The sequence below is a fragment of the Ostrinia nubilalis genome, chromosome 12 (assembly GCF_963855985.1).
Source record: "Ostrinia nubilalis chromosome 12, ilOstNubi1.1, whole genome shotgun sequence".
NCBI lineage: Eukaryota > Metazoa > Arthropoda > Insecta > Lepidoptera > Crambidae > Ostrinia > Ostrinia nubilalis.
This window is the reverse complement of record NC_087099.1, coordinates 14,017,858-14,089,946: the sequence shown is the minus strand read 5'-3', so window position 1 is coordinate 14,089,946 and position 72,089 is coordinate 14,017,858. Positions and strand designations below refer to the sequence as shown.

Here is a 72,089-nt window from a genome sequence, read left to right as displayed (position 1 = left end):
CGCGCCGCCGCCTTGCGCCCGCTGCTAACCCGCATTATAGAGCGGACCAAGGAGCTGCAGGCTAATGTGAGTCTTGTCGTCGTCATCGTTTCAGCCAAATGACGTCCACTGCTGGACAAAGGCCTCCCCCAAGGTTTTCCACAATGAACGGTCCTGCGCTGCCCGCATCCAGGCTCTTCCCGCGACCTTTACCAGATCGTCGGTCCACCTAGTACGAGGCCTGCCCACGCTACGTCTTCCAGCCCGTGGTCGCCACTCGAGAACTTTCCTGCCCCAACGGCCATCATCTCTACGAGCTATGTGCCCCGCCCACTGCCACTTGATTTTAGCAATTCTGCGAGCTATGTCGGTTACTTTGGTTCTCCTGCGGATCTCCTCATTTCTGAGTCTAGTGTGCTTAGTTATTGAGTAACTTTTGGCTTGCATCATCGAACTGACTGAGCGGTGAGGCGGGTGGATTATAGAGCGGACCAAGGAGCTGCAGGTCAATGTGAGTCTTATGTGCTTAGTTGTTGAGTAACTTTAGACTTGCATTAACCGCGCCGCCGCCTTGCGCCCGCTGCTAGCTCGCATTATAGAGCGGACCCAGGAGCTGCAAGCCAATATGAGTCTTATGTGCTTAGTTATTGAGTAACTTTTGGCTTGCATCTTAGAGCTGACCGAGCGGTGAGGCGAGTGGATTATCGAGCGAACTAAGGAGCTGCAGGTCAATGTGAGTCTTATGTGCTTAGTTATTGAGTGACTTTTGGCTTGCATCTTAGGTGGGTGGATTATCGAGCGGACCAAGGAGCTGCAGGCTAATGTGAGTCTTATGTGCTTAGTTATTGAGTGACTTTTGGCTTGCATCTTAGGTGGGTGGATTATCGTGCGGACCAGGGAGCTGCAGGCCAATGTGAGTCTTATGTGCTTAGTTATTGAGTAACTTTGGGCTTGCATCTTAGGTGGGTGGATTATCGTGCGGACCAAGGAGCTACAGGCTAATGTGAGTCTTATGTGCTTAGTTACTGAGTAACTTTTGGCTTGCATCATCGAGCTGACCGAGCGGTGAGGCGAGTGGATTATCGAGCGGACTAAGGAGCTGCAGGCTAATGTAAGTCTTATGGTTATAGTTATTGAGTAACTATTGGCTTGAGACAACCTGTCAGGGCGCGCGGCCCTGGGCCCGCTGCTGGCGCGCGTCATCGAGCGGACCAAGGAGCTGCAGGCTAATGTGAGTCTTATGTGCTTAGGTATTGAGTAACTTTGGGCTTGCATCTTAGGTGGGTGGATTATAGAGCGGACCAAGGAGCTGCAGGCTAATGTGAGTCTTATGTGCTTAGGTATTGAGTAACTTTGGGCTTGCATCATCGAGCTGACCGAGCGGTGAGGCGTTTGGTAATGTGAGTCCTATGCACATAGTTATTGAGTAACTTTTGGCTTGCATCATCGAGAGGACTGAGGAGTTGCAGGTTAATGTGAGTCTTATGTACATACTTAGTTTCAGCCAAATGATATCCTTTGCAGATAAAAGGATCCTCCAAGGATTTTCACAACGGCCAGTCCTGTGATGCTACTATCCAGGTCCAGGACACTCAGCACTCTTTATTCCACTGAGTGGAGGCCCGTCATCCGTGGTTGCTACTCAAGAACTATTCTGCCTCAAAAGTTTATATTTTACAGCCCGTAGTTAGTTTCGGAGGCCATCCGTAGATGTCGTGAAAGTGGTGTCGTGGTGACTAAAGGACATGAGGCCTCCCCAAAATCAGACCACTTTGACCAAATCCTCAATTTAATCAATGAGGGTTTTCGCGTGTGAAAGATCCGCTAGATGGCGGGACGTGGATGTGGGGTCTGACTGCTGCGTGATTGGTGGATTTTGACATATCTGTCAATGTCATGTCAAAAATAACCAATCATGCAGCATTTGGACCTCGCGTCAACGTATTGCCATCTGGCGGATTTTTTATACGCGAAAACCCTCATTCGTGTCGGTAGTAAAGGTTTAGGACTGTTAAATTTTATTGTGACTATTTTGTAATTTATTTCAGATCGAACGCGACATTTCGAAGAAGTACAAAGGGAGACCTGTGAACATCATTGGTGGTGTGAAGTTCTTATAAGGTGAAATGTAGGTTCACAAAGTTATATATTTTGTAATGTTATGTATATCATAATTATATTTTATGTTTTATACTTAACTGCCTTTTATTTTTGCAAAGTATTTAATACGTCTGATATTCATAATAATATTTTAACTAAGTATGTAGCTTATTTGTTTCTAAAAACAAACTATAGTTACTGGTTTACTTTAACTTTGTTCAAGACAGATGGGTTTAGCGTAATAGCTACGTACATTTTTGGACCTCATGAGCAGGGTTGCCACATCACATATTTTGTAACAGATGCACTATTGGTTCATTATTACCATCTTACTATCATGTTCTTATGTATGATTGTATGATACAACCAGTGATTAGCGTTAGTTTTATTTCAAGGTAGGTTGGTACTAGGTGCTTGGACTTAAACATTGCAAACTGCTTATTTCTATACCTACCTATCTATTTAGCAGGCTGAATTTACAGTTGTGTATGAAAAATTTATCGCCCAGAATCTTATAAGAGGGATTTGGTTTATTCAAGCTATGATGATTCATTTAAGATGTTACCTTTTATGAGGCAACCCTAGTTTATTGCTTAATAATCCCACTTAGCGTTCCATTTTAGGAGTTTACATCACCATGTATGTAATGGCTCTTAACTAGAGCAAACTGTTTTCAAAAATGTGTTTCTAATTTACTGACCGCCGAAAAACGTAATTTATATCAATTACTGAGTAAGTATGTAAGACTCATGGTCAAAGTTGGTAAAAAAATACTCTTAACATCGTATCGTGTTTTTTTTATCAATCAGACCAACAGCTGTACCTTTAGCACGACAAATCGCATCGAAAGATTTAGTATGAAAACTTAAACAGCGCCCCTGTGAACGTGACCTAAAGTGAACTCAATATGAGAAATGGAAGAACGAAACTAATTTTCCCGTACAAATTGTAATAATTGATAGGTTGTGAATTGGGTCTATTCCACTTTGATCACCTGGCTTTGATGACCCAGGTGATCAAAGTCCACTTCCAGCGACAATTTAGTGTCCTTTGATCACCCACGGATATGATGCCCTGGGTGATCAAAGTGGACTCCAGTTAAATTATTATTTTAGTGGTCTATTCCACTTTGATCACCTGGCTTTGATGACCCAGGTGATCAAAGTCCAGTTCCAGCGACAATTTAGTGTCCTTTGATCACCCACAGATATGATGCCCTGGGTGATCAAAGTGGACTCCAGTTAAATTATTATTTTAGTGTCCTTTGATCACCTACATAAAAATCACACCTCTGAATAGACACGTCATGTCCAATTGTTGTAAGTACAAACATTTTCTTAATTTAGACATTTTTTTACAGCATGAAATATTTTAAAGGGTTACTTACCTAAACAATGTTTGTCCGTACATTAAGTATAAGAGGAGGTGTGATTTGTATATAGGTGATCAAAGGACACTAAAATAATAATTTAACTGGAGTCCACTTTGATCACCCAGGGCATCATATCCGTGGGTGATCAAAGGACACTAAATTGTCGCTGGAAGTGGACTTTGATCACCTGGGTCATCAAAGCCAGGTGATCAAAGTGGAATAGACCATTTTAGTGTCCTTTGATCACCTATATACAAATCACACCTCCTCTTATACTTAATGTACGGACAAACATTGTTTAGGTAAGTAACCCTTTAAAATATTTCATGCTGTAAAAAAATGTCTAAATTAAGAAAATGTTTGTACTTACAACAATTGGACATGACGTGTCTATTCAGAGGTGTGATTTTTATGTAGGTGATCAAAGGACACTAAAATAATAATTTAACTGGAGTCCACTTTGATCACCCAGGGCATCATATCTGTGGGTGATCAAAGGACACTAAATTGTCGCTGGAACTGGACTTTGATCACCTGGGTCATCAAAGCCAGGTGATCAAAGTGGAATAGACCGTGAATTGTGATCCACTACCATTATTATTTAATGTAGCAGTCTCTTAGAACTAATCAATAAAATTACCTTGTACATTCCATCTACTCGTGTGTATTTAGCCGTAAACGTAATAAGGATAGTAGGAGTAGTAATACGGGTAGTAATAGTAAGGGTAGTAGGCGTAAGTATGTGGGTAGTAGTACGGGTAGGCGTGGGTCGTGTTGTAGTAGTAAGGCCAGGCACACCAAATGGTATCTTTCTTGTCCGATCGTCTAGAACGGCCGCATTTCACCTTGGACCTGCCATTGGTCTCGTTCACCAGGAATGCGATAAGTAGCAAGATAAACAGGTACCGGTACATCATCTGAAAGATTAAGGAATAACACTTGCTGATAAAAGTGCCTGATAGCGTTACAAGGAACTAGACAGATGACTTCAACTTTCGGTTTCACAGAAAGAAACGGATTCGCAGGAAACCAACTTTTTAGTTCGTTTGCCTTACTTTTACATGTCAGATACTAGGTAATATATTAGCCGAGCTAGGATGTGCGCCATGATAAAATGTTATCGACGATGATGACGACAAAATGTAGGGCTTATCGTGCAAAAGCGATAAATTGCCGCGGTATAGTTTATCAAGGCGCGCTTCCTAGACCTACAGAAATTGGTGAAATTGGTTTCACGGATAATTTCCCATATTATACAGGACGTTATCAGGTGGTATCAATCATAGTCATTAAATAGTACTACCCTATGATTGGACTAAAGTTGAAATTCATCAAATCAAAACCTACATTTAAAAGTTTGAGACCGATAAAATTGATTTCTAAGTCCGTTAACCGGACCTTAGTAACTGTATTAATGATAAGTATTGATTAATTATATTAATTATTGCAAAATTCTTACTCTGATGCTATGGATATTGCTTCTGGGTTGGAATTTAGAAGTGGTACTACTACCCCTTGCGACCCAAGACTGACTGAATGATACCTACATGGTTACATGAGTCTCAATCAATCGAACGAATCAATTAAAATGCGTGTAATTATAAATGATATCTAGCTGCTCGAAAACAATCTTCGATCTTCTATTGTAATAAGACTTAGAAATAAAAATAGAAATGTTTGTAATTTAAAATAATAGCGACAGAGAAAAAATCTGCTTTCAGTTTCGGACTATTTGCAGAAAAGCGCGAAATATTCCTTAGAAGAGTTTTAGTTTTACTTGTATCTCCCGTACTTACGTATGTGATTACCTAGATTAGATCACCCAGGTGATCAAAGTCGACTCCAGGCGACACTGATCACCCATGGATAAGAAGTCCACTTTGATGGTGGTGATCGTTATCCATAGGTCTCATCCTGACTTACTTGACTTGACTTATGGTCCTATGTCCCCTAGATGGGGCAGAGGGCGTCCACAACAGTCCTCCATCGCGTTCGGTCTTGAGCTAAGTGTTTGATCTCGCTCCAAGTCTTGCCGATCTTCTTCGCCTCGTCTGCCACAGTGCGCCGCCAAGTTTGCTTGGGGCGACCACGTTTGCGCTTTCCTTGGGGGTTCCAATCCAGAGCCTGCTTGGGGATGTGATCGGGATCCCTTCGGAGAGTGTGGCCAATCCAGTTCCACTTGCGGCGCTTGATCTGCTGGTCGATCGGAATTTCGTGGCAGCGTTCCAATAGCTCTCATCCAATGACACCAAAGTGTCGCCTGAAGTTCACTTTGATCACCTGGGTGATCTAATCCAGGTGATAGGCTCATAGGCCATCCACCACCCTGTAAACCTAAGTTTAACCTAGGTAGGAGTATTGTACCTACTCATACCGCGGAGGTGTGTAATTGACAAAGATGATGAATGATAATAACGCTGTTATGTTGTTTTGCACTTGTTATTCTATGTGAACTCTCTTGATGAAAGAGATTGTCTAATTGCTAGACCTAGAGGTCATATCGTGCGACAGACACAATAAGATCTAAAACGGTGTGAACAATGGTTATGAAGATTAAATGATAACTTTACCTCGTCTGCCAGTCATGCGAGCAATTATCGACCTTATGTAATGATATAAAATAAAAAAGAGACAGTAGGCATATTACGCACTCCAAAAACAGTGAGAAGGATTGAATTATTAGAAAATGTAAAGAAATATTTCATTTATTTATTAGTACTGGTACATCTGGCGAGGGTCACGGGAGGTGCCAGGATGCGAGCGGCGCAGGACCGGTCTTTGTGGAAATCCTTGGGGGAGGCCTTTGTCCAGCAGTGGACGTCTTTCGGCTGAAACGAACGAACGAATGAAATGGTACGCATCTGGTATAACAATTAAATGATACTCGTAGAGTCAGAAATGGAGAGGTAGGAACAGTGGCGGATTTACAAATTTGCCGCTAGTAGGCCATTCAATTTTTGCCGCCCCTACCTACTGACTTTTGAAATTCAATACGTTAGTTTAATCCCGTTATTACTATGATTGTGAACTTAATGATATTTCTGTCAGTTAATAGATTATTATTGCAACCCGCTATGTAGTGAAGAGTTTAATGTTGACCTAAAAACAGCATGTGCAGTATGTACTAATCCTAAGGTGGGGAAAGGCATGACTTAAAAATACCTACACTATATGAACACAGACAAAATAATGTGTGGTGTGGTCAGTAAACATTGTTTTTTGTAAATATTTTTTATTGCACTTAACAGTTTAAAAACAATACAAACAATTTCTATTAAAATATAACATGTTAACAATCCAGTTAATGGTGACAGACAATGAGATCAAATTAGTTTTACATTATATTCTTGCGCGATTTTAAATTTGCAAAATCATTTGTTATATCGTCGTATAAAATCTTTTTCATAAGTTCTGACTCTATGCACAAAAGAGATAAAGCCTCGAGCTTTTCTTGACTTAAAGTAGATCGTAGTTTTTAACCCGTTTTAAGTAAGAAAAGCTTCTCACCTGAATAATTTGTCACCGGTGTGCACAGAGCCATGCGACGTGCTATATCCAGTATATTAGCTAAGAACTACTTAAAGGTAAACAGAAAGACCAAGGCTTGGTAATACAGGGTGGCCCAGAAGAAAATTCACTTTTGAAAATTCAAGGAAACGATAACTGTACCTACATTTTTATAGAACTTTAACTATTGCAATTTAAAGAAAATTTTATGCAATTTATTTTTAAATTTACCTTTATTAAATTACATCGCCCAGGAGATTTCCTTGACGCTTACAACATTCGATCAACATACATCAAAATCTTGGAATGCGTTCGTCAGAATTACCTCGAAATCTATTTTCAATTTTTTGCCGAATGCTCAGCTTCAGTTGCTGCATGGTTGTTGGATGATAAAAGTATACTCCATTCTTAATGTAACACCACAAAAAATAGTTTTCTGGAGTGAGATCAGGGCTTCCTGGTGGCCAGGAGATGTCACCCCCGCCTGAAATTATTTTTTTGTGGGAACATGTCTCTTACCGTATAAATGCTCTCAGTTGAAGTGTGACACGTAGCCCCATCTTGATGAAACCAAGAGTGCTCCGGTCATAACCTTGCGAATCTTGCAGCTTTGAAATCAAAAAGCTTTTCAGCCTACCAGTATAGCGCTCTCAAAAATTAATCATCCTTTCAATGCAACAAACCAATTAAGCAGTGGTGAAATCTCACTGCCTGTAAGAAGCGCTAATCTCATTCCAGCAGACTTATTTTTGTGGGGTTGAATTTTCAAAAGTGAATTTTCTTCTGGGCCACCCTGTAAAACAATATACACGAAGTTGTGGAGAGATGGTGCTCATGCTAGGCTCCGAAGATCCTGTAACGTGTTACGAGTTTTTTATTTTATTTTTATTGAAACGCTATTGGAATATTTTAAAATTCATGATCACATAAATACCTAAGTATACAGTGTGAGTCACGGAAAATAGATGAAACTAGACCTATTTTTATCGACAAAAAAGAGGTCAAAACAATTTTTGAGATTTTTTTAAAAATTTTTATTGATTTTTTTTTTCTTCCAATTACTTATTGTAAAGAAAACGTAATAACTTTTAAACTAAGCGGTATATCCTGATAAAATAAAAACAGTAATAATGCTAAATAACAGGCGATACTAAAAAAATACATAAAATACACAAAAAATGCCAATAAATCATAAAAAATGATACTTTTTGAAAAAAATCTGCTTTTAAATTCGTGTTTTTTTGGTTATTTGATAAATTTCTCCAAAAAATGCCCCTATAACCGGTGGTTTTTATTACTTTGTATCATTTTCTATCGTATTACCTTCGCAAAACCAAAATTCGCATGTCTCTATCCCTATCACAACGTTTGCAATGATATACAGGGTGGAATTTTGTAATGCCACCTGGAGGGAAAGTACTGAAAATACTGTAGATAGAAAACTTTACTCAAAAGAAACATTCCTTTATTTTTGAAAAGAAAGAAAACTGCATTCAAAGATTTCTCGAAAATTTTTGAAAATTCACCACCATACCGATACCATACAATTTTCTGTAAATAATTAAAAAAATTAAGATTTTATGGTTTTCCTTTTATTTGATTTATCAAGTTTGTTAGAGAGATTTCATCCTTATACTTAACCCTAACGATCTATGCAATAAAAATACAGGATGTAATTTTTAACAGATTTTAGTTGGTTCTTTCTTTTTAAAAATAAAGGAATGTTTTCTTTGAGTAAAATGTTCTATCTACAGTATTAAGAGTAGGTACTTTCCCTCCAGGTGGCATTACAAAATTCCACCCTGTATAATATAATGTTGTGGCAGGCCTTTGTTCAAACGATCATTGCAAACGTTGTGATAGGGATAGAGACATGCGATTTTTGGTTTTACGAAGGCAATACGATAGAGAATAATACAAAGTAATAAAAATTATCGGTTATAGGGGCATTTTTTGGAGAAATTTATCAAATAACCAAAAAAACACGAATTTAAAAGCAGATTTTTCAAAAAGTATCACTTTTTATTATTTGTTGGCCTTTTTTTGTGTATTTTATGTATTTTTTAGTATCGCCTGTTATTTAGCATTATCACTGTTTTTATTTTATCATTATATACCGCTTAGTTTAAAAGTTAGTACGATTTCTTTACAATAAGTAATTGGAAGAAAAAAAATTCTATAAAAAATTTAAAAATAAATCTCAATAAAATTTTGATATCTTTTTTGTCGATAAAAATAGGTCTAGTTTCATCTATTTTCATATGTACACTTTAACGTGACTCACACTGTATATTACAGTGCGTTTATTAATCGTTTATTTATATGGGTCATTCCACAAAAATATGTCAACTCTTAGTCCGCGCCACATTTCACATGAAATATTTGTTAATATTTTATTCCAAAATTGTTAAATAACAGCTCGCAATGTGCTTTATTCATCACCCATTTATATTTTTTGAAACTATTTTTAAAACATCTTAAATTACTTTTGAACGACCCAAAACGTCATTCCCTAGGCATGTCCGTACTCCAAAAGTTTGTGTTTTGGGACCCACATTTATAAAAACATCAACTTTATCCTTTGTTTTAATTAACGAATAATGTATTTAAATGTATATTACATCAAATTCTATTAATATTTTGCGGTTTCAATAAACAATAATTTGATTTTCTTTAGTTGAAAAATGGTCTACAGCTTTTAGCGTCATTCCCTCGCCACGCACTGATTTTATAATTTTGCGCTTTAATATGTATTTAGAGTGAATGACATTTAGTTGAGTTTAAAGTACGATACGAAGTTATCCTCAGACCATACTGGCTTTGCGGTAGCCGTTTTTTGAATTAGTGCAAACGTGCCAGTTGTTGGGGAAACATGTGTTAATCCAGTCACTTCGTCAGTCCCTAGTTGAGTAGCTTTATTGATTACAATAGGAAATTGTATATAATTTAATAGTATTTACGTGTGGTTTTTTGGCTATTTTCGGCACATCGTATTAAGCATCTTATAATATAAAGTTAATCTGCATTTGTGTTAAGTTTTACTCCAAATCGTCAGTCCCTAGAGCGTCAGGCCCTAGCTTTAAACGGCACTTGGGACTAAATTACTAGTTAGGGAATGATGTTTTTTATATAGTGATAATAACAAAACAACTACATTATGTATATTAACTTATCTGTAAATGTTAAGGTTATAAGTTTTATACTTTATTAGAAGTCATATAGGAGTAATGTACTATGAAAAAATTGAAAATTATAATTTCTCCTAAAATAAAGCATAAAGTGACTGGCCCTTTTAGACATAACATAATTAATTAATAACCTATAATTTACACTAATAAAGTATTCAAAAGCATCTTAAAAAAGTCACGGACAAAATGACGTCGAAAATATACAGATTTTTATGGAATGACCCGTATATGGATTGTGTAGGTAAACGTATAATTATTATTATATATTTTTTTCCTGTAAAAAAAATTAGCTAAATTTGCCGCCCCTCTAAATCTGCCGCCCTAGGCACTGGCCTACTTGGCCTATTGGTAAATCCGCCACTGGGTAGGAAACCTACTGTTTTCAATACTAGTTATGATGGGTAGCGAGTGCCTATCTTCTTTAGAAGTTTAGAGTAAAATGATTAAAAGTAGGTAACTAAGTTTAAATTACACCGTGGTAAAGTAATTTCTAATCTTAATTTTAACACAATTAAACATGTGTAACGCGTAGGTTGCATCTCGGTTTTCCTTTTTGCAAACGTATTTTATATTTTCTTGGGCCATAAACTCTTATACCTTTCTTTCATGGTAAATTAATTCAGTGGTTTTTGCCTGAAAAGGTAACAGATAAGACAGAAAAACGGTAAACAGTCAGATGGAGTTACTTTCGAATATTTTATGATATTGCGGATGAAATAGAATAAAGATGGTATCATTATAAAACAGCTGATCTCCATGTGCGCACGCGCCGTAGCCCATAATGGCGACCCGGTCTAGTGCGTCGTTTACGTCTAAGAATGTAACTTAATAACTTACTCGTATTGTGCGTTTAAGAACAATAGGCTTAAGTTGTGTTAGGAACCTTAATCCGTCGTTTAGATAATGCCTAATAACAGATATTGCCTTTATGTAGGTTACACCTATTTCATTGTACCAGTTGATACACTTGTTTTAAAATCGTAAATAAGTTTAGTTCGACACAACTTTATGTCTATCATATTATATCTTCGGCAGCCATTCCAGTCACGTCAAAAGCTCTCTTTCCTTATTTTTAGACCAATTCATCCCTTTTTCCTTTTTTCGAAGCAGCTTTTTTCCTGGAGCAATTTTAACCCCGCGTTCTTATTGTTAGGACCATGTACCTACTGTCGGGGCCTCCATCGCCTGCTTACCTACTCTTTAGGTTCCTATTGTCTTGTACTGCCTAAGAACAAAATTTCGTCGTATTTGATGAAAATAGACGAACTCACTCTTGGTCATCATCTCAGTCGAGAAACAAAGACCTAAATGCTACGCCATAGTCATTGTTTCGAAATTTTGTATCTCTATCATCGACAAGCATCTTTCCAGTCCAACTGACTGAATGGGCGGCCCAAATCCTTACTAAACAATATACGAAGGTTTTGTAAGCTTATCGAGAAAATGAATTTTGGGATACGAAGATATTTGGCTGTTTAGTCTGATAAGTAAAGTGGTAGGCATCAGGTTTATGAAGGTAGACAGTTACAAATTTCAAAGTGTATTGATTTTCATAATCAATACTATTTGCCGGGCAGGCTCTATGGTTCTGAAGGTTGGGTGACCTGCTAGAGTACGAGTACGTTTATAAAAAAGCTTGATTCCCTTCGCATGTAGGTTCGCACACAACAAACAATAAAAATACGTAACACATAAAAGTACTTTATTTGTAACTTAAATGACTTATTTGATATTTACATTGGTTTTGGTAAAAATCTTATTGCGTGGTCACTGGTCAGTTACGTAAGACCCAAAAGTTGGAAATTCCTTTACTTTTTAAATCTTATTCAATGGGAATAGGGTCGATTTTATTTGCATACTTTGTACTAGGCCTACTTGTTCCGAGCTGATAAGTTTCTCACGAAACAATTTAAATATCACAGTTCGTCAGCGCCGGCGCAGGTAGTTAATGAGCCCTTATTTTTATACTAAACTTTCGATTGTCGTGTGGCAAATCGACAAAACAGAAAAATGACATAATCAGTGTAACGTCACGTTGGTTAAAAATAGTGGCAGTTACCTACCACTTCCACTCCATTTGAACGAATTGCTTTAAAAGTAAAGCAAAGTAAAGTAAAGACTTTACTTTACATTAAGTACCTACTTAAGTACTAAGATGGAGAGCCAAAGTCCTAGTAGATAAAATATGCTAACGCCATATTTACCAGTAGGATTTGATTTGACTCTTATTACTTTTGCCACACGGCAAATCGATAGCAAGCATCCTCATGTTCCTTTTTCGATTTTGAAAAACTGCTACTTTAAACACTGTCACCTAAACATAAGCAGGTTCTGTAGCAGCCTCAGAGGTGAGGATCTGCACAACGCCCGCTTCCTTGGACACGCGTATCTTCGCACGCACATGGCAAACTCTCTGTCGCACTCGCACAGTCGCGCTGCGCACGCGTTGATGAAGCCGTGCTGGCTCTCATAGTTCTCTAAGGCGCAGAGAGGCTCCCCGTGGTAGCACTTCCAGTAGTAAGGCTGGAAGTAGACCGAGAAGACTGGACAGAACATGTTCTCGTAGCAGCGGTCGTGCTGCTTGCAGCATCTGTTGAAGTAAAAAAGAAATCCTAATTAAGTAATGTTTCATTGAAGTCACGTTTTTTTTTCTGCATGACAAGGCATTTGACCACAATCGAACCTGGCGTTTAGTGAGATGCAGTCTAGGATGGTGCATATCTGCCCTGTAAGTGCCTATTAGTTCTCGCCTTGAAAAGGCCCGGAAGAAATTAAACCAAGTCAATGCACAAAGGCAAATAAAATATTCTAATTTAAACTTGACGCAGACCGAATTGAAAATTCTTCATTGAAGAGACCAGCGTGTGTTTCTGGCAGCTTGAAACAAACTCTATTCTTTTAACATGATTTTATACCTGCTCCAGTAACATTGACTTTTTTTTTTACTTGAAAATGTGCATTTTGAAAACCTAGTCATATGCATTAGATAAATGAGATCATTGTACAGCTCCAGGACCCCTCGCTTGCCTCTGTTCTCGGAGCCAGAGGACGAGAATATGGTCTGGGACTCTAGTATCTATGAAGGTGGACTCTAGCTACCTGTCGATCCCATCAGTGGGCCGGCCCGAGCCCAGGAAGCCGCAGTAGCAGCCGTAGCCCTTGTAGGCCAGCGGCTCGCAGCCAGTGGCGCAGTAAATCATGTTGTACAGCTCCAGCACCCCTCGCTTGCCTCTGTTCTCGGAGCCAGAGGACGAGGACAACGTATGGAGACTCATGTTTCTCAAATCATCATCATCATTTCAGCTACAGGACGTCCACTGCTGAACATAGGCCTCCCACAATGATTTCCACATTGTCCGGTTGGTAGCGGTTTGCATCCAGCGCCTTCCTGCTACCTTTATGAGCTCGTCGGTCCACCTTGTGGGTGAACGTCACACGCTGCGTTTTCCGGAAGTGGCCTCCACTCCAGAACCTTGCCCTATCGCCGACAGTTCTGCGTACTATAGGTATCGGTAGAAACAGAATCTAGCTACCTGTCGATCCCATCAGTGGGCCGGCCGGAGCCCAGGAAGCCGCAGTAGCAGCCGTAGCCCTTGTAGGCCAGCGGCTCGCAGCCGGTGGCGCAGTAGATATGTTGTACAGCTCCAGCACCCCTCGCTTGCCTCTGTTCTCGGAGCTAGAGGACGAGGACAACGTATGGAGACTCATGTTTCTCAAATCATCATTATCATTTCAGCTACAGGACGTCCACTGCTGAACATAGGCCTCCCACAATGATTTCCACATTGTCCGGTTGGTAGCGGTTTGCATCCAGCGCCTTCCTGCTACCTTTATGAGCTCGTCGGTCCACCTTGTGGGTGAACGTCACACGCTGCGTTTTCCGGACGTGGCCTCCACTCCAGAACCTTGCCCTATCGCCGATAGTTCTGCGTACTTTATGCATCGGTGGATACAGAATCTAGCTACCTGTCGATCCCATCAGTGGGCCGGCCCGAGCCCAGGAAGCCGCAGTAGCAGCCGTAGCCCTTGTAGGCCAGCGGCTCGCAGCCGGTGGCGCAGTAGATCATGTTGTACAGCTCCAGCACCCCTCGCTTGCCTCTGTTCTCGGAGCCAGAGGACGAGGATATGGTCTGGGGACTCATGTACCTGTGGAGGTACCAAGGTTATCGCGTCGGTGGTAATGATTTGTTTGCATGATAAGGTTGTAAGACTGGTATTTACGATTTATTAGCAAACAATTTGGACTTAATGCTTGAGGTCTCAGAATAAGACTTGAAATAAGAATGTAGTGTATCTAGTGTATAGATCGTTTTATCAACGAAAACGCGCCGCACCACTCTTCCGCTAATGTTGGAGTGTTATCGGTACACGCTAAATTATCCTACAATAATGACGCTCGGAAGCTCAAATTGGTGGGGCGCATCTTCGTGGATGAAACGATCTTTTGTAAGATTGTGGTATTTAAGATTTATTAGCCAAACAATTTGGACTTTAGTGCTTGAGGGAGGTCTCAGGATAAGACTTGAAATGTGAATGTAGTAGTGTAGGTACTCGTAGATGTACGATTATTTTTTTGTGGACACAGTAACATTCGTGACAATTTCAATGTCTTTCATGTGATGAAGTGATTTTGTACAAAAATAGAAGAAGCAATTTTGAAATTGAATCCGTCACGGATGTTCTTCTACCTAGAGCCTCTACCTAGAAGTCTATGTATTATTAGCAAGTCTAAAAACTTACCTAACCCCTCTCAAAAAGTCCTTCTCCGGTATCGAATATCTGAAAGGATCTCTTGCATATCCCACCAGGAGAGGTCCTCCCTCATCTTTTTCGCTAAAATCATAGTCGATCTCTAATTCGTTCCCTCTAGAGTCTTCTTCTAAGCTATACGTGTGGTTCTTACGGTCTACCTTGGTAACTGGTGGTACTGGTAAGCTATATGGCCTTGTACTATGCTGTAGTTGAGCATAGTTTGTATTGTTGAATATAGTATCATAAGATAAGGGTCTGAATCCATCTGGAACAAAAATTTACTGATGTTATTCAGAATTACAGGAGTCCTTTAAATAAGGGGCGAATAACATAGTCTATTTTATTTTGATCTTAACAAAGATTAAGCCTCAGAAACAATAGGAGCCAAATTGCAACGCTGTTGCGACGATGCGCGACAGCCCGAGATATGGGCAATGTAAGAGCATAATATTATGCGGTACCTTACATTTTTTGCCGCAGAACATTTAACTACTTAACATCCTCTCTGAAACAGCGGACATGTTGTTTCTTTAATCTGCAACATGTCGCTAGGTATATGGATGTCAGCAACAAGCCCTCTGGCATATCCGAACTAAAGGCTTGAACAATCATAAAGTTTGTTCATTAATGAATTATTTTGATACATGACAGTTGTTTTTGTTGTTATTTGTACCTATCTTTAACTAGTAACTTCCAATAACTCCTATCATAGAAGCATTCAAGTACCTAGATGTCCTAATTGATAAAACCCTTTCACGCACTACATCGTATAAAGCTAATTCAATAGACATCATTCACTTTGCTCATACACGCCCATTCAAATGATACGATATTTGCATGTCGTCGACAATGAGCTCGCCCGACCGAGAAATGTATGGGACACAATGGCTTTTATATGGTTAGCAAGTTAGCCTAGCTATTTACAGTATTCTATTAAAAACAGGATGTAACTACACTGTAAAAACAGGATGTAACTACTGTACTACACTTAGTACCTATCTATCACTATTATTATAACTATACCTAGTTATTAACCGCGTTCATTTTGCGTTTGTTCAAGCTAATAAAAAAATCCTCTCAGTAATAACACCTATAAAAGTTATTATTAAGGTTTTTATCAACAGGACGGGATTGGTAACTTAGGATGGTTCTATCACTCTACCTACAACGTCGCCAGCGGTTTATTTTATACTACATATTTATTCATCCTACTATATTGTATTTGGCGTGATTGTTAGGACAATTTATTATTATTTACCTATTAAACTTGACTGTGGACGTTGTTACATTAATATTCGCGCCATTAACAACAATAGCTCACGAGATGCGGTAACTAGGTAATGACATACTTATCACAATATCATACAATAAAAACATCATCATAGCAAATAAACGTTGCGTGTTTACGACAAACAGTACAAACTGCATCAGTCGAACTGCGTGTTGACTGCAAGGCTTTTAATGCCTCTTAATACTGATTTTGTGTTTTAATTGTGAGAAATACAGTTACGACAAAACGTGACATCACATTTGTTAGCAATCCCACCAAGGTTACTAGAGTGGAGTTTTATGTATGGGAAATGTCTTAAATCCAACAATACACACTTTAGAACTTTTTGGCAATCTTGGACAAATAAAGCTCGAGACCATTAATTTGCAAGACTGACAAGTTTATGGCGTGAACTACAAAACTTACCTACCTTTGTGGTTTATGTAAAAAGTACCCTAAATAGAATAAAGAACAATGTGTGATCTGTAACACTGTGGATTAGATAGAAGTCCACAACTAGACATATAAACGGGACTATTCACACCTCTCGTTCCCACCGCTGCAACTCCTGTGTAGCTAGGATCTACAACTTGACCGCCAATAAAAACCCAATCAGTGAAGGTCAAGTTCGTCCCGGGGGAAAGTTAACTGTCATTGGACCCGCAACGAAACTAGACTTAAGCTTTCTCCTTAAAATGTCGCAGAAACGTGGCATTTCTATAACTCTATTGCCCGCGGCTTCACCCGCGTGAAATTTAGTTTGTCACAGATTGTCATAAATTATAGCCTATATGTTAATCTGGGTTATAAACAATAATACTGTAAAGTTTCATCAAAATCCATTCAGTAGTTTTTGCGTGAAAGAGTAACAAACATCCAGACATCATGACATCCAAACTTTCGCATATACGAGTACGTATACTATTATTATTTATAGTAGGAGTAGGAAGTAGGATGTATGCTCTGACTAGGTCCTATAGAGCGTTATTCTTCCCCAACATTTGTCAGTTCTGAGAAGAATGTAGTCTGTCCATTTCCACTTCAACTTTAACATTTCGAGAAGCTAAGGCGGTGTCTACAATGATTGTTATCAGCCTAATAAACAATGTGCGGTAATATTCGTCAAGATTTACCAATTCTCTCGGCATTTGGGCTCTTATTTCATGATTGCGTCTTCCCCAAGGCTAAATAAGTGATAGTGAAATAGCCATATTAATTACTAAATTTGAGTGTGATTGAGTGATTCCTTTCAACAAGGTCGTTTTAAAACATTTAATTGTATTTCTCGTAATTGGTAGACGTCGTAAAATGTCTATTTACACATCTTTCTTTGATGGCCTATCTTTGATAAGATTGTTAAGAAATCTTTTGAGTTTTAATAACATTGGTTGTAATATAATTGTATTAATTGCATAATAGGAACTGTATTTGGTATGCAGGTGAGATATTTTAGATATCAGTATTACAAAGTTTTTTGTAACTAGGTAAGTACACAACATAATAACAAACTCTCGCATTAATGGTATTAAAATATTGTCATCGTTTGTGAATGCTCTGACTGACGCCCGAATTCACAAACGATGCTTGCTTAAGTGGAGCAGCAAATCGAACGCACAGCGTTGAATAGAGTTCTGTGATTGGTTCGTGTGTCACCCTGTGCGTTCACGCGCACTGTGAGACCTCATAGTAATGTTTGTGAATACGGGCGTGAGTTTCTTGTACTTGTTCTCAGAGTTGGTCCACTTTATTGTCCGACAAAAAATACTCTCTCACTTTGTTAAGAAGATAATGTGATTTAGTTACCTATAGATATACTTATAAGAACTCTACCATCATCAGCAGATACTTTTCTGGTAATATTGGTAGAGTTGTAAAATATTCAAAACGTGTAAAAAATCTTTAATCACTTGAGGTCATTGGCAACAGCAGATTTCATAACTATAATGCGAAATTAAAATGTTGTTTCCAAACCCGATTGCTCTTTACCTTGACATTCTGCCGGTAGCAAGTCCACCATGTTCAAGATGTTTGATGTATAGTGCTGTGTCCTCACCCGTTTAAATAGATCTAATGAGAAACTTAGGATGTGTTACAAGGTCAAGTTTGTGTTAATTAATCAAATATTTACGATATAGGTCGCAGGATGAGAATTTTGATGAGGTTTTGAAATAAAGCGCAGTCAATGAGAATTACTCAACACTCATTTTTTTTTAATTACATCTATTCTTAAAATTAGAATATTATGGACCCTGTAGGAGAGAGGAGGACCATCAGCTGAAAAATCGAACCAAAGAAATGAAAAAAATGTGGTAAGTTTCGTCTCCACGATGCTTTTTGACTCACATAACTTTAACAATTGCGTGTTGTAAAGTGATTGAGAAACCTAATGTCAGAAATACGACATATTTAAGCCATGTGGGCCGGACCACATGATCAGCAATATGATAATACCGGGCTGCGGCTGTCGCAACGAACCCATCTAAATCTATTATTGTTACCATTCGAAGCTTTGAGCAACATGTTAAGGCCAGAATTGCCGATTGTATTTCGTAACTTGTTCGCAAAGGACGTCCATGATTTACAAAAACCAGCCTAGTCTACATTCTAAACTAGTCTACTTTTTTGCCTAGAAGTTATTGAAAAATGGTATGAAAAAACCAAACCTTAGATGTACAAGTCACGAGGTTTGCATTAATTGTGTGAGTGATGATCACCAAAAGTCACACAAACATTTTCTGGCACAAATGCCAAGCTCAGTTTAGGCCTCGCGAACTGTACCTATAGCTCGTAGTCTTCAATTATTTTTGTTTTATAAATTGTTTCTGGCAATTGTTTTCGGGTTTACCATGAAGAGGTTCTTCTTACAAAAACCTTTTTGAAACCTTGTTCGCGTTGTTTGGTAAAACAAAAGAAACCATATAAAGTGCAATAAAAGGTGTTGGTACAACAAAAAAGGTGTGAATTTGTTGGGGTTGGCCAAAACTTACACAATGAATTCCAAACATAGGTAGGAAGGTACTTCTATTTCTAAGTTGAAACCCACAAAAGTTTGTTCCCGGAAAAGAACAGACTCATAACGAGGCACTGAGGAAAGGTATATATATTTTACATTCTTAGATATATTTTTCATTACTTGAAATAATTATAAGAATGTAATGTTAACATGCCTAATGGACTATTGGATTTGGATAGTCGCAAGTTCGCAATACTTCGAAATGTTGATAGCCACTTCTTAAAGGTTAAGGTCTCATTTATTTGAAATGACTAGCGAACCTAATGACTAAAATGGCAAGGTAAACTTAGTGATCCAGTGGTTAGAGAGTTATACTCTTCGATCGAAACGCCCTAGGTTCAACTCAGAGACGGGAGACTGTAAAACTTTGTGTGAATAAGTAACTTATTTGCAGTTTCATCATCATCATCTCAGCCATAGGACGTCCACTGCTGAACATAGGCCTCCCCCAATGCTTTCCGTGTTGCCCGGTTGGTAGCGGCATTTTATACTGTTTATTTATTTTATATGTATTTGCAGTTTATACTGAGCAAATAAAATGTTTTTTTTTCTTTATTTGAATTAAACCCGCATGCGGGTGTCTTACTTGCGGCCTGTGAATGAGTAAATAAAAAAAATAATTAAAAAGTAGGCACGCTTCTTATGTACTAATATCACAAGTGCCTTCAGTTTATTTTGCTACCTTGTGGCCATTGCCTGCCAAAAGGTTGCCGACCGCTATAGAGCTATGTTAGACTCCTAGGTGGTCCTTGAAGACTAACTACATAGTAACTATGAGCTCAGTTCAGGAAGATCTAGGGAACTTTGTGAATGCGAAGTAAGTTTTAAGTAAGTTCGTTATTTTGAAGCGTTTTCTGGTCAACTTGACCTCGGTTTACTCTTACCTTTCGGCTTTGGTTTCGGCTTGCGTCAGTGAAAGTATTTTGTGGGTTACGTGCTGCTGTGATAATCGTTCATTGAAGCCCTTTTCGTAATAGGAGTTATTTTTAAATCACCCTACTTTTTATTAAGATTCGTTTTTGGATCGGAGCAGCCTCTCGACAAAGCTGTGGGTTCTAGTCCTGTCTGATGCAATCAAAATGACAGAATAAACATGTTAAAATTCTCGACTTCTATAGTTAATGTTTACATTAATATGAGCCAAGACAAGCAAGCTTTACCTTCTTATAAAATCAGGTACGTAGGTACTCTTAAGTACAACCACGTTAGCTTGCGCTAGCGCATTTCAAACTCTATCGATAGAAAGTGAAGCCCAATGATTCGGCAATTTCTATCAATAACAGCGCATTAGCCCTGAATCAAACTCGATCATAATATTTGAATAGTTTGGTGTGCCCAGTGAAAGTGCCGTTGAACAAGTGAATAATGTTGATTTAATAAAAACCATGATCTGTTTACACTTTAGCCTTTTAAGAACAAAACACAATAGGGCATTTGACACCACCAATTAAATGTGATGTACTTTTTATGAGCTGTCAAAATGTGATCTATATATATAAAAGAAAGTCGTGTTAGTTACTCCACTTATAACTCAAGAACGGCTGAACCGATTTAGCTGAAAATTGTCAGGGAGGTAGTTTAGAGCCAGGAGAAGGACATAGGATACTTTTTATCCCGTTCGAAATTAAAAAAAAGTCTGCTTATTTATTGCCATTAAGGCGGAACAAAGTTCGCCGGGTCAGCTAGTTTTCTATAAAGGCGAGTAAGTAACTGTACAAACGCAATTTTGATGGACATTATTAAACTGATGACAATACTATTTTGCCAACGTACCTATTTGAAAATCTCTTGGTACGGAACCCTAAAAAAGTTTTGACCAGTGTAGTTGCGCCTTAGTTATTATTGCCTAATGAATAGGTAAACAGCTTTAAGAGAACCTGTCAAAATCTGCGTATTCCGATATTGGGGTCAAGATTAAACCCATCGGTAATGAAAGGGCAAGAAACTGGATCTGATTTAACATAAGAGGTAGAACTCTCGTGGTGATGATTCACTGTTGATGGATAGCGTGACCTTTACACCGGTAACTCGAGTTGTAGAGTCAAGAATTTTTAAAACTAGCTTTTGACCGCAGCTTTGCACAAAATTCTTTTTCAATGATTACCTGTCACGTAGTAGATAATCAACAAAAACACTTTGATTTAGTTCTATTAATTTGTTCTTGTATTATCACGAGAAATAATACTTTCATTATTTTTTTGTCTCTATCAATGTAAACTTTTCTATTTCAACTCCAATGATAAAATGGTTTTCGGAAACATGTTTGGAAATAGTTTGTCTTTATAAAACGTATCAAAATTAGTTCAGTAGTTAGAACTCAATAAACAGACAGACTGAGTTACTTTTGTTTATAGTAATATTAGCTTGGAAAACAATAACTAGGTAGACACCTGTTCGATAAGTGGGCACTGAGTATTCAGTGGATTGTTGGTAGACCTCTTATAGGTGATTATTGAAGCACAGATGACAGAAAATCAAGTTGTAGTACCTTATTTGGTTGGGATAAATGCTATTTTATAACAGAAATATATAGTTAGAGGTGCTGTACATAAATAACATCAAGGGTCAAGGTTAGTGACGTCATTAATATTGACACGTAGTGGACCACAATAGCGACCTATCTACGAGTATATTGGAATTTTGGCCACTTGTAAGCAAACAAGAATCGTTCTAGTAAACTAATATAGTTACTTAAGTTTTCCAAAAAATAAAAGACCCTTTGACCTTAGGATTGAATAGCAAAATATTATCTAGTTATGAACCTTCTAACATTTGCATAAAGTTCAAAATAAAGGGGCATGATTTATCCCAACATCAGATAAAGGGTTAAATTGAGTAGACAAAAACAGAACATCCATACATTATCATCGAGGTGGAATGATTATATGAAAAGGTGACATACGTTTTGACCATCATTACAATGTTGCTTTCATACATATTTCGTCAATGAAAAGATTTTTGGATGAATGAAGTTGACGAGTATTGTCTAAGAGGATAATTAAAATGTGACCTTTTGATAGAAACACTTAGCTTAAGCGCTTTTGGTCGGCCTGTAAATCAGTATGAACGAGTACAGGCCGTGAAAGTGCGTACATTTACACCAATTTGGTATAAGCCGATTCTTCATACAAATTAGAATCGGGCCCAAATATCGGCCAACTAAAAGTCTGTGGTCTGGGGGGCTAGGCTTAAAATGAAAGGTGTATTTTTGAGACATTTTCAGAAAATGTTAAAGTTAATGAAGTCACGGGCACAGCTAGTGTTATGGCATGTACCAGGAAGATATTGATGTCCATAAAAACTATAACTATAAAGTAGTATTTATGCTTGTTTTTAAAATGCAAACATAGGACCAGGAACCACTTACTGAGATAGAACAGGGTCAATAAGGCCGTGAATAATGTGCAGTGCATACATATAAGGGTTATTATAACACTTATGGCCATTTGCATAAAGTGATGGAAATTCTGCATTCTCTATGTTGAGAACGTGTCATTATTGATACCCATTTGTCTTGTTTTATTGATAGGAAGTTACTATTTTGTTACATTGAATACATATTGTAGAAGAAGGGAACAAATTGTGCCAACTATTATAGCTAAAGTAGAGTTTGTGTAAACGGTTCCTGTTTTGTTTCTTCGAGGATTCAAACCCACAACGGACCACTATAGTAGGCCGTCCACTATGACAAGGGCAATTATAAAGTAAACACTTTTTTAGTTTGTTAATAATATTAAGTTTCATGAATACCTATAAAAATAGATCAGAACCAGGTTTATTCTTTGTGGCTAAGTGGATAGAGCTCTCAGGCAAATGGGATGTAGTGAGTTCAACTCCTAGCTGAGATAATTGATTTTTCTAATTTACTTTACTCAAATTATAAATGGTAAAAGGAACATTATCAGAGATTACTTAATAGTTACATAGCCAACAGAAACAAAGACAATCGAATAATCGCATCGGAAATGCATTGCGCAATCGATAGTCCCATTATTGGGCCCAGCGCGGCAGCGTTCTGTTGCGGCCCAAAGCAGATTCCTTTTACATTCCGTCTCAATGATCTATTTTCCCACGCCTTACTAAAATTATAGTCATTTTGGTTTCTAGGTGTAGACTATGAAACGAGTACAATACCAATATTTTTTGTTGTGTTTAATACTGTATCTCCCAATAAATAAATAGTTAAATAAAATGTAGAGATGGCTAGGTAATATTGCACGTATGCAAAAAAACTTACTGAAAAAACGAACTTTTTATGAAGGTACGGAAGGTTGTAAACCTTTTAATGCAACTAGATAGATAATGTTACAATGGGGACTAACTATAGTTAAATGGTAAAATATTATCGTTGTTAGCAAAAAAATACACTCGAATTGAGAATCTCTTCCTTTTTTGAAGTCGGTGAAAAATTCGTCAAATTAATGTAAATCAGGGAAACTTATTTAACAAGCAGAAAAAAGATATCATATTCATTCTCCCTATACAAAAAAGTACAAAACAAAACTTATCTATTTTGTAATAAAAACGTCGTTACCTGAATTACATATAACTAATGGCACAAAACACGCAATCAGGCCCGCATACACGCCGTGAAACAGGCCCAATGTCCTGCGACTCCTGACTGCACTTACACTATCACTGTCACCCATCATTAAGCAAAACCATTTATCCACCAATTACTCAACAGTCACTTTATTTTGTCATCATTAAAATTCAGCTACGAAACTTTTTGGTGATACTTTTTAATAATTAAAAAGTTACGCAAACTTTTTTAATTTAATGGCGCCAAAAAGCGCGGGAAGACGCGCGCGGAGCATGCGCGTCGTGCCAACAATGATCGTGTTTTTTTTTTCGAAGATCGACCGCCCGTACAGCCTTACGAGAGTAATATCAATGATCGTGAGCAATTTTCTGCTCTGTATGCATTAATTTCGCGGAAATATCATGGTTTATGCATTACAAATGTGTTGTAACCTCTTTATAGGACTGCCATTATGTTTGCGTAGAATGACGATTGGTATTCTGATGATTGTTTGGGTTAATACAAAATCATATGATTCTGTATAGTTATGATGAAGCAATATGACGTGTCGTACGAGAATGTAGTGATAGCTGTTTATGAGATAGGTTGTTAGGGAAGTCTCATTTTCAAATTCAGTGGTTGCATTCGGCCACAGACCACACAACCTGTGGCATTCGGCAAAGGTTCCATTCTTTCGCAAAAAAATCAAGTGTATGCAATTATGCATCTACCTTTCATGGAATATTATTTTCCATGATAAGTAGGTACCTAGATGCCAAAAGTAAGTCGTTTATGAGTTATGATGTAAGGAGTCTATGCAAAGTTTAATGATGAAATGTGAATTTTAATTTAACATTATGCTCTATAATTTCTTAGTATGAATAAAATGTGTTTTTTTTATTGAAGTATTATGATAAATAACTATCACTCTACACACATTTACTCAATGAATTGCTAAAAAATAAAGCTAGAATTTATAATTGGATTTAGCTTTCATACATTCATCGTTCGATTCTTGGTTTTTGTTAAGAAATGGCAAGACTAGTCATACTCTACCTACGCAGCTTTTCAAATGAATAAAGGTTTATTTGATACAATACATTACAAATCGTACAAATTAATTCATTTAAAAGTTAATTTACTAAATAGTTCCACGTTCAGTACCTATATGTACACCTAGGTGCCTATTTATTTACCTAATACGAGTATACGAAGGCATATGTGCTACGAAAATGTCATTTTTATTGAACTATGATTTTTGCACTGCTATTATTTAATTTCAAATATACCATGATGCAAAATTAACTTCCAGCTCCTCCTATGTTCTTCTAATGAATTTCGTTGCAGGTTCAATGACAGCCTAACTTTCTCCCGGGACAAACTTGACCTTCACTGATTGGGTTTTTATTGGCGGTCAAACTGTAGATACTGGCAACACAGGAGTTGTAGCGGTGGGAAAGAGAGGTGGGAATAGTCCCGTACGATGATGCTAATATTTACTGACTTAATTAAAATAGGTACCTAAGTATTTTCACTCAAAGCTTGATCGGAAAATCAATTTCTTTTTCATTTAACGCTAGGAAAATAGGGGCTTAGTATTGGTAATTAATTGATGCTAAAAGCCCATTACTCAACAGGTAATTTATTGTTTAATGGACGCCCAAGAAATTTGATAAGAACGTAAAAATACAATGTTATTATTCTGTTGAACAGACGATATTTACGTGGCTATTTTATTTAAGTGTTTTATTGTAATAATGCATTGAGTCCGTTAACATTAAGTACATCAAAAATCTGGGGAAAATGGGTTTAAAAAGTAAATACCTAAATAATTTATTTATTTATAAACATTATGTTCATTGTGCAGAAAATAGCATATAACCAATCAAGCTAAATAATGTGGTATTTTACAAATTTTGTTTATACATTTTGTAATTTACAGATGTAACTCGGTGTTTACTATTGATGATATTGTGCTGGAAAGCCTTTGGTGAGTCAGATACAGATGATGACAAGACAACTAAGAAAGACAGCAGCAGTAGCGAAGAGAAAACCGAAAAACCTTGCTGTGTACCACCACCCGTGTACGCATACCCGCTCATTTATCCTTTGTACTATTATTACTATCCAGTTTATGTTTTTGGTTGACAATAAAGGACCTTTTTTAAGTTACATTGTGCATAAATTCCTCATTCCCTATCTCTACAAATGGACTCCGTGGAATATAAGTGGCCATAGCGAGCTCTACTGTGCTTTATTGAGTAGAGACCAATTCGGTGCCAACAGCTTTTATTATTAAGTTTTAGAGTTAGGTGTAAGTTATGTCTGTTGTTTTTTCAAGGAAACAAAAGCACATGTGAACTTAAAAAATAAAACAGTAATAGCCTTATCATATTCCACAGATAAATTATTGAAAGAGTTAATGAGTATCACATGATTTGGTGCCAAATAAACATTTCTTTCTTTCTAAGATCGTAGAAAAGATTTCAGTCCCTTTCATCAAAAAATAAAAATCTGTAGAGTAGGTACTTTTTCAGAGGCTAGCACGTACACTAGATCGACTTTTGGTCTTTTTTTAAATAAGATAAACTTTGTTTTCTGAAATTTTGCATATTTTTAATCCAATTTCCAACACAAAAGTCTAGATCTCGTGCAACCAGTGCTTCACGCTTTCCTAGGCTTTACAACAATGCGACTATTTATTCAGAGTGAGTCATAGAGCTGTATCAATGGTCTCTCATTATAATAATGGATGCTAATGAGAACAAAAGACATAACCCACATTGATGCGCAGTCGGGTAAAGGGGCGTCAGCGAACCGCAAGTAAGTTATTTCCTAGCCTAGATAGTAACACTTGCGAGCAAAAAAATAACCCACTACAACTACAATGCAAAAGCGTTTTCCAGTAGAGAATGAAAAAGAATTGTTTTATTGAATGAACATGGAATTTAGTGCCTGTTTATTTAGAGAAAGTTCTTTAAAATCTTATAACTTAAAATGTTTTATACTTAGGTAAAAATCGGTAAACTAATAATATTGAAATGAAATAGTTAATTACTATTCGTCGATCATGTTTTGATCATGGCGCATAATTTCAAGTTTCAATTAAAAAAAATGCATTAGAATGAGAATGCAATAACGAGGGATAAAATGTCGAAGCGAATGGTTCCTACATTTTTTTTTATTTGCTTCAAAACTGTCATTCAAAGGCGTGTCTCGTTAAGGTTAATTTAACGGAAATTACTGCTAAGTGCTTTCCTTAAGTAAAAAAATGTCTAGACATGTTTAAATAAGGGACGACACTTTTTACAAGCAAAGTGTAACGCCTGGGGCCCGGAAAGTTGACTAATTTAACTAAAGCAATTTGGTTGTAAAAAGTAAGCGATGCAGTGGCCACATTGGTAGAGCTCTCGTTGATTACATTGTTGGTAAAAGGACAGTTACATTGTCCGGCACTGTATGGGTACAATGTAGATAGCTCGATTTCGATGTCAAGCAAGATAATTTTGTAAACAAAAAAAAAGTTTGCTCAATTTCGCGTAAAAGTAGTAGAAGTAATAAAATGCCACTGTGAAAAATATAAAATAAAAATATTGCGAATGCATGATAATATGGGTGTAAGCATTTGTATTGTTTCAATTATTAGAGGCTATAAATTGTTATAACCATAAAAAATATTAATTTGCACTTTATATTTCTGGGACATTAAACATTCTTATCAATATACTAGCTATTAGTGTTACTTTGCATTCTCAGTTTTGAAGATATGAAGTTTTTGTTCGTAAGAATTATTTTTATTTGAGGAATAAATAATAATAATATATGTATATGTTTGTAATAATCTAAGCTCTATCTCATTGTCTCCTATTTGTCAGGATTCCCATTAACTCAATGTATTAATTTCAGTTTCTATCCATCGTTCTTGTGACGAGCCTACCAGCCTACGGCTCGATGAGGCGCTCCCTGACCACAGCTAGAGAAGGCCGAAACTTAGCAGATCTTCGCCTCCCCCCCAATTTGAGATCCCGAGACGTCCCCAAATTCAGGATCCCCAACAGCGAACTCTGTGCCCAACTGAACTTAGACCCAGGCCGGCTCTACTTAGTCCTACCCTGGTGGTACCAGTACTGCCAGGACCACAAGGAAAAGAAAGCCAAAAAGTACTCGGCAGTTCTACCCAATCTGGATTACTATATGGATAAGCTCAAAAGGGTGAACTACGCGAGGAAGATGGCTAAGCAACAAATGGCAAGGAAACAAATAAACAATTTGTAATAAATTGTCATTTCTAAAGATGGTTTCATTGGGTTAAAACAAAGACTTCTATGAATACTACTAGAGTGGTCTATAATAAAAATGGTGGCCTCAACATTCTTGCTTGCAGGGCGAAAGCAAGAATAGACCTAAGAAAATAGAGTAGAGACATAAGAGAGTAAGTTTGATGATGCTGTCTACTCGCTTGTATGGCCAATGAGTTGTGGTTATTTTTGTCCATAACTTGCTGAGCAAATTCTCAGTGCCGCAAAACCTGTCTAGTAGTATACATAGAGGTCTTTGGTTAAAATTATGAGCAGTATCGTTGCATTTTGTTTGACGTTTCATTTCAAAGCTTTTGTTTTAAATAAACTTTATGTTAAATAAAGGCCAGGGAATACATTTCACACTGCAACGCTTTCAGCAGTCAAATAAGAAACCTAAGTAGAGATAAAAACGCAATTTATTGCGTTATTTATAACACAATATTTAAGAGAAGTAATCACTTAAGAAACCTGGTGAGTGAGTTACAATTTAACTCTCTTATTAATAAAAAGTTACACTAGGATGAACCTTGGATTAGAATGACATTTCCATACTAAATGACAAAAAGCCAGAGTTCAACTAAGGTGCAATTTTATTAATAAGGGGGTAAAAGTTATTGTTACACATGTTTGCAGGTATTTGCAACAATAATGTTTTACCGAAAATGTATTCTCCGAACCATCAAATTACTCAGGTAAAGCACGATGTCTGATATTAGTGTTGTCGAAGGGTCGACATTTCTGTAGATATCGGAAACCCAAAATCTGCAAAGTTATTTTAAGCCTAGGTGCAAACCATCGATTTTTCGTCGGCCGATAGTTTAATTGGGTAGTTGATCAGTATGGGCAATTGGGCATGTATGGAAGTGTGCATATTACACCGATTTGATTTGGCCGATTCTTCATACAAATTAAAATCGGGCCCAACTATCGGCCAACTAAAAATCGGTGGTCTGCGCCTAGGCTTAAAGACTGGCTGAAATCAAAGTACAAGTACTCTTAGGAATGAAAATCTTAACACAAATAATGGTGCCTATTAGTTTAATTACGTTCATTGTACGCTTTTATTTACAATAAACAGATTAATTTTTTTTAAACTAAGGCAAACTTAACTCTACACAAAATAAAAATATAAACTTATTTTACTCAAAAATAAAAGTGTGTCCGTGAGGCAAAGAGGCGAGGATGCTGGCTGCATTTCCTCGCTGAATGGCAATACTAAGCCTTTGTGCAAGGAAAGAGCCAGCATTTAGATTTTCCGAAATTTTAATTAATTTAGGGGAAATGGTCCGAAACAATAATTTAGCATTCGGTCCCCAAGGTCCGTTCATTTAGGTAATTCAATAGGTGCGATTGCGGTCAAATACCTGCCTTGTCTTGCATAAAAAATAAATATCGATAAAAACGTTTTGTGCCGCACAAAGTGCGAGTGTGAAGCACCCAGCGAATGGTTTCTGAAAATGAAAAACGCGTCAAATACTGACGTGGTGATGTGCCGATGTTAATTTTATCAAATGCTTGATGTATTGCGTCTAATAATACAAATTGGAGCATGTTGTGGCAAAACGAATTCAGTAGCTACTTTAGTATACAATGTAAATTATTCGTTTAGGGTGAATTTATTTCTTTTCTTTTAACCATTTTGGATTAGTGTTACAATGATCTCGTTAATAATACCAAAAACGCAACGGTGCAATCCATTGATTATTACGTATGATCGACGAAAACAAAAGCGTAGACTCCAGATATACTCGTACATACATTTTGATCGAGTCAACTTTTTTTATAGACTTAATAGTGATTTATCATTTTACTGTATTAATGTGATGCCAGTTCTAAAGATAGGTAAATAAATTACATAGGTATAATATAACAGATAATAAGTCAGAGAGGAATTATTACTTCGTTTTATCTAAATGTAGAGTCAAACGAGTACCTAAGTCTGGATTAGCCCACTAGTTAAATTAATTATTCTACAAACAATCATTCCATAAAAAGATTCTAAATCGTTCTTTTACTAATTAATGTTAATAAATCTAAAGAAAGCCATTCAGTATTCAACAATGGCTTTAATGCTTAAATAAGCTTTTCCCGTGGGTGTAACATATTTACAATTTCTATTCCTAAGTATTAAATATGGATCGCATTTAGAATATTACTGTGTAGGCGGTTGAATTGGAAGGGTTCACTCATTCAATGCTTAGAATTAGAAACAAATTGAAATAATGCATGATTGTAACATAACAATGTTTTGGTTTCAATTGATTTCAGTCGGGCTGAAAAGAACACAAATAGGGTAATGAAAATTTTTTTATGGCTTGTACAAATTAAAACATGAATAAAACTGGAACATTTTATGTACCTACTATCATGGAAACTGTCTGGAATTAAGCAAATAAAGAAATGACATTGGGAACTTTATGCCCCACTTTTCGAAAAGTAGCGGACACAAACGAAACCTATCACAGATGATACATACTAATATCCAATGAATTTCCGTGCATTTTTTTTTCTCTCTTAAATGGGAATATTGAGAAAATGAAGTTTTAATATTTTATTTTATTTTACATTTAGGTAACATTTTTGACGACCTCCGTGGCGGAGAGGCGCACACACCGGTTTTCAAGGTGTGCCGGGCCAATCCTGAGGTCCCGGGTTCGATTCCTGGCCGGGACAATATAGAAAACGATCTTTTCACATTGTCTCTGGTTTGGGTGTGTTGTGGTTCGTCGTTCCCGATTTCCATAACACAAATGCCTTAGCTACTTATTTTGGGTTGGAGTAATATATGAGATGTTGTCTAATATTAATTTAAGTATTTATAATATTTTATTTATTTATGTTATTTTATTTATATTTTTATTTATTTTTATTATTTTATTTACTTTTATTGGTTACTCTGCAATGCCAAACAACATAACATGTAAAAATATCAAATCATTTTAGACAAATATATTTTCAACTTAGACTCGTCATATCTCAGAATTCCCATATCTCACAATATAGCGCTTTAAGTGAATATACCTACAAGTATAAAGCTTTGAAATAAAATACGTTTCATCTTTGTCCGCCGTGGGGCATTTTCTCATATTAAAGTTCCCAATGTCCTTTCGACTTGAAATTAGTTTTGAAAGTAGGCAATTATTAAAAAGTAAATGAAATTATTTTTTTACAGAGTCCTACTCTAACCGTTTGATAATGAAGATGTTCAGATTTTTACAGTGATAAAGTTAAAGTACGAGTACCTAGCTTTTATATAAAATTACAACGTATTTTTAGGCACTGGTACTAGGTCACGAGGCCTTTGTCCAGCACGACGACAACGACTAGCTCACGCACAAAGCTACGCTAGTTAGGGTTCGTCCGGTACGCTAGTTCGAATCTCACTGGGGCCAAGTGTAATAAGTACATACCCGTACAAGTAGGGGATTTTCACCCAATTTATTTACTTTCCTCTATGTATCTAGTGTATAACATGTTGTAACTAGGAATAAACAAGTGAAATGTACTTCATAGAACAGGCTAATATAGGCTTACGTTTAAATAAGCTAGTTATCAGTAAATGATTAAATCCCAAGTGTTTACACTGATACGAGCTTTATGAAGTGTTGTTACTATCTAGTTTATTACATCCACCTCTTCTATTTTGGAGCGCTGCAAAACAGTGTATTATTATTGTTTTTTATTTACTCAGGTAAATTCAGGATTTCAATTTCAAATTCATTAAGTAAGTGTTAATAAGAGTGACTCTTATTATGGGATGGACGTGAAAATCGCGGAAAATCACTTGTCTTGTGTATTTATAATGTTAAATTTTGGTTTGACGTGTGATTTCGGCAAAGTGGAATGGTCACTCCTACTGTTCACATGAATGATGATGACTAAAGGACGAATTCGCGAACAGCAGGTTTCCCAAACCCGTCTGATTATCGCCGGGACTGTAGGCCAAATCTCTCTCTTAAATTAGAGAGGGTCATGTTCTTGCAGTAAATGACCCGATGATGGAGTTTGGTTATAAAGTTTTACTTACCATTACGCTTATGGCTTGATTAAAGGAAATATGTTTATCTAAAACACAAAAGCCTTTTTTAGTTATTTTTCCAAAGTGTCATTTTTTTAACTGGTAGTGTATCAGCTGCTCGCTTCTACTATGGCCCTACCCCACACCGTGATAGGTGCTATTGTTTGGGGCCTATTTTTAAACATGTTTGGCGACTACTTCCTAGCGCGAGCGCGATAACGCACGCGTTTTTACGAGCGGCGCATGGGCCGGGAAATAATGAGACTCTTGCTCCTGGTGAGTGACATGTTCAAATGTTTGTTTTTAATATCCCGGGAGGGATCTAGACGGTAAGGTAGAGCCAGATTGGAGACAGGATTGGTAAGTATTTTGTTAGCTTGGTCCTTATATCCAAATCATAAAACTATTTTATCCACAATGAAGAAGCTCTTGGCCTGCATCTCACCTGATGGAAAGTGATGATCAGGCCGGAGGTGGAAGCGAGCTTCACCCAGAATCCTCAACCACAGAGGAACTGGCTAACTTACCTTTTATAACTACCGTAAACATTCGAGCAATATTTGAATCATTAATTTTGTTTCCAGGTAGCAGTCAACCTACATACCGTGCTAGTTTCTTCGAGAAAACACGATTCAGACTCAGATGAGAGCATCGAGAACCTTCTGTACTACAAAGACTGCAACCACAAACCAAAGGAATCCTCTCCAGTGCCAAACCTCAGATCAGAAATACAGCCGACACCAGTCAGGAAACCAGATCCATGCCCATTCCCGAAGATGTGCTGCAGCATGAGCTGTGGAGACGACTGCGGCAGCCAGCAGTCGTATCTCAGTCGCCAGATGGAGCCACTACAGCAGAATTTGCAGCCGATACAACCCATCTCCAGACAGTCCTCACTCCCAGCCCAACCACAAATAATGAGGGGTAGAAAGAAGAAGATCAAACCCACGATGGAAGAAATGGGCTTGCAACTGCCTTTCGGAGCGAGAAAGAGTCTGGGGTTCACGAAAGAGAAGATCAAAAGCCTGATATCACAGGACGCAGATATTAGGAAGATCTTGAAAGACCTGGTTAGAGTGACGATGCAGAAAGTCGATCTGTTGGAGATGGTCAAAGCCCGGAGGAGCAATGCTGGGAGGAACTCGGAGACGTCATTGAATAGTGATGATTATGACAGTTATAGACAGGTACAATAAGCGTTAACCTTTAGGATCAGACCGAGAACTTTGACCATTTTTGGCGTTAAAATATTTTGATCGGTGCTGTCCTAGATTAAGGTTATGAATAAGTCAAAAAGACCCAGTAGTTTTTATCTACCAGATATTATATTAAATCTTAAAACACGAAAAGTGTAAAGGCTTTCTTTTCTTGCTCCTTCCTTGAATTTCCATTAGTTTCTTTTTAAAGGACAAATTCCATTTCTAAAGGGTAAGTACAATGACGTAAATATTTATGCAATAATCAAGTGCGAGTAAAAGTTAATGGATTTCTGTCCCTTTCTTGATTTCCAAATGGTTATGACTTTTTTATGTAGTTCTTTTCAAATAGATAACATTGTATCTTGTATCTACCCACTTAGTCGGCAAAGAGCTAAATGATTTGTGTTACCATTGCATGTCTGCCCACATTGATAATTATAAACTTTGCTTAAGCGTAAAACTAGCGCGAAGTCACCTGGGACTGTAATGGAACAGAAAATGGAAAATGGAAATCATGTAGCGGACAAATTCAGCACAAACTTCAACATCCACAAAGCATTTGGTTTCGGTGCTAATATTTACAGGGCTCCCCCGCGTAATGCATGATAATTGTTCGACGAAAGTTCCCGAGACACTTTTAGATACAGAAATGAATTCGGAAATTCAGCCGTTAGAGTGAATGTTCAACGCAATGGCCGATTACATTTCAAATTATATCTTTAAGAGCGCTAATTCAGCAAAATGTGAAGCATTTTGTATCTTTGTATCTTATTTTGTAACATTTTAAACTGTGATTCGGCATTGCGCCAAAATACAGATGTACGAGTATGTTGTTACATATCCTAAAACTGTAAGGAAAAACTGCATTAACTTGACTAAAGTGGTAACATTTAAACATTATCAGGAAATAACCAGTATGACATAATAAGTTCTCAAATGGTTCAAAACAAAACTCTGTGATTTATTTCTAGAGTCTGATGGACGTCAAGAATATAGCAGGTAAGTAGCTGGCTGTATGAAAATAGCAGTAGAAACTGAAATCCTGAACTGAACAGCTTTTTGGGGCATCTTGGACAGGCATGTCCAGCAGTGGACTACAATTAGCCGAAATGAAGATGTCTAAAGCACGAAGGTATTAACTTAGCTTTGGCTAGCACAATATTCATTTAAAATTATCTAAACGATAATGGTAAAATAAGTTATTCCATTTCTCTAGTCTCCCAACTATGTAATTGGCGTAGTTGCCCTTTTGGGAAGACACTACTGTACAAGTCAGAGAATTGCTCCATGAAAATGAAATTATTAAGTCCATTACGATTAGTATGATACTAATTAGTTTGTAATGGACACCTAATAGAAATAGTTAATTTGGTCCAGTCCAGCCAAAATTTTCGTTTTCATTGCTTTTCTTGTAATTTATGCAAATGGTAACTAATAAAAGTTTCACAGCTGGCAAGTAACCTGTTATTGATTAACTCATAAAAGATACATACTTACACATTTTTGTACTGTGTATTGTTCATGCTGACTTATTTTAGTTTAATTGCAATGTAGGTATAATTATTCGGTTGTAATTTGATTTGAAATCAATGGTAATTTCATCGGTGGACTTAGAATAATACAACCTACAAAAGACGTCCTGTAAACTCTACAGTGCTTTGACAACTTCAAAAGTTTCTCAAGACTTGTGGTGCCACATCCCTTAGATATTGGAATGTATGTCACACTCACGTCGCGTTATAGTCACGCCAGTTCTGAGCTGGTCTTAATAAAATTACTCCTGTTTACTACGTTTCATTCATAAAACGAATTAGTTGAATTGTGTTGGAAGTGTGCGGGTGGCACTGACCGGGCTGAGATAATAATCTGGATTTAAAGAGAATGAAATTAATATACGAGGGTTATCACGAAGATTTACTAATGAATGTTGAATCTGACTACAGATTGTAGTGGTGGGGCAGGATGGGGCAGAGTGGGGCAAGCGCCCCACCCTGGCTCTGATCTTTAAGGTACCTAACCAAACCTAAAAAAATATTTTTTCTATAGGTACTTAGCTTCAATACTTACATAAATACGTAAGAAAGTTCACACTCGACAGGCGACACAAAAAAACGATCAAAACAATCGGTCATAATAGGGTGTAACCTTTTTTTATGAAAAAAATTACCGGCGTAAGACCGTGGGTATAATTTCCTAATTACACACCCCCTTACTAATAAAACTTACACACTCGTTGAACATTGTTCTCTGCGGTCCCGGATCTGAATCTGCGGTCTATGTCCTGATACGGGGGGGGGGGGGGGGGGGGTGGTACGATTGTCTTTCAATCTTCGAATCGGTAGGGGTACCAGGGGGGCCTTAGGACTTATGACGGGGGGGGTGGATCGCCCCGGGTGCCAACCCATGTTACGCCGCCACTGACGTTTAGTATGGAAATATTATTTTAAAAAGGGGTTCAACAAGTTTGTAACATTTATTAGTAAGAGGGTTATTATACCCTGAGCCCATGGCTACGTCCATACAGCTAACTCAGATTGATAAATGAGGCGTCCTCTACTCAATTTTGGAACAGTTGTTAGTTAATTTGTAAGGATAATTTGACGAAATCCTTATTTATGACCAGATGAGAATCACTTTACCTTATTGTCGAGAGATGGCGTTGTCTGTTCTTAGACCGCGGTAACGCCTAGTGGTAGAGTGGGTGCACTTAGCATTCGACAATATAAGTAGCTCTGTGACGTAATGAATGTCACATTATTTATAATACAATAATATTTTTTACGTACGTTTTACCCCCTCAGGGTTGGAGTTTCGTAAAATCCTTTCATAGCGGATGCCTACGTCATAACATCTACCTGCATGCCAAATCAGCCCGATCCGTCCAGTGGTTTGGGCTGTGCGTTGATAGATCACTATGTCAGTCAGTAAGTCAGTCACCTTTGAGATATTTATATTTAGATTTCCTGTTACATGTCATATAATTAGAAATCTTCTGAGAAAAGTTTGTTTTAATATTGGAACCTGAACAATATTATTTTTGACTTGAGGATAAACAGGCTGTAATAGCAAAGTGATGTGTATTATTATAAAGACACGTGTGTATTATTATCATAAATATTATTGTGTACACACCATTAATATGGTAAATTATTACGATGGATTAATACCCTAAAATAACAAAACTTTCTCAGACAGTTTGACTAATCTTCGTAAAGTACAAACAATACAATAACTGAAAAGAACGAAAGGTGTGAAAAATGTGTGCGACATGCTATACTGAATTTGAATTAGGTACCTATTTAGGTTTCACATTGAAATTCTCATTTTTAGGGTTCCGTACCTCAAAAGGAAAAAACGAAACCCTTATAGGATCACTTTGTTGTCCGTCCGTCCGTCTGTCAAGACCCTTTTTCTCAGGAACGCGTGGAGGTATGAAGCTGAAATTTATATCAATTACTCAGGTCTACTGTCCCTTGAAGCTGTGAAAAAATCAAACTTCTAAGCCAACGCAATCAAAAGATACAGCCGTTTTGCCGCAAATTTTCGACACTTGCAAGGGAATCAAAACCTACAGGGTGCTTCCCGTGAACTCAGAATCTTGAAATTTGGTACGAAGCAACGTCTTATAGCATAGATAAAGGAAAAATTACGAAAACCATAAATTTTTAGTTACATCACATAATATATATTTTTTTAATAATTTTAAACTTACTACCCATTTCCTCATAAACGCGTAGAGGTATTAAATTGAAATTCATACCAAATACTCAGGTCTATAATACCTTTAAGCTGTAACAAAATCAAACTTCTATGTCAACGCAATCAAAAGAAACAGCAATTTAAGCTGCATATTTTGAAACTCGCAAGTACTCGCAAGGGAATCAAAACCTAAAGGGTACTTCCAGTCGACCTAGAATCTTGAAATTTGGCATGAAGCAACGTTTTAATAGCACACATAAAGGAAAAATTCCGAAAACCTTAAATTTTTAGTTACATTACAAAATATATATTTTTTAATAAATATAAACTTATTACTTTTTTCCTCATGAACGCGTAGAGCTATCAAGTTGAAATTCATATCAAATACTTAGATCTAATTGCCTTTAACCCGTGAAAAAAAAAATTCTAAGTCAACGCAAAAACGCAAAACGCAAAAGTACAACCATTGATACCGCATATTTTGAAACTCGCAACTACACGCAAGGGAATTAAAACCTAAAGACCACTTCCCGTTGACATAGAATCTCGAAATTTGGTAAGAAGCAATAGCTTACAGCACAGGTAACAGAAAAATTCCGAAAAGCTTAAAATTAGTAGTAGTTATACCACCAAAAAAATTGTGATTGTAAACATAATTTTAGTTACAGCAATGACAAACGATAAAGAGATCTTTGTCTTAAATTTATGCTCCTCCATCTTTCCCCATTGTAATGTTATGAATTTCATTTTGCAATAAAAATACCATAGTTATGACTCGATTGTCGTAATGAACGAACTTTGTAAACCTTGCAGGTTTGTACGGAACCCTCGGTGCGCGAGTCCGACTCGCACTTGGCCGGTTTTTTAAAATTAGTACATGTATCTTCTTTCATTGGATTTATGTTAAGGACGTACTAAACTTAGGTAAGTACTGCATTTAGGTGTTCATATTTAAAGTGACTATTATTAAAATATGTTCTTGTACAGATACAGGTAGAGCCGCGTGATAAGCCGATGCGTGTGCGTATGAGCAGTAATTAAAAGGCTTTGAGGGCTTCCTCGCAATAAACTACTGAAAACACACAATCAACTGATTGCACCTTCAATTATTTGATTGAGAGCTACTGATGTAGGGCTGACAACACCAGGCTTACGCCCGTGTTCACAAACATTACTATGAGGTCTCCCAGTGCACGTTGACGCACAGGGTGACACCGAACCAATCACAGAACTCTATTCAACCCTGTGAGTTCGATTTTCTGCTTCACTTAAGCAAGATGGCATTTATCGATTGTAGAATATATTGTGTCGACTTTATTTCAGCCAAATGATGTCCACTGATGGACAAAGGCCTCATCAAAGGATTCCCATAACGCCGCGGCTCTGTGCTGCCCATTGTGGGCTAATTTTGAATAATTGTGCAGCAAGGCTATTTAAAAATTATAAAAATGACAGTCGAAAATATACAGCCTCCAACTTGACATTCAATTTTTAACTGTATTTACCTTGATGATCTACCTACTACTAACTCTACCTATTTATAAGCAAATAAAGAGTTTGAAAATTTTATTTTATGATGAAAAAAAATTACAGGAGCTTACACATTGCATTATAGTAAGTTCTGTGCTATAAGAAGGAAAACAATAATACTTTATTGTCATGAAGAATTGAAGAGGAAAAGCTCCGAGTTATTAAGCGACTTAGGGAGAGATTTAATGCTAAATAAGAACAAGGAAAAGTACAGTGAACATCGTGGGCAGTGCATTCAAATATAATAAAATATTATGGCGTATTGTGAAGTACATACAACTTTACGATTATCTTTTTTTGTCGCCTTTAATTAAAAATATTTTATGTATCAGACATGACAATGTGTTAGGAACATTATGGGACTGTTTTCATAAACATTTCAAACTTTTAACATCTGCGTGACAGCCCTAACCAAGTTTGGGTGTGAGAGAGATAGATATAGAGAATTCGCAGCCGTCTCTGTCGCGCGAGTCGCAATCTCTGCCGCGAGTGGTCCGCCAAAGTTGGGCGGGATGGTAGAGTTAGGATTGTATAGAAATGACATGAAACCTTTTTGTTTTAAGAATCTTTTTACTGTGATTTTAGCGCGTTATTATTTTTCTACGTGTGGGATGTTATTTGAGGCAACCTTGGCATTAGAAGATTACGTTACGACTGCATAGTTAAAAACATTCGAAGTCAACCTTTCCATTAATATCTTCTTTTTTGTCAATGTTTGGGAAACAAACAATTTTCATACACAGATTCACACAAAAAATAGGACAGAAATCATCAAAGTTTCCACATTTATAATGAGTACAGAACGCAAACTAAAAATTATTTTGATATTAAAATTTATCTACTTGAAAAGTGTATTGTATGTACTCGTAGCTTGACGTCATTTTTGCAATCGGCAGTATATTTTTACATTTGAAATTAATTCATGCTAAATACTATTGTTGGTCTTTAAAATTCATACATTTGTTTTAAAATCAGTTAATTCTTTTTATAAAAATAAGTTCTTTATGTAAGCTAGTTGCTTAATACATATTTCTATAAAAACCCTAATGGTAAAGACGTCATCTTTTCCTAAACTCAATTCAAAAGCTCCGAAGCTCACTGAGCTTTTGTTTCTCCACATACCCAAGCTTTCCAAGTCCCAAACTTATCTACTCCACACAAATCAGTTAAGACTCCTTATGGCGTCACGAAGCCCACGCACCGCTCTGGCCGTTGTAAGCTCTACGCGCATATAAGCTCGCGGCCCGCCCGCCCTGGCGCATTTAACACCGAGCCAGAAAGCTCAGAGTATGTGCCGCGGCTGCTAAAAGTATCAAGTATCACGAAGACCCAACGTAAGTAGCTTTGAACTCATTTCACTTATAAAAGTTAACAAGTTTGAGAAGATTTTGTTGAGTTTCGGAAAGTTTTGGAAGTGTTTTTTTTTAATGTTACAGTAAGTTAAATTTTAAAAAGGCTGGATAAGTTCAAAATGACCAAGTTTATATACTTTTACGGAAAAAGTTAAAACAACATTTATAGAATTTTGAAATGTCTACCGAATCCGGTTTAATCAAACAATGATTGTTTTTTCTTGTTTTTCCGGGAAACTATAAAAGTCACAATTTTTTCAACTATGAGTATAACTATTTTTGATGTAAATAAAATAGCATTTAAAAGTTTTAAAAGGTTTTCCATTAGATATCATATAATAAGTACTTTTCTGGCTATGACAATAAGTGACGTAAAGTCATCTTTTATAACCCAACGGAGTATAATTTTCCCGGAAAACTCGCCTGTGAATTAGCAATTTATTTAAATAAAAAAACCACTTCACTTTCTTTAGATAATTGTGTGTAAATCTGTGTACGAAATTAAATTTTAATATTACATAAATGCTACATAGCACTCGGAAGTCCATGCGGTTTTGATTGCCGGTAGGGCAAAAAGAATTTATGATACACGATAAAAAAACTGTAAGTTCGATTTTTAGATATTTTTTAAAAGATTTTGTAACAAGTGTCCTGAGTGAACAGGAATATTATCCTTGTGAACTTTTTTAAACCATACACTCACTTTAAACTTTTAGGGATCATTATTAAATTCAAACCAGTTAAATACCTTTGAGCTGTATTAACTTACTTGTGATTAATAATACTTTATGTATTATTTTCCTATTTTGATTTCTGAGGAAAATGAAGTTTTTCCGCTAAAATAGCACATTTTGCCGCCAATATCTTCCGTGAAGTTTTAACAAAACGAAAAACAAGAGATTCGCAATCATTTTGATTGTAAAATCAAGTCAATTTAATAATAAATCAATGCTTTTCCTGGTTAGTTTTAGATTGGAATAAACAACTTAATCAGTATTTATTTACGGTTTTACTGTTAGATCTATTAAAGGCAGATTTTAAATGGTCAGATTCTATACGTAGTTATTATTACCTATTAAAGACAATTTTGTAGACACAAGAATATAAGGAAATTAAAACTCTTTAAATAAAAAATTGTGTTGTAATAAAATATTCATAAAACAAATAAAGCATTATTTGTATTAAATGAAAATCACCCATCTCCTCAGGAGGCTAATCTCTAAAAGTACCATCCATCTGAAGGAATGCAAAAATCTAATTATTTCATGCTTTAAACTTAATTCACGATAGAGCTTTGAGTTTTAAAATAACATTACTTAAATATTCCTTTTCAAAATTTTACCGGGTCACTCGCTAGATTAATATAAATTGAAATCAAGCTGCATATCAAAATAAACAAAACCTTTTGATCTTTGGGATATCTTCTCACTGACAAATATACTTTTCATTTTCATAGATTCTTCAATATTTAGACACAAGAATAGTTTGCATTGAGGCAAAGCAAAGCAATGCAAATAGGGCTGCCGCTTTGTAGATTTTAGCTCTACTATAGACCGATTAAGTTGAAATGGGAAATAGTCCTTTTTAGTTTTGTTTTATGAGTAAAAATATAAATGTTTAGCAGTAATATTGAAATTGTAAAAGGAATAAAAAATAATCATTAAACTACTTGATTTTGAGTACCTATTTGGTAAACCTGTAAATCTTAGCATTTCATATAAAATTAAATTGATTAACAGTTCAGGATGAGGATGTAGCCTTAAAAGAATCTAATGACTAATGATGATAATTTACAAAAATATAGGAGGCCAAATAATGAACCTCCTCCTTTTCAACCGACTTCAAAAAAGGAGGAGGTTCTCAATTCGACCCGTATGTTTTTTTTTTTTTTTTTTTTCTATGTTTGTTACGCGATAACTCCGCCAATTATGAACCGATTTGAACAAATCTTTTTTCGGCGTATAGGTAATACCTCAAGGGTGGTCCCATTTAAATTTAATAATAGAAAAAACAACCCCCAAGGGTGGAAAATTGGGGATGAACTTTTTTATACGCAATATCTCCGCCGATTATAAATCAATTTGAACGATCATTTTTTTGTTGAATAGGTATTATCAAAAGGGTGGTTTCATGCGAATTTGAAGAAAATATTTCACCCCCAAGGGTGGAAAATTGGGGATGAACTTTTTTATACGGAATATTTTTAATTTTTAGTTTTTTTTTGTGTTCACGCATTTGAAGTCGGTTTTATTTTTTTAAAAAGTTAATTTAAATCCATTAATCCACAGTAACTTTTTTTTAAAAATGCGTGACATCCTTATGAAAGATACTGTACAATCGCAGAGTGCAGTCGTTCAAAAATATACATCGAGTCCGATCAGCCGCTGCACCGCATAAAACGGCTCCAGAAACTATAATGTCTTATCTCCACAGTTCACTTCCTCCAGAATTACTGTAAGATCATTCAGACCAGCTCCATTTTACTGGTCATAGCTGGTACTACTTTTGTCTTTACGTTGACAGTTTTTTATTGGAAGAGTGGTTGGCTAGATTTGACGCAAAAAATAATGTCTATTAAAAATTCTTATTTTTAGTTTGCTAATATAACACTTTCATTTTGTATGGAAGATTTTCAGAATAAATAATTTTGCAATATTTTTTTTTGGTATGACAAATTGTTTTTTCATTGAAACTTAACACTAGCAGCTTTAATTTAAAATAATATGCTGAAAAAATATGGTAACAATATTGTTACCTAAAAATTAAATATAATTTTCAATAGCGTAAAATGTTTCGTGGGGAAAATATATTTAGAAAAAATAATGGAAAATACTTGCATGGCTATTTATCAATTTAGATTGCATAGATATTATGAATCTGAAACTTTAACAATGTTAAAGACACTCACTCAGTAGTGCTACAAGTTGTTATTTTTAGATAAAATCATTATTTTATTTAAAATAAAATCTTATATTATAAAATCATAAAGGGTACCTACTCCTAAAGGTGTTTGAAAAAATGAATTATTCTCATAAACATAACAAGGAAATTTTCTGGAGCACTTGAGCAATTGGTTTAAGTGCAAAATATTCATGAAAATAAATGAATAATTCAGGTACTCAACATAATACGTTTACACACTTCTGTATCTTTTTATCTTGTTTCTCGTATATGATAATTGGACAGATTAGAATGTATCCGATGTTACCTATCCATCCACCGCCTTATCTTATTCTACAAACATCGTAATATAAGTTATCACCTACTTCTAGTGGAGGTGTTTAAAGAGTCAGTTCTACGCTAATTGGAAATTATAAAAAAAAATCAACTTAGGTGCCGCCTCCTATTTGGTACATTGTGCTTTTAATTTAATCGGTTGGGTTACTACTTCATTTTTCAAAAGTTTTTCTTGATTTTTCAAATCTTTTTCAAAAACTTGTTACTATTACCACAGAATACGTACTATTACGAGTATTTCTACAATGCATTGCGGTTAAACCCAGGGCAAGAAATTCCACATTCATTTGTGTACGTTTAGGTTATTTACCCATTTAGTTTTCAAGATTCTTTCTATTCATATTTTCTTTCGCTGGGGAATTGACTGGGAAATATCGTATTAGACTATGGAATAGACCTACACTTTTTTTCAAAGATATCACAAAAATAAACAAGACACATTTGTACCTACACTCGTTTTATTCTTTAGATACAAACGCAAGTCTTAAAAAGCTAACTTTGATTTGGGGACGGCGTTGTATTTGTGAATGAACTAAAAAAATGAATGAACTATTAAAACATTTACCTATAGATCTTATTTATAAGTTTGAAGAAAAAGTGCTATCCATTGGAGTCAATTATCTTTATTAATGCAACGATAACTACCTATCAATTTTGTGATGGCTTTGATACGTCTCATGAGAACGGTACATCCTAAGTAACAAACAGCATGTGTGTGACCTTATCAAATAAAAATCTATAACGATTGATACCTACCTGGGTACCTACATTGTCTACAGCCAAAAATCTTAAGTTTCTCGGTGCCTCGTTAGTAGTTGTTAAGTGTTAACATGGCTGTTTTCTTTTACTTCGATCACGTAAATCGTTGCTTGTCGAATATTTCACTCTTTCAATCGTCATAAGGGTAATAAAACGGTAGTAAAACTTTACTTCGGTAAGATGGTACCTTTTGTGCATTACAGAGCATTATGGTAAATGAATGAAACACATAACGTTCTGTAATGATCAGTAAAAAAATTATGTCTCCTACGGATCCATTACCATATGAGTTTTAATAAGTTACTCAAACAATACGGCGTTTTTAGGATTCCGTAGTTAAAGGAGGAAGTGGTTTTGTTATGTTTATGTCCGTGTTTTATTTCACTTAGTCTATTATGATAATGGAGCTAAAATAAGCCAGATTTTAAAAGTTCTGTGTGTTCTTCTTTTTCTTAGGTACGAGTATGTCACAGAATGTTTTCCTTCTTTTTTTAAGACTCACAGTCAGGCTTACACGCGTTTTCTTAAGAACGAAAAATAATGTTACAGTTTTTTGTAAAATACAAGAAAAACAAAATTCATAAAAACAAAAAACGAAAAGTAAAAAAAAAATAAAGTTGTCAGTATCAATCGCGAGAAGTTTATTCGATTATCTTATGCCATTGAGGTGTTCGAACCAATTTGAAACTTTCTATGAGGATGTTTGAACAATTTGGGAACCTCGGTGAAGGGTACGAAGTTATGGTGGTCTACCATGATGGGGGTTAAGGGTGAGAGTCGATTAGAGCACGTCTAAAGACATCGGAAACTTGCGGGATCTTAATAAAGTATCAGTGTGTGAGTGACTTTAGGTTATAGTAGGTAGGTACCTTAAGGCTTATACGCAAGCTTAGCCTTCAAGTATTTGAGAGTGTATTGTTTTACGGAAAATGATTTTCGATGTGTTTATTTTACGTTAATCTCGAGGTACATAGTCATAGTCATTTATTCCATAAACAATAACATTATCGTATTGGAAATTACAAAAACATGTAAAATTAAAAAAACATCAACCAATATGAAATCACAAATTACACAACACAACATAAAACTTTAAGGAAGCATTTATCAAAATTATAATATTACTTTTTATCATTTAAATAATCCTAAATAAAATAATAACAATAATATACAGTTTTTTTGAAAGGAAGGATTGTGTAATTTAAAAGAATAAAGGAAAAATAGCAGAACTTTTGAGGCCTATTTGCTACAAAGCAGTACCTTTTCAGAAAACATAGCGTGACGACAATTTGTTCGAAATAAAGAAAAATACGTCATTATCATAATGTAAGAATCAACTATCTAACACTTTAATGTAGTTTTTATCATGCATGTTAATGCCGTATCCCGTTTTTATTTACATTCCCTGAGGATACAGACATGTTATTGTGACAAGTTAAAGTTATGGAATCTAGACTCGTCATTCTAGTGCATTTGTATCTTTTATTCATCGCCTCAGTGTATGGAGCATCATTTAGTTTACTGCCAGCGGGATTGCTCTGTCAAATATACAGTGCAAAGTCTACAATATGACTTTTGGTGGACACTGCTAAAGAATCGTAAATTCATGAACATGGCACAAACACGTAGCTGAAGAATTGTAAAATTTTTTTTTTTGCTATTATTTCAAGGGTAGGGGAGACCGAGGAGAGTTGTTTTTTTTATTTTCATGCACAAACACGTAGCTGAAGGATTTTAAAAAAATATGATTTTTTTGCTATTATTGCAAGGGTAGGGGAGACCGAGGAGAGTTGTGATTTTTTTTTATTTAGGTACTAGTAATTTGTAGCAATTACTAATAGACCCGTTAGCCCCTCGTGCTACGCTAAATATGCATGTATCATCAGTGAGCTCACCACAATAGTTGAGTCCATTTTTTGGAACTTTTTTACTAGGTATTAGCGAGTTCCTAACAGAGCGCGTTTTTTAGTTCAAGTCTCGAGCTATCAAATGCGCGCTTTTGCGAGATCGCTGATAGTTAAAATCGACAATGTCACAACTCTCCTCTGTTACAACTCTCCTCGGTCTCCCCTAATAAAAATTATTAAAGTCCAATGTAGGTTTCTAAGCTAATGAAGTCATTTATAAAACATGAGTATGCGGGGATATTATTTTACCTGACAGGCACTAAGATTCGGCTTGCCGCTTTATAATTTAACTGGCAACGAGCAACTGCAGTATAATTTAATAACGACAAGCGTTAATGGTAATCTATTATTAAAGAGGAACTGGATAACGTTCTGAAACATAACTCCCTAAACTTGAACATAATGCAGTAACGTCGTCAAGTATCAAGATAATTTAATTTGACTATAGGTAATAGTAAAACTTTTCAAAAGTAGGTAGTTTTTTAAAGTTTAAAATTTTCCCACAAGACATTGCGGTACAGACAATGTAGTTTTTGTTTTCTGTAACATGGCTAGATTAATTACTCTATCTAATTTTGTATAAGTAATTACTGTTTCTAGAATGTCACTAGTAAAAATAATAAACATAAGCGTGGACTCCGTATTATGTCCCAAAAAATCCTAGAGGGCATTGTTTGTTTGTTATAATTATTTCGTTAGCATTGTATTTTTTATATTTCTAGCTACGTGTTAGTGTATCATATTTTGTTTTAGTGCGGGCATTTTCTTATTTTCTTGATAAATATTGTGTAGGACAACGATCAAACATGTTGAAGCAACATGGTTGAGCATGCAGCGCTTGGTACTCATTACTCATTACATGATAAATGTAATAATGTACGAACTTATAAGCAGCTAGGAAACTCTTTAATTGGCTTAGATTTAATGCTCATCAAACTAACATGAATATTGTAAAACAGCTGTTGGTTTCTGATTAAATAAATAAACTGTCTATTTGTAAATCTTTAGCACAAATCTTGTTGTTTCGGTAGACATTTTAAGCGAGTGTGTTTCAGTTTGTCAAAGAAATAGAAATCCAGATCCCTTGGGACCTGTAGTGATGGGGAATATAAGATTCAGTTCAGTTGGGAATACACAGTACAAGTATTTTAGGTTTGAAAGAAGCATATTACGTTATGAGGAAAGTATTGTGGCTTGATAAATATTTTAGGACCTAAGTATCGGCCTACTAATTATCATCTTTAATAGTCGGAAAAATTGCACTACTGAACAATGAATATAGTTTTTTTCATCCCTAGACAATTATTTGTAAGGGGATCCAGAAGGCAGGAGGTCGGTGTATGTTGTAACCTCTGTGCCAAAACTTTAAAAAGAAACCAAAATGCGAAAACATTGCAGTAAATTCAAATTTCGAATTTGTGGTCCAAGAAAAACAACAAACAATCAATTAAACTTTTTTGCTATCGCTTTTCAACTTGAAATAAAGAATGCATCATTTTTTATTAATTCAGCCAGCATTTTTAAAGACCAAATGTCACATTTGTTTTCTCTCGTGATTAAAAAACAAAACTAAGTTTGAATTCCGAGTTTGTGCCAGTATTTGACTGGCGATGTCGTCTTGCCGCTGGTAATCAAATCTTTGTGGAGTCCGCAGTGCTTGGGGCGTCAGATACCGATCCGCTTGTCGTCAATGGACTGGACTGGCCAGTGTAGGTTGGCCTCTGCAATGCCCAATTATTTTAGAGTCATAGTTAAAATATTTTTGTATACTGAACATTGAAGTGGAGAGCTATTGGGGAGATGGCTAGCTACTGGAAAAATAACCTAAACAAATCTTCCACTAAGACTGTTCCATCGCAACATATTCAGCTTAATCAAAGTCAAATGAAATGTGAAATTTGTAGCATTTTGTTGCGAATATTTTACGTAACAATTAACTAGTTCAGGTCTTGTTACTGTGGTTACATTGTTGTTAAAGCTTAACACTCGGAATGAAAAAATAATTGCTCTAGCGAGCCAAAAAGATATGAGATTCTTTACTTCAGCAACAATTAGGTTTTTCATCTTACATTTACGCGTTCCATTACAATTAATATAGCGATAGCTTAACATTTGGGTTGTTTTTCATGTGAATGTGGATGCAAAAACTTTAAGTAGCCATGTACTACTTACATGAATAAAATGTTTAAGACTGAATCGACTCTGAATCTTAAGTTTACTTCTGTAATACAGTCCTAAGATTACCCACTGGAGGTCTCCACGTGCTGGCCGCCGTCCGAATGTGTAACTTCGTTGTTTTGCAACCTAATTACATCTGAGGACTGCTCGTGAAATTTCATTCAGGACCAAGTGTTGCCATGTTTCATAATTCGATTTGACTTCAGAAGCTGGACTTTGATATGCATTTAAAACGTAATTTTCACGTTGTTTACAGGGTTTATAGTAACATTATTTTCAACAAATAAATGGCCGTTAATTTATCATTACAGCAAAATTAATTTGAAGTGATTGGTGATTGGATTGATTTTGTATTAAACCGTTTTATTAATTTTGGGGAAACGTTTGTTTAAGCATGGCAATTTTACAATAAAGATTAGAGAAGGTTTGAATTGAAGATTTTCTCCTGTTTACGAGTTAGATTAAAATGAAACAGTTTTACTCGTACATACCAAAGATTCAAACATTTTATTTTTCAATGCAGTAAACTTTTAACTGAATAATAAACTAGTCATTTTGACATATTTCCCATACTGAAACTGTCAATGTGCCAAACTAATTCTTCAGTTAAAAGTTATTTGACGATTAGAAAATCAACAAGGTTGTTAAAATAGATGAATACCGATTTGTTTGTTTACATGTATAGGTACTTTGGTGCTATACAAAATTGCATTCAGTTAAATATGCTACATGCAGCGAACATACATGATAGAGGCGTGAATAGCGGCGCATTGACACAGATCCAACTTTTACGATAAAAAGTTCGAGTGACTCACATCACGTCAGCCTTCAATACCAAAGCCCACATCAGTGCGGAATTCAATAGCTATTATACTGACATATGAAATGACTGTTTATTAGAGTTTGTTTAATGTTATTAGTTTCGAAATAGCATTGTGGAAATGGTTTTTAAAGCAAATGAAAATAGCTATTAGCAAGAAAGACTTTAAAAACCGTGACTTAAAAAAAGAGAATTAAGAACTTTTATAATTATTTGCACACAAAATTAAATAATAATCAGAATAAAAATTAAATATCAACTAGATGAGACGGTGAACTTCGTACCCCCTAAGGTATGTTCATCAGAAAAAAAAATAATTCTAACAGTGAAAGAATTTTTTAAATCCGTCCAGTAGCTTCAGAGCATAGGCTCGAAAAAGATTTGATTTTTTTTTGTATTGAATAGTCATTACAAAAAAAATCAAATCTTTTTAGGTTAACAATAGTGTAGATTGTTTATTCATTTAATAATGTACTACTAGTTTGTCTATCTATCACCTGAGATGAACTGTAGTTCTGAAGTTCGCCTCAACTTTGGTCTTAAGTCTGCACGTCCATCTTAATACCACGTCTTAAGTACTCGACTAGAGTTACACTACGTATTAATAAACTAAGCACTCTCTCATACCAGTGTAGTGAGTGATTTCTGGAGTGCAATACAAAATTATTGAACCGTCAAATTAAATAACTGTGAAGTTTTAATTCGATATTTATCTCTTTATAACTTTAAGAAATTATGTTCTGTCGTCATGAATGTTGTACCTTATTCATAGTTATCTTAAAACTTTAAAGTTAATGACTTACTTACTTGACTTTAGGTCCTATGTCCCCTAGATGGGGCAGAGGGCGTCCACAACAGTCCTCCATCGCGTTCGGTCTTGAGCTTCGCGCTTGATCTCGCTCCAGGTCTTGCCGATTTTCTTCGCCTCGTCTGCTAAGTACAGTGCGCTGCCAAGTTTGATTAAAGTTAAATAGTGGTATAAAATCACTAAGCTTGTTAAAACCATAGTAAAGTTTAAGAGCCAAAGTATTTTTGTGGTTTGCCAACCTCTCCATAAATAGTAATTTAATAAAGTTCGTTAACAATTTTGAAAATGGCAACATTTGCGTCGCAACTCCTTTTGAAGTGTTGCCAGAATAATTATAATAAAAGTACAAATGAATGACGCGAAGACCCGAGTGTTTCGGCCTCTAACATCAAAGTTGACATTCAACAAATGGTTGGTCCTATGATTTCTTTAAGTGTTATTGTTTACTTTTTATTGTTCATTTTGTTGTAACGAAAAGGTCGGATAAGGCACGTGTTACGTTATGTACTTAGTAACTTAACTTATTTATACAATTCTTAATCGATTAGTGAGCTTTTTAGGGGAGGCCTATGTTCAGCAGTGGACGTCCTATGGCTGAAATGATTATGATGATTATGATGAGCTTTTTGTAACTCTGCGTCTGTGAATAGATTTCAGTTTTACCAGATAACTCAGATTGTAAGTTTAAAGGGCATACTTTTAGAATTTGAAGTTTTCCTTAGAAATGAAGGCTTGAAGCAATATGATATTATAAGTATTTACCGAGTTTTTAATCTCATGTTTTTCAATTGTTTCAGTACTTACATAAAATGGCTCAAACCTGTTTTGCGGTTACCATCCTGGCGGTCCTGCTACTGGCACAAGGCATCGCAGCCAAACGTAAGTCCTATTTTAAGTACGGTCAACAGCACGTCAACGTAAACACTGTGGTATCTTACGTAGTTGCGATAGGGGCGACTTTGCAACGAAAATGTATAGCTTGATGTGCTGTCGACTGTACATACAACGGCACATCAACTAAACGAATACACTACATACGAGTAATATCCTTGCTGTGCTACGAGCTACGAAACTACGAATACACCACATAATAATAATCTTTACTGTGAAACGAGACTACGAGTGCATAAATATCCTTACTGCGCTACGAGCTACAAAACTACTGGTACACTACATTATCCTTACTGTGCTACGGGCTACCATACTACGAGTACACTACATATCCTTACTGTGCTACGAGCTACAAAACTGCGAGCTACAAAGCTACGAAACTACGAAAATTATTACATAGTATCCTTATTGTGCTACGAGCTAAGATACTACGAGTACACTACATAATAATATCCTTACTGTGCTAGGAGCTACGATACTACGAGTACACTACATAATATCCTTACTGACTACGGACCCGTGCGCAAGCGTGACTTGCGTTCACAAGACACGCGCGAGTCGAATTTTCAACTCGCATTGTCTTGTAGATGCAATGTATTGGCTGCTAGTATCTCGCCAACGCGCGTATGATCCTACGCGCGAACATTCGTGGCGAATTCGCCCTCCTGGACAAGATTTAAAAGCGCTAGTTCCCAACGAGTCACACCTAAACGAATAACACTGTTACTCGTTTGGAAAAAAAGTCCCATGCAGTCACACTCTTACTCGTTAACCTGTATTATCTTACCATAAACTTTAGATTACTTAATAATACAGAAATTGTTTCGTGCATATTGTTAATTTTATAATTGAGTTAACTTCACTCGTGTAATACGAGTTGATTGTTTATAATTTGTTATTAATTTAAAACAAAACTTTGTAAGCTCACATTAAGTAAAGTCACCATAGTAGGTTTCTTGCGACTCTATTATTGCTGTGACTTGAAGATATGTCATATTTATTGTGCTAATTACCAGTCACCCTGTATTACCGGCCGCCCGCGACTTCGTACGCGTGGAACCCGTTTTACCCCCTTAGTTTCGTAAAATCCATTCTTAGTGAGTACCTACGTTCTAAAAGGAACCCCCATGCAAAATTTGAGACTTCTAGCACTTGTGGTTTCTGAGATTTCGTGATGAGTGACTCAGTCAATCAGTGACCTTTCGCTTTTATAAATATAGATGTAAAATACAAAATCTTTAGGCGATGTTTAAAAAATAAACATACACAAAATATGCCAATGCTCTTAATGAATTTGGACATGTCTGAAATGAAATATTAAAATATACGCACGCATTCCCCACAATACTTAAGCCAGGCGTCGGGTGCGGTCAAACATTGCGGTCTGATCGGACCTTCCCCGACCGGATTACTTATTTGACCGGTTAAAACGCGTGTTAACCCTTTGTCAGGATAAGCGGGGCAAACATATTGCGTTTGGTTGTCTTCATTAAAAAAGAAAACGTTAGATTGAAAAGCCACTGGCTGGAAACAAATGTTGAATGGAAAAATAAGCGGGGTCTTTTTTGTCCGACCTTTTTGGGTAACGCAAGCCTAACGATTGTTTTTTTAATTTTAGAAATACAGCCTTCTTGAATAACAGTTATTTATACTTATCTAAACTTTTTTATGACATGTCTTATGGCTTCGTGCGATTTGTGAGTGTCAAGTAATATTAATAAACTCGTACTATTTAATAGGTAGTTCAAAAAAGTTTTTGCCGCGAATATTCTTGATTCGAATTTTTTAACAAACTGCAATCAAACTCATCGAATACGAGTACAATAATATGTATCAGTGTGCTTAAATTTTTAAATTTTTCAAATTCCTATCATAATAATAAAAAAAACTAATAAGATTCACTGCATGAAATACACAAGATTTTTCGAAATTTTCATAATATTATTCAAGAAATAAATGAAAATACGTAGCTTAGAATTTCCATATTCAATTACGATTTGTGTTGATGTGTCAGCTATAGAGGCTCATCTATGGGACAAGTCCATAGAGGATTTAATCTAGTTTCTAGTAGAAAGTTTTAATTAACGTTGTTCCAAAATTCACATGGCCAGCCGGGCCTATTTTCCGTGCATAACATACACTGCTGGTTCTAGATAATTAAGTTCTGGTCTAATAATAAACATCCTTCATTTTCTATTGAAAATTACTGAGAAAGGAGTAATTTTCTTCCCCTTGCAAGTATTTGTTCGTGGTTATTAGACTCTGAGAATAGATTGCTTTCTTATAATCTACATAAATGTAAGAAAATATAGTATTCTTGTAATAATTATTATTCAATCTCCTAAAACTTTTCGATGGATCACTTCGATGTCTTTCCTCCTTCCTTATAATAAGTAAAAATTTTCTCCAAAATGTTTGGATATACTAAATATTAATGTTTCAGTAAAATTAGTAGGTATACTCGTATCTTGGGAACGTAGAAAGTTTTAATTTACTTGGCAATAAATCAAAACTAATTGAGTAGGTTCCCAAAACAATAGCACGAGTACGAATAATGAAAAATCTATATCTTGTCATGTTATAGCAGAAAAATGTGTACCTATATCTACGGGAAAGGTTGTTTATGAATCTAAGTTTACAAAGTGGTATGAAATTAATGAGTTTTTACCTCATTTCTCGAACTCATTCATTACTTTTACCTCACTTCTCCCGTTTACTGGCGCGCAAAGGCATTATGTGTAGTCGGCTTTCGGCACCCTTAAAAAGATATCAACTAATACGAGCAGAGACATAAACAAGATTTAGCGATAGGCCACGTCGACCTGGCGAAACGACATGTTATTCTAGCAGAAGGGCACTTGTTTTCAGTTGTTTTCCGATTTTCGTAGCGATACAAGTTGTGTTCTTGTTGGAGAGAACTTAAGCTAAGAATACATTGATGGGTGCATTATTGGAGTGATAGTCTCTCATAATAAAAAATCCCTTACAAAAAAGGAATACTAAACTTTCTGGGCTTGAACAAACTCAATTGTGTTTGTGTTTTTTAATTGTTCTTCTACTTTAATTAAGTTTTAATTATAACATTGAGTTAATTGTTAACATGGTAAGATGATAAAAGTCTAAAAATATTAAATTAGGCAACTAATTTAGTATGTCTCAGATGCTGCTCACCTTGAGAACTCTGAAGGATAATTTCGTATAGACTGAGCCTAAATTACTAAAAAGGTGTACTGCGTAGTCCAATAAAATCCGCACAAACAAACGCCACGCAATAATCACTATTACCAAACAACTGAGCATGACGTCAGGCGATTGACACACTTTAGTACGTCACTATGACGGTGATGATGACGAAACTTTGTTTTGAAGAGTTGCCGAAAGCTAAAGACGGACAAAAGTATCTAAAGTTACTATTGAACAACAAGGATTATGAACATTTAAAAATGTTTCATGTCCTTTTCCTGAATCCCGCTTTAGTTATAGAATAGAGACATCAAGTTATGTATGATAGTTGAACCTGTTTAAATTTTCCCTTTTGTTTATTTTTGTAAAGTTTCAAGGTATAGTCTAGGCTTCTTTAAGCAAATCTATATCTGTAGTCCTTCTATTTGTCTTCAAATGTACTCAGCGACTTAGTTTTGACTTATGTTTACGGGCCCAGGTCAAAGCGTTTGTTTACACGCCGCTTAAACTTTAAGCCCCGCTTCTGCCCCGCTGTTGCCCCACCTGCAATAACTACAACTCACAATCATTTGCCTTAAGTTCGGAATGGTAATGAGGGCTAAGTTACCTTGTCAAAATAGACAACTTTAGTAGGATAATTGTAGGCAATTAATACGTTGTGGTTCTTGGAATATCGCCTTATTAGGACGTTGGATTTTCCAATCGAAGGTTCCCGCATGGGACATGCGAAGTGGGGGTGAGCCATAGTACTAAAATAACAAAGAAAAAGTAGAGGTAAATATAAGATTTTTTAAGAAGCACGTACAATTTTCACATCAACATTTATCTTCAAATTAAGTAAAAGAGCTTAATTAAAAAGCTCTCACATTTCGAGGGCTCAAGGGGTTTCTTGCTAAAAGTATGTAAATTCCTAAAATCAGGAGTCAGAGATGTTTTATCTACAGGATGATATGTTTCTAAAATGTGTATGCTTAAAGAAGTTTAAAAAAGGTGTAACATTAAAATCAAAAGGAGAGATTTTCGAAAATAAAAGTAGATTGAAATTAAACATTTCTCATAAAGATTAAGAAGTTGTGTTTGAATTGTAAAGTCAGCCCTTTAGGGAAAATTGTCAATAAAAGTCATTCTACAGGCTTATAACTTCTTTTACTTACACAACCCACAAAATTGTTGTTAACTTTTCTGTTACAATATTAACTCCTAATTTAACAATGATTTTATCATCGTCAGAAGAACAAAAGCGCTTGATTCTGAATAAAAACAAATTCTATTGAAAGTTCGATTCAAAGGCGAAACCACAGTTGACTTTTGATACAGTAGGAATGGTTAGGTATAAGTAGTTGACAGCACATTAGACTATTCATTTTCATTGAAAAGTAACTCCTAATATAACTACGCAAGATGCCACAATGTTAAGCTTGATTCGCTCGTCTACAAATAATGGTCTCAATACTTTTGTATTCGCATTTTTACATTGTTTTTGGTTAGTTACGCTTTATAAATTAATATTTTAAAACAATTATAAGTAGATGCTTTTGAGTTAGCATAGAATATGCATGAATGGATCTTTTATTACTTCTTAACACAAAAACTACTGCACGTATTTTGATAAATTGTTACAGTATTAGGTGTAATTTATTATCAGAATAGAACATAGGCTATTTTGAACACGAGGGCGAAGTCGTGGGCAGAAGATAGTACTTAACTGCCCCTATAAATAAATTGTAAACTATTTTAGATTTTAGAGCACCTGTTATTAATAGACTAATTTAAGTGCTTAAACTGCCACCCACAACATTCAAGCTTTGCAACATTTCGAAGGGAAAATTTATACAGAGTGTCCCAGTATGGTTGAATCAAACTGCTAGGGGAGGTAGCTCTACTAATATACTATCCCTAAAAAATATGAAAAATTATAAAGCGCATAAGGACACAAAAAAAAATTTTTTTGAAAACGTGAAAATAAATCAGCTTTGCCTAAGTTTAAGTTTTTTCTTACTAATACTAATTGTACATGATCGCTTCGTTTATCTGTAAACAAACTTTTGAAAATAATGACTAGATTTCGAGTTTAGAGCACTTTATTTAAAAAAAATCCGAATTCAATTTTTTTTTCATATTTTTAGGGATAGTACATTAGTAGAGCTACCTCCCCTAGCAGTTCACCCATTCTGGTACACCCTGTAGAATTCATTGACGTAAATATCTACAATGTGACAAAGAAATCGAAGAAATCCGGTAATATTGTGAAAATTGATGTCATATATTATGTATTTCTCACTTGGCCCTCCCAATAATTGTCCCAAATATTGCTTACCCTGCCACACTTCAGGAGTCCTAAATACTGAATGGACTCGTTTGATCGGCTCAAGTGAGAAGAAATCGTCAACCTTTTTCAGACTCGTTTTGAAATAATGACTATATTGTCAACGTGGGTACTTTTATCGATATTTTGCATCTCCAAAGGCCAAAAAGCCGCCTTAAAGAACAAAAAAAATCAATACCTATGCTTCTTCTCAACACAGGCCCCTTTATTAACCTGAAGCACTGGTAGAAATAAAGTAATAGGCGCGCGTACCTATATTTTGTATAACCGCTTTTATAAGCCTATTATTTATTATACAGAATAAATGACTTAGAAATACCTAAAACGGAGTGTCCACTCACAAGGTGGACTAACGACCTCATATAGGATGGCGCTGGAAGCAGGCTGGCAATCGGGTGATGTGAAAATCATCATGTTAAGTAATGGACGTCCTGTGGCTGAAATGAGATGATGTTGAATATAATTAAGAGTTACTTCAATGTATACTGTCCTGCTCGTCTATTGTGGCAGAACCATGAAACAACTAGTCAAAAGCCGCTTATTAGCTGGCACAAACAAATTGGACAAAGACTCAAATTAACATTTGCCAGTGACTTTTGGATTTTAGTTTGTCTGTGGAATTTCAAACTTTCAAAGCTCATGTAGGAGGCTTTTCTAAAGCGAAAAGTTTATTTTTACAATATTTAAAATCTAATAATAGACACGTAATCTATATTCTATCTATACTAATATTATAAATGCGAAAGTAACTCTGTCTGTCTGTCTTTCTTTCACGCCTAAACCACTGAGCCGATCTTGATGAAATGGCAATGCCAGATTTTGTATGGAAAGTGGCGTCTTTTTTTTTTCGCGCGGCCATCGATCAAACTTTGTTTTTTTGATTACAAAATAGTGTAATAAACCAAACTTACTACGGCATGTATACCTCTAAACTCAGTCTGAACTGAGTTACGAGCATTAGAAGTTTGATGATTTTCATACTAGATTTGCTTTTTGTGCGCAAGTTTTGTAAGAAATTGCAACAAAATATTGCGCTATTTTTTTATTGCGCTGATTCTGCTCCATACTGATGTCTGGAGCCTATAATGGATATTATTGTTTGTTTACACATACAATCTCACTAGTTTGTTGCAATTTCTTACAAAACTTTGCGCGCAAAAAGCAAATCTAGTATGAAAATCATCAAACTTCTAATGCTCGTAACTCAGTTCAGACTGAGTTTAGAGGTATACATGTCATAGTAAGTTTGATTTATTACACTATTTTGTAATCAAAAAACAAAGTTTGGTCGATGGCCGCGCGAAAAAAAAAAGACGCCAATTTCCGGCATTGTCTTTTGGCATAGAGATAGTTCGAGTCCCGGGAAAGGACATAGGATAGTTTTTATCCCGGTTTTTGAAACAGGGACGCGCGCGATAAAGTTTTTCAGTGACAGACAAAATTCCACGCGGGCGAAGCCGCGGGCGGAATGCTAGTTGTATATATGTATTTCCGTTTACTATACATATTATATTTATAAAGTAGGTACCTACCTATTACCTATTACGTAAGGTGACTGACACTAGTAATTACTTTAAGATATTCATGAAATAACACTTCATAGCATTAATTAGAGGAGTTAATTGAAGTACTCATTAATTTGTTCAAACCTGAGACGTAGGTTTGAACAAAATAATTATTATTATCTTTATTGGTGACACCCACATAAGGTTATTTCTATAATTATAATGGTGAAAGTCCCCCTCTATAATTAAAATGGGCTGGAATTTACTAAATATTATCAATAAAATTAATTAACTGGCATATTTCAACAAGTTAGGTATGTTTGGCTTTAATATCAATCATTGAAATGTAGAGTGGCGGCTTGCACCACCTTACTTTAACTTTAGCAAACGTCAAAAGTCTGTCAAAAAACGCCGGTCATCGTTATAATTACGGTTAAAGTTAGGCGGTGCAAATCAGGCTAAGATTATCCTTTTAAAACTATTATCTTGGTAAAAAGTTTTAAACTTAATATCGTGTAATTCTCAAAGGAGTCCGCGGATGGAACCGTGTATGTCCATTAACGTTAATTTTAACGTTTATTGCAATAAGTCCGGCACTTTTACTTTTAAATTACAACATTTTGACACTTCTCAGCAAGTGATTAAGGTTCATTTTGCAGTTAAAAGGTAAAGGGACACTTGGGGATGATTTTAAATAAGTTTTTGGCGGTTTCACCTTCATTTGTTTTGATTTGTGAAAATGAACATGGAGTGAGACGTTAACTTAATATTAATTATGTAAAGGGTTAGGAAAATTTCGTTTTTAAAATAAGAAAAAAAAACCAGTTATACGTTAGGTAAGCTAGGTTTAGTTTAAAATAGTCCACATGCACGTGATAATTGGAAATTATAACAACAATAGTTAACTAGACAAATAATTTAGTTGGGGTTGTTTTTATTAAGTGCGAGAATTGTCAAAATCAAACAGTGGATTGAAATTATGTTACTTGCCTAGAAACGAATAGTTTCTAATTTTACTGTAAAAACTGCTTTTCAGTATCTTACCAATTTAAAATATAATTGAATCATAAAGTTCTCCGATATTATTTATTTCTTAAAATATCAGTAACTACAATACTATTTAGTACTGGCCTACTTAATGCATTTTAAATAAACATAGCTCTTATTAAAACAGTGCAGCTTAATGTCCCATTTGTCTAAACCCAAGGTCTAAACGAGAAAAACATAGCATGCAACAAACATTTAAAAAAGTAGAGTTCTAAATTCAAAACGAATGAAGTTTGTGTTTTGTTCTCTGGCCGGTTCCCGTAGTAACGCTGTAAGTGACGTTTCTCAATTAAGCGGGAAAAACGAAGCTTATGACCCCCTTTGTGGCTGCGAATTCGCGTCGGCGACATTTTGTTGCGGTTTCTTTGCGCTGAATATGGTAACATTATTATTGCAACCAAAAAGGAGTTAATTGTTTCATGAGGGGAGAGAAAATGCAGGTGGTTTTGTTTGAAATGGGTTAGTTAGTATAAACGATATTTAAGGAACTAGTATATTTAGAGATTGAGATATGTAGTTACTTAGTTTCTACTGGTGATAGATTTTTCGGAATCGGATAATCTTTATTAAATTCATAGAATACTAAGTTATGCAAATAGCCGTGGTTGGGCTTAAGAGCTATTTTTCCCTACGGGCTATTGGAAACCAAAGTGCGCCTCTCAATACGGGGTATTTTTACGCTGTGTTTGTTTGCTCCACTTTACATCAAGATATTTAAAAAGTAAGAGACTTACGGTAATTGAAATTTGGAATATACATTGTATATTCTGCAACGAATGTACTTTAAATTAGGTTCATGCGTATTTTACATTGAATTTGCAATTTTTTTGATTTTTGTCGTAAATCGTGATTTAGTATTGGTTTTGCCAAAGCAACTATAGATGTCCCCGTATTGAGAAGTGACTTTAGACTAGGCATCAATATGTGCCTCCCGAACGGAAAAGGTTAATTAAACGTAATTTTATTTATAAACTAAGTGCTGCTCTTCCATCACAATAAAGGCAGAAATTGTTCTATGCACATAAATACTTCTTAATATGTCAAGTAGGAAGTAAACTATAACTGGTACAAAATAAGCCAGTCGGAGCAGCACAATCCAGGTGGTCTTAGTTAACCGCCTCTCGATGTACCTAGACTTGATTCAAGCAGCAACGCACACAATAACCTAACCCAACAGTGGTTTCGCCATTGTATTTGTTAGTGCGAGTAAACACAGGCCAGGTCGTGTAACGAGTTATGCAAGCAGCCTCAACGACCAAGTTAGCGCCAACCCTAATGCGTGGTTGGAGCAAACAAGGAGGTCTAAAACACTACGAAATTACGACCAAATTCAAGTTACCGTAGTAGGCCGTATAGAACCGTATCCTGCAATCCGCAAGAGTCAAAGAAGAAAAAAACTGTGTCCTAATCCCTAAGCTTTACTACTTGTTTTAGGCCAGACTGAACTGACGCTCATGGCCATAAAACTATTGAAATAAGTCAAGAAAAGTTTCGACCTATGATTGGTCTAACAACTATTGGCATTTACTAATTAGTTAAAGATGTAATATCAAGCTTTAAATAATTTTGATTGTCGTTACTAAAAATGTTGATTGAAAACTTCGCACGAAATAATCGTTTGAAGTACGCCAGACGAACTAGCCAGGGGGGACAACAGTGGGTCTAGACAAAGTGCACATTATAATCGCAAACCAGTCGAAAAGTGGTCGAAACGCCTTTTTTTTGTATGGAGTTTTGACGGATTCGATTTTCGATTCGATCAAAAAGTGCATTATGTCTAGACCCACAGGACTGCACTAAATACCTAGTCAAATAATCATGGTCATGACATTATTGACATACTAATGAATGACGAGAGGACATAATCATCCTCAAAAACGATCATTATCCATGACGGATGATCAGCTTACAATAGCTTCAGTAAGCTTATGCCTTAGACCGTTACATCACGGCAGGTTCGTTAGAACTAATCCTATCGCCAGATGCAACATGCGTGTCACTGCAAACGTTGGGGGCATTACGTGGTGTGTTGTGTAACCTTTGGCCTTTATCCGAATGAATGAAGCCTACTCTAAAAAAGAATGGTGAACGGGAACGATATTCTGACATCTGTCAGCATTTTTTTGGCGCGGAAATAAGTGACAATTTACTTTTTTTGGATCTTATACACAGAAAATAGCTGAAACAAATCCTACGGCTATGGCCTTAACCGTTGCGGATCGAAGTGCAAGAGGTATGAAAGAGAATTTCGCTGAAAATTGTACTATTATGTACATTCAGATCAGTATGACATTACCCTAAGAAATAGTTATTTTTGAGACGCTAAAACTTCAACAATTCTTTTAAAGTACTACTTAACTACTACTACTACTCAATGCTTCTTTAGTAGCAAAAGGTTATAGTGAACATCATGATACTTTTCTTTAAAAAACTTTATTCTAAACAAAATCAACCTTGAATAAAAACAAAAGTAAACTTGGTAGGTAATTTACTAATCTCTCTAACACGCTTGTTTCAAAACATCGTACAGAATGTACCTACGCAATTATCGTCCCCAGTTAGTAATCTTGTTAGTCTGTGTCAGAAACCTCTTTTGTGATAAATGAGAGAATTGCAAGTTGCAACCTTTTTGCTCGGAACGGCACGCGCGCCGAATTTGCATCTCTAACTGATACCAAAGAGGTTGTCGATTCTCCACAGATTAATCAGCGTTCGAATGTTCGAATCTTTAAAAATAGAACTGTTATGACGATAATCTGTGGCAAATTCGGATTCGAACACAAATTTGAATTTGGACGTGGATAGAGAATATTATTATAATGAACGGCAGAGGTCGCAAAAATGTGTTCTAAAATATCGGCGTTGAAGGCCAGGATTAAAAAAGTAGATTGCAATTTGCAAAATTACCATTTTTGTAATTACAATGTTTGTAGGTGCATTGTGTAATAAAGAGTAACATATTTTATTATTTATACTGAGCAATTTAAGTAATTTTAAATATGCCAAACGCAAGTAACGAATTTTAAAAGAAAAATTAGGATGTAATCATTTGGTTCATTTTAACATAATAACCGAAAGTATAATTGAATGGCTGTTAATTAATCAGCATTTCATTGTTGTACTCGAAAATGTCAAGGCGCATGACACAAAAAGGTATCTGTTACACACGTATGACGAATCAAAGAAAATCAATTTTTGATTTGAATGACAAATAAACTGAATATTACAATGGTTGCTTTGAAAGGGAACAATCGAGTTGTGTCGTATGTCAATGGAGGCGCCTTGGGCCCACATTTCGGTTCTATGTTTATTTGACGGAGGAAAAATGTTTTTGTAGCAATGTTAATTCAAGAATCGGTCGTCTGTCTGTCGAATGTGGTACACGTAATTCATATTGGAATATGGATGAATGTCGGAAGAAATAAAGGGACATTAATTAATTCTTTAAAAAATGACAAAAAAACGTCATCGAAATACTGACACGGCTTAACGTGCTTTCTGATGAACGGTATCGTATTTCTTACCGGGAAATAAGGTTGATTCAAGTTTAAAATGTCCCACGTAAACTCATATTCATAAAAACACCTCATTACACTTGAATTAACGGATTAAAATATAACCGGAACAACACCTAACGAAAACGACCCAATTAGCTTTATTTTTAAAAGCAAAGTCCAAACATTCCCGAGACGCAAATTGGTCTAAAAATCTAAAATACTGCAGCATTTCTACCTAGGCAATCGGAATGAACTAGTTGTTTACCCAGACTTTAGCGTGGACTCGCTTGTTTGTTCGATTTCAATTCAGTTGGCTCCGGCTGTAGTTATTTAGAATTAAGAATTTGAATCGAGAAAATTCCGGAAAATGTACGAAAGATTTCCCGCGATAATGCTAATTAGTGAAAATTGTGGCCAGACCCAATTTTATGATGAAATTGCCTGGCAATGTTGAAAAAGTTTGACGTAAAAAGATCGGTTATTATCCTTATTGTTTTAAAATCTTTTTTTCTGTAGATACAAGTACTGGCCACCGAGATAATAAAACAATAAAAAAATTACGTTCGTTTTTTGTCATTTTTACATTGAATGAGCGTTTAGGTAATAATTTATTGTCATAAATGTAAAAACTTAAGAGCTTACGTAGTCTAAACAAAATTCTTTTACAGGAATGAACTGTATGAAGTTTTGACATAAATGTTTTTGTCAACAGGAGGATGTTCAGCATTCGGTCACTCCTGCTTCGGAGGGCACGGCAAGAGGTCTGACATTGCCGCCATTGACGTAAGTTTAAGTAAAATTAACTTTGAAGTTATTGCAAATTGGACCGATGATCTGGTGAAGGTCGCGGGAGGTGCCTGGATGTGAGCGGCGTAGGACCGGTCTTCGTGGAAATCCTTGGGGAAGGCCTTTGTCCAGTAGTGGACGTCTTTCGGCTGAAACGATACGATACGAACTTTGAAGTTATTTAGGTTTGGAAAGTTTTAGGTTTCAGTTAGCAAGCAGGAGCTCTAAATTGCGATAGCAAACTTCTGGGTTGGTTTAAGTAGCAGTCTTGAAAAAGACACCATCTTTTTGGCTAGCATAAAAGCCATAGACTTTGTCGTATCTACTAAAAATTAAGTGGCTCATCAGAATTAAATTTGTATTAAGGTCAAATAAGTATGTAATCAAAATGTAAAGAATGACAACTTTCGGTCATACACAGCAGCACCGTACAGCCTGACAAGAAGTTACGTATTTAGGCTGAGTTTCACCAGCTTATTTAACAGTAACTTTAACAATAACCGGTGCTTTTTTTTGACGCCGGGAGTTTGACAGATTTTTGACGCTTGTTAAAGTCAAAGTAAGATGGTGCAACTCAGCCTTAGAAGTCTTTGGTAAATGGATTTGTAATAATTGAAGACCTGTGTGCAAATATCTACAGACACATAGGTACACACACAATTAATATTATTGAAAACTACTGCTGTGTTACCAAAACTCTCGTTAGCAAGGACCTCAACAAATAGCAACGCTCTCACACCAGTCTCTAAATACTTAACAAAGGTCTTACCTGTTCTAATTAAATCTAGCGACTGTTGATTCGACATTTGCATGAGGCACACGTCTAGTCTACAAGATTAGCTAAACGACGACAACGCATCTGCATATTGGGTGGTTTACTTAAAACCTTCTTGGTTACATAAAAAAGGTGAATTTTTTGCAAAGGAAACAATCAGTTTAAAGCTTATTCATTTATGTAACTTTTACGATTAGGTAAATTAGCCTGTTAACACCTATCCATATTAAAGAGGTTTGAATTTGGTTAACGTATGTCAAGGGTTTATCTCCCACATTCTAAATCGTCATCGTGGTTAATACGTAGCACACCAAAATCATAATAATGTAGCAGTAAAAGCTCACATCGTGAAAAGCTTGCAAGATTTTAGGATCATTAAACTTCATTATATACTCAAAATTTAAACACAAATATTTTTTATAGAATACAAATTACATTTATCTTCAGCAGGCGATATAAAAAAGAATATAGGTCTACGGGGATAGGTGTTTATTCGTATTGAAAATCAAGGAGTTATTGTGGCCAGAAAATATGAAGAATCCAGCTGAAATATAGATGAACTTTCATTCTTACATTGTATAAATCATCTCGCGCAATAAGTTAAGAGAAAAGAAAAGTTTATAAATAAAATGTATGTAGATAACATTAGTCCAATCAAAACTTCAAGATCGATGATAGATAATTTAAAAAATCGATGATATCAAAAGTATCTGATTTTGTACATATAAAAAAAAGGTAAAGAATCAAATCATTTTAAGTCATGGTTCAGGATGTTCTGATAGTTTTGATAATAAAAATAAAAAGCGTGTGTTGATCACGCTATCATCATTTGTCCCAGGAATCAAATCTGCGGCCACATTTTAACATCAACAACCTTCTATTCGCAGCAGACGAACCAAGACCTGATAGCCCGTCACCAGCTGGGCCAGGAAGAGACGCCCCCCCATCCAGGCTACCCTCATTCCGGGTACAGCGGCCTGCTGCCCCTGGGAGACGACATCATACCCGTCAGGGATGGTGGTGAGTGGTCCCTCTTTAACAAGGAACCAAGAACTGATAGGTGTCACCAGCTGAGCCAGGAAGAGACGCCCCTCCATCCAGGCGAACCCTGGATATATTGTAAAATATGTATTACAACCCGGTCGTGTTAACTGCGTACCTGGCAGCCATGACGTCACACCGACTCTCTGGTACGGACGGGGCAAACGCGGGGAGGTATGCGGGTAGGTGCGAGGGAGAGTTGCATTCCAGTTTTCCAGTTACATAATACTCAATTAGCCTATTACTGACATCATTTTTAAGGCTGATTAATCTGTCGTTGGCGGTCAACCTGATGTACGCATGTATCCGTCATTGGCGTTGAAAAGGTTAATAAGGTTGCAGGCCGGATCTTATAGCGTGTCAAGATGAAATCCATGCGGACTAATTTGGGAGCAAAACTTGGCAAAACCTAGTTAAAAGTACCTACTTTATTCTGCTCAATATCTTTAATACAACAGAGACATAGACTGGCTTCATTTGTTTGAAAGAAAGCCTATCGAGACTTTAAAGAGTTTATACTAACCAAACTAAAAATTCAACAGGTGTGTACGACAGAGAGGACGGCGCCTCCCGGGACGCCATCAAGTTCAAACTTCGGAACATCGTCAAGCATTGGGTGAGAATTATTTATATGCTTGTCTGGAGTAGGTCGTTTGCCCTGGACATGTCTAGTAAACATAGCTCTACTTTGTTTAGTAGTTAGTTAAAGGCCTTCCGAAACATAACTGCAGATTCAAATTCAATAAATAAATAGATTACCTACTAATATTTAAATCGGTTCACCAAATGTTCACTTCTTATCCTTCATGAAAAATATTGGGTTTAATTTCAAAAAGCGACTTTTTTTGCCTATAGGGCTGTCACATACATCCTATGATGTGGTTGACAAATGATTATATTTTTATTTAGTTTTAAATTACATCCAATGATTTTTCAATTTCAAGCGTGCAAAAAGATTCCATGGGGACAGTTTATTTGACTGAGGAATTTTCCTTATTTTAATTTATGTGATTTAACATGTCCTTCCATTTCGTTTCGTACTATAAAACTGGATGCAGGACCCTTCCAAACGGTCAGGAAAATATAACTAATTGATGGAAGTCTATGTTCAGCAGTGAACATGCTGTAGCTGAAATGGTGAGGTTGATAAACCATTGATTTTAAATACACTCAAATTTTCTTACAGATGGACAACATGAGGCGGCAGCAGAATAACGACGACGCATACATCATCGACAACTTGTAAACCCACACTGTTTCGCTTACGGTTGCCACCTGCCGACTAAAAAAACAATTGACAACTGTCTAAAGAAAAAAACAATGGAAATGAAACCATCTTCAACTTTTGTGATCTTCGAAAATCAAAATTTGAATTTTTAGAAATCGCATTCGTCTATAAAGTGACCTTCTTGGATTGTTTATCTGTGGTTATTTAGTTTGAATTAAGAAACTTGTATCAATATTGTTTTTTTAATCATGTAAAATCTTTATCGTGATAAAATCTAGAGTTAGAGGTTAGAAAACAAGTAACTAATATTACTTGTACTAAGCTAAGTAATAAAAAGGTATAAATGTTATTTAAATTACAATAGTTATGAATCGTGAGAAGTGGCAACCCTAAGCTCATGCTAAATATAAATCTGGAGGTTCCCATATTAATAGAGCGAGCTTGCTTTTCGTAAAAAGGGTCATTTTAGGATGATATCATTTCGAATTTAAATATCTTCATGTAATTATTAACATATTTAGAAATAATATTAGACGTATGTTGTAATAATCTGTTTTCAAACTACAAACAATATTTCCTCAATATTTAATAATAATAATATTATGAAAATCAAGCTCGCCTCTTTACAATTATTGTTATCCTTTGTCTTTACTATAAATATAAACGTTTCTTGTCAATTATAAAGTTTAACATATAACCATAAATTGTATGTAGATAAAAAAAGATTTCCTTAAAAAGGCTGGCTGCTGTATACTTAAAAATAAAAAGGCCCGTATTAATGATTGTGTCTCAAGACGATACTTGAGAAATTGTTTGGTATTTTAACTTGACTGATTTCAAAAATATTTTTCTTATTTTTTAATAAGATTTTTTTAAATCTACTTTCTTCTTTCACTGAAAGCTATTATTCTATTCACACTTTCTTTTTTACTATCAGCTAAGTACATATTTCATAAAAAAAAATGTTGTCTAATAATAATATCGTATTATTAATACGGGCCTAAATCTGTCACTATACATAGTTTCTACAATAGTAACAATTTGCTTTTGTAAAATAGCTTTGTTGTTGTGAGATTTGGTATATTTTCGTTAATATTGTACTTTCACCTCAGTACCTGAAAACGTATTGTTTGGTTTCTAAATAAAAGTAGTTTCTTTGTAATACATAAGTTTACCATCAAGATAAAGGATAAGTAGCTGAAATGACTGTCTCTGTTATATAGAAAGTTTGCGTACTTAATAAATGGTTAGTAACAACATAATGGCAGCTGTGTTTTTTATTTACACCTAAATTAATTGAACACGTAAACCATTTATTTACAGAACAGGTATTTTAAGGCCATCCGGTATATGTAATTCAAAAACTTAACTAATAAATCTTATTTATTTTTGCAAATACTTGGGCACGTCCCAGTATTAACCCTACCACTGCTTCGGGATAATAAATTGGCCAATACTTAAAAATAAAAGAAAAATAGGAGTAAAAAATCTTATTGTTTATTCAAAAATAAAAGCGTGTCCGCGAGACAAAGAGGCGAGGATATTTTATACGGCATTTCATTTAAATAATGAAAATCCCCATCAATTTTCTGATATTTTATCATTTTTATTTTTCTACTCAATACTAAGACACTTATAAAGTTATGTGTCAATTAGGTAGGTTCTACTAAATTTTACTTTAGTACCTATTTCGAAAAAAGTTGCCTCTTCCAGCGCGATAAATTTTTAGGCAAAGTGGGCTAAATTTAATTTTAGACCAATTAGACAGGATTTCACTTACGATATTCGTAAGTGCCTACTAAAAATAAACTTGTTATTTACTAAATAAAACATTAAATTAGGCTCAATTTTGCGTAGGCGTGTTGTTTTAGAATCACTTCACTTTGATTGATACGGAAGCTTAAAAGTTAAGAAAATGTGTGGACAGGCAATTAGTTGTTTTCATTTTGGGGTTGGCATTATGTAACTTCAAACATAAGGCAACATTCCTTTACAACTAGACTGCCTGGCTTAAAAACTGATATTGATCCTTCGGTTTTTGATGTTATTACTATTAAATTAACAACTAATTTAGTCGATTCCGAGCGAACGAAGGTTTTAGTCGAACAATCAACATAATATCGTTTAGTGAGACCATCACTAAGCCCTTGTCGATGTCGTTAGTAAATCACAGCCCCGTTTTGTATTCTTAACATATTAGACTAGCTTATACTTAGAAGTCTACACTACAAACTCATATGAATAAGCCCTTCCCACGACCTGTTCACTGAGAATGATAAACGCACAGATGACAGTGTACTCTCGTAATCCGCGTACAAAACACACTTATGTATTTATGATCTGGCATCCCTTAGGTCCCTTAAACCCGTATTAATCACTGAATAACATCTGCACACTATGTCATATTCATCATAATCAAGAAACCTGAAGGATGGTGTGTTTAGGACAATAATTAAGAACCTACGAGTACACTAGATGAAGAGTACAGTGCTTTCCTCACACCTAAACGGTTATATGGATCTACCTGAATAATAATATGACAAAGTTGATATAAATTGTAGATTTATTCACACAGAATATTAATTTATTACTACCTAAGATACCTAATACTACATACATACGCACTTTTGATTTTATATAAACATACTGCTATATAAAAAAAACATTTTACTTCATCAATTTTATACAAACAGTTCTCAATACAGATCCATCTTATATTTTCAGCTCAACCTTTTTGACTTCATACTCTGTTTTACATTAATATAATAAAAAAATAACACACCATTTTACACAAAGTAGTTTCTTCACTACGCAAATACTTGTAATCAATAGGTCCTATCATTAGAGGCGAAAAAGTTAGGTTTTGGGCTCAAATCTTGTTCTTCTTCCTATATTCCAAGAATTCATCCAAAGTTTTTCTGTAGTAAGGATGCACCGTGCTACTCTTTGGCTTAGGCGAAGGTTTGAAGCTCACCAGCCATTGGCAGAAGAAGAACCACCACGGCAAAGGCATCCATGGCTGCAAAGGCTTCCCCATGTTCTCTACGCAAATTTTTCTAGTAGGTAACTCTAAACACACGTTTCCATAGCCTTCTTGGCATTCTCGGACTGTTTTTACGTATTGAGGAAAAAAATGGCCGATGATTGGACCAGATTCTCTTTGGTATCCAGCAGATGTTAAGATGAAGATCGAAATGGAGAATATGTGGATCATATTATTTTAACTGTATGGTATTGGTAGAAATCTCATTTTTATACAGCAATAACAAATTCTAGCGCATTATTCTACTGCACACATTGGTCTGAAAATAAAACGTAGGTTGTAAATGTCCACAAAAACATTTCACACGATAAGAATTATTGTTCTACATATGGCTGTAAAACTATGCCTGCCTAATCATGATTATGACGCTTGGTTTCCTGATAAAGGAGTTCAAAATATCAAAATGTTGGTGCCAGCGCGTAGTGTACGGTCTACTCGTCCAAGTTATTTAAATTTTACCTTTATTAAAACTGCACAAGATGCTATAGCTTGATGTGCTATCGTCCATATTTGTAGTGAATGAAATTATGCGGTGAAAAACAAAACATGTAAATTATGAGCTGGACAAAATGCTTCACAGTCTAATTTCATAAAGAAGATAAGATATTATTGCCATTAATGTTACATAGTATTGTTTTTAGTCTTACATATCTTATGGCATGTAAGTATCTTATTCTCATAGCACTGACACGAAGCATTATTCCGCAGGGGATGGAGGGATGAAACCGTAAGCATTTAGGCCTAATGGAAAGCATTCAAAGTAATACCGACCATAAGGGTCCATTCTTTTACGATCTTGCAAAAACGCTGCGAGATTTTGGAGGTAATAGGTAGGTCTCACTAATCGTCTCTCATTTGCTACTGGTCAAATATACCTTTGATAAGATAATGTGCCAGTAAGATTACTGTAAACGATTTCTTAGATTCTCTTGCAATGAATAGCAAAAAAGATGGAAACGTTTCATGTAGAGATGATGGAAAAATCTTTCTAATGAATTTATCTCGCTTTCTCCGTTTCATCTCTTGTAGGTAGTCTTTAAGAAGTTTTTCAGGAATTTATCTATTACAGTAAAGTGTATCCTACCTAAAGGATAGAGATGATTGACAGCATATAAAGTCACCAGCCATTCATTACCACCATTTTGTTAGATAGCACTAATTTGGTCAGGAAAAGTAAGGCTGAGTTGCACCACCCAACTTTGACCGTAACTATAACGATAATATAATCGGTGTTTTTTGTATGGAGTTTGACAGATTTTTAAGGTTTATTAAAGTTAAAGTAAGATGGTGCCACCCAGCCTAATTTCCTATTTTTCAAGTTGATTATTTTCTTTTAAATAACGATGAGCAAATCTGAACAACAAACACAGGAATTAGCGCTAACTTCTAATCAAATTAAGTAGGAGTATAACATGTTCATGATAGAATAGCGACGAGCCTCGTAAATAGATTTGAACGTTTCAATTTTGTTATAGTTGTGCTCACGTGGTATCGTATTTTCCGATGTATTTAGATATAAACACGCACCGATTTTCACTACTGAAGATTATGTTATTGGTTGTTGAACTCTACATCGTACGACGACATCGTAAAGGTAGCAGGGAAGCGCTAGACGCAGGCCGCTACCAATCGATCAACATGGAAAGCATTGGGGAGGCTTATGTTCAGCAGTGGACATCCTATGGCTGAAATGATGATGATGATGATGAACTCTACATTTAGGCTGAGTTACACCATCAAATTTTAATAGTAACTCTAACAATAACAGGTGCGTTTTGTATGGAGTTTGACGTCAGATAAAGCTTTATGGAACTAGAAAGGTTAGGGAAAACCAAAATGTTTAACACTTCTCCATCCTTGACAAATCAACAAAACAAAACAGAATCAAATAGCTTTTGTTTATAAAACTATTGGCTCATAAATAATAGATTTGATAAACGGAATATCTAAGCGGTTAATCATCTCATTGTGTGAACACAGAACCCTCTAGAATCACAGGGATATCGCTTCATAACTGACTGAATACAGCAATATAAAGCTAATCCATACTAACAATTATTCATAAGCTTCGTAATCAATCGGGCTGATTTAACTCATTGTTATCTAAACAAAGCTTTTCTCCAACCTTTAATCAAAACTTGAGACATGACTCTGAACTCGTTTGAACCGGTTTAAACTGGTTATTGTTGGGTAAAGACGCTATTGTAGCAGTGAAAGGGATGATCAGAGTTTTTCAAACTCGGGGTGACTTTTTATGCGTTCTCTAATTTTATTTACACAAGGCGATTTTCAGGAGTTGATTCCTACAGTATTTGCCTGCATTTTTTACCTATAGCGGATAATGTTAATTTTTGTGTGTGTGCTGGAATTTAATTCTTGGCACTCTCCTTCCAAGTCAATATGTAACTCTGTCATTACCTTCAATTTTTACCTTCGCACTCTAACCTTAATTTAAGTAAGTGAATTCAAATGTATCTAGGCTATGTTTTATTAAGTAATAAATTTATTCTTATTCTTATTACTAGACCATACAAATCCAATAGCTTATAAACGTACAATTTTATTACAATGTAGCGTGTAAAGTTTATTTTTGTATTCATAACTTTCCTTCATATTTAACGCGAAATTACACAAAACAGTAAAGTAATTAAAGGCATAAACGAAAGGATTTTGTTAAGTAAACAAAATTATAATTATAAATGTTGCAGAATAAAGACTTGATTTTACACGTGTAAAACAATTAAATGTGTTTTATTCTTATAGAGTTGCCGAGAGTCTGAAATAACGTTATTATATTACAAAATGACATTTATGAATACCTACATAATGGACAAGTTTCGTGATGTTGAAAACATTAGATTTCACTGAATGGGATTAAAATATAGACCAAAACTAAAAAGCCGGTGAAGTTATTTTTGAAATCCATCAAAAAATGGCTGAGAGATTAATTATTTAAATTACCTCCATATTTTCGCGTGGAACTTAAAAATAGGCGGTGCCGTGATGTCATGCCACCTGTTCAAGTTTCAATCACAATGCTTACCACCCCTAACGAATTGTTGAGAATGACACTATAATGTCAAAGTCTTCTTTTTCTTTTTAAATATGGTCAGGTCTTGGATATGTCAAAAAAGGTTACATATTTTTACTAAGAAAGAATCTTGAGTGACCCTGGCTGAAAAATTCAAAACTACTAGATTTAAAAAAAATGGATCTGTCAACAGCACAGGGGTGATTTACTGTTTGTACTTCAAAT

At 35.6% G+C, this 72,089-nt stretch overlaps 4 protein-coding genes and 1 long non-coding RNA gene across 5 annotated transcripts in view; 4 read left to right on the top strand and 1 right to left on the bottom strand.

The window, feature by feature from the left end:
* LOC135076997 (CDK5 regulatory subunit-associated protein 3) overlaps positions 1–2,172 on the top strand; it is a 9,358-nt gene extending 7,186 nt beyond the window's left edge. The window contains exons 8-9 of the mRNA XM_063971584.1: positions 1–66; positions 2,028–2,172. The exon at positions 1–66 is cut by the window's left edge and continues 106 nt beyond it. Of these exons, the coding sequence (XP_063827654.1) occupies positions 1–66; positions 2,028–2,099 (138 nt within the window). The 3' untranslated portion in view covers positions 2,100–2,172. The remainder of the gene's footprint in view (positions 67–2,027) is intronic.
* A 9,680-nt stretch (positions 2,173–11,852) lies between these two features.
* Positions 11,853–24,010, bottom strand: LOC135076578 (uncharacterized). The gene is made up of 4 exons (XM_063971011.1): positions 23,716–24,010; positions 14,887–15,163; positions 14,113–14,292; positions 11,853–12,736 (listed from the first exon to the last, which is right to left on the bottom strand). Exons 1-4 carry the CDS (start codon positions 23,831–23,833, stop codon positions 12,457–12,459), a joined length of 855 nt encoding a protein of 284 aa, XP_063827081.1. The 5' UTR covers positions 23,834–24,010; the 3' UTR covers positions 11,853–12,456.
* A 1,346-nt stretch (positions 24,011–25,356) lies between these two features.
* LOC135076577 (uncharacterized) lies at positions 25,357–25,875 on the top strand. The gene is made up of 2 exons (XR_010258311.1): positions 25,357–25,519; positions 25,646–25,875. It is a non-coding gene; the product is annotated as an uncharacterized LOC135076577 (long non-coding RNA).
* A 6,351-nt stretch (positions 25,876–32,226) lies between these two features.
* Positions 32,227–33,312, top strand: LOC135076576 (uncharacterized). Its single transcript, XM_063971010.1, has 2 exons — positions 32,227–32,298; positions 32,607–33,312. Exons 1-2 carry the CDS (start codon positions 32,266–32,268, stop codon positions 33,216–33,218), a joined length of 645 nt encoding a protein of 214 aa, XP_063827080.1. The 5' UTR covers positions 32,227–32,265; the 3' UTR covers positions 33,219–33,312.
* Positions 33,313–39,708: 6,396 nt separating this feature from the next.
* LOC135076575 (neuropeptide CCHamide-2) lies at positions 39,709–67,052 on the top strand. The gene is made up of 6 exons (XM_063971009.1): positions 39,709–39,784; positions 50,309–50,390; positions 62,673–62,743; positions 64,409–64,541; positions 65,105–65,178; positions 65,749–67,052. Exons 2-6 carry the CDS (start codon positions 50,321–50,323, stop codon positions 65,806–65,808), a joined length of 408 nt encoding a protein of 135 aa, XP_063827079.1. The 5' UTR covers positions 39,709–39,784; positions 50,309–50,320; the 3' UTR covers positions 65,809–67,052.
* The last annotated feature ends 5,037 nt before the right edge of the window (positions 67,053–72,089 follow it).

Bases quoted from the DNA above. Each gene is read 5' to 3' on its own strand.
- LOC135076575 (XM_063971009.1), top strand. From the start codon at position 50,321: ATGGCTCAAACCTGTTTTGCGGTTACCATCCTGGCGGTCCTGCTACTG. The intron at 50,391-62,672 runs GTAAGTCCTATT...TTTTGTCAACAG, and splicing joins ACAAGGCATCGCAGCCAAAC to GAGGATGTTCAGCATTCGGT. The intron at 62,744-64,408 runs GTAAGTTTAAGT...TTCTATTCGCAG, and splicing joins CTGACATTGCCGCCATTGAC to CAGACGAACCAAGACCTGAT.
- LOC135076578 (XM_063971011.1), bottom strand. From the start codon at position 23,833: ATGATGGGTGACAGTGATAGTGTAAGTGCAGTCAGGAGTCGCAGGACA. The intron at 15,164-23,715 runs GTAACGACGTTT...TTTTTGTTCCAG, and splicing joins ATTAGTTATATGTAATTCAG to ATGGATTCAGACCCTTATCT. The intron at 12,737-14,112 runs GTAGCTAGATTC...TTACTTCAACAG, and splicing joins CCCACTGATGGGATCGACAG to ATGCTGCAAGCAGCACGACC.
- LOC135076576 (XM_063971010.1), top strand. From the start codon at position 32,266: ATGGGCCGGGAAATAATGAGACTCTTGCTCCTG. The intron at 32,299-32,606 runs GTGAGTGACATG...TTTTGTTTCCAG, and splicing joins TAATGAGACTCTTGCTCCTG to GTAGCAGTCAACCTACATAC.